At 38.1% G+C, this 72089-nt stretch overlaps 2 protein-coding genes across 2 annotated transcripts; both read right to left on the bottom strand.

Annotated features, from left to right (window-relative positions):
- Positions 1–33230: 33230 nt before the first annotated feature.
- Positions 33231–33647, bottom strand: LOC148782340 (uncharacterized). The gene has a single exon (XM_088864618.1). The coding sequence runs from the start codon at positions 33645–33647 to the stop codon at positions 33231–33233; it is 417 nt and encodes a 138-aa protein (XP_088720744.1).
- A 20357-nt stretch (positions 33648–54004) lies between these two features.
- Positions 54005–59193, bottom strand: LOC18423360 (putative ascorbate-specific transmembrane electron transporter 1). Its single transcript, XM_088863810.1, has 3 exons — positions 59150–59193; positions 58448–58647; positions 54005–54493 (listed from the first exon to the last, which is right to left on the bottom strand). The coding sequence occupies exons 1-3, from the start codon at positions 59181–59183 to the stop codon at positions 54206–54208; spliced, it is 522 nt and encodes a 173-aa protein (XP_088719936.1). The 5' UTR covers positions 59184–59193; the 3' UTR covers positions 54005–54205.
- Between the last annotated feature and the right edge of the window lie 12896 nt (positions 59194–72089).

Below are 72089 nucleotides of genomic sequence, written 5' to 3'. Positions count from 1 at the left end.
CAAGAGATGGAAAGGTAAAAGAAACGGGACCACGCATCTTTTCGCGGGCACGGGTTACTACGCGGGGCAAGCAACAAGTGAAGAAAGAGAAAAAAGAAAGAAGAGAAAGAGAGGGAAAACGAAACTGTGTGACTAGGGTGGACTAGGGGTAATTTCCCTCTCTAGGAAAGTTTTCTCTCGCTTCGAATCTAGATCCAAGGGTTAGGAGCAAGAAGACAAGTGGAAACAAGCTTAATACCTTTATTTTGTTAATGCATGATCCGGCATTTTTACGATTGACCTAAGCTTGTTTATATAGAGGACCCAACGAACAGGGGTGGATGCTCAAAACTAAGCTAAATAAAAATTAAAAGAAATTACAATAAAATCTTCAATTTAGGAATAATGACCAAAATTTCCCTCAAACCTTTTTGTGCTAATGATGAAACAATCCCTCTCCGAGGGGTCTTTTGCTATTGCCAGATCTTGGAAGCTTTTTTTATGTTTGTGGCGGTGATTGAGACGACGGATCATCGTAGTCTTGATGCTTGTTTGATTCTAGAGTTTGATGTCTTTTTTATCATCTTGAGGTAGACTTTTTCTTGAGAGGTAGAAATCCGGCTAGATCGTGAACGTTTGGCCATCGCTGTAATGCAATCCATGGTGTTTGGAGTCTTTATTTTGATTGCAAATTAAAAATGAGACTTCCACAATCATTTTGCACTAAATTTTGTCTATTTTGGTTCTTGCTTGAAGTATTTTCTGATTTTGAGAGATCGTTGAAATAAGGGATTCCGAAGATTGGAAGATCTTTCTTTCTTCAATCTTGGATTTTGCAATTTATTCGACCTTAGATTGAGCATAACAATTATACCAGCTTGTAGCCCTTCGTGATACGGTCTCATCAGATCTGTCCTTACGATGATCCGATGTACAAATCTCGAGTTTATTGCTTCACGACGTTGGAGATGTCTTTTCTTCAAAAGCTCTAAGTTATATGGTTTTGAGCTCATCTTCTCTTTAGAAAAGCTTTGATTCTAGATCATGTCACGACACGTGCCATATGTCAAAATGACTGGGTTATCGAGACCTAGCTTGTGTACGATTTTGAGCTTGCTCCGACTCCAAATGAGCAACATGTGGATGTTTTGCGTGTCATCCTGAGAAGTGAAGATCACAGCCTCCATGATTGGGGACTGGCTTGCTGAGGCCACACTGCAATAGTGTATGACCTACCCATTCGAGGTAATTTGAGCCCAGAATATTCTTGAGAGGTCCGATTGAGCCCAAATTTGGTCTTTAGGGGTTTTTCGATATTCTAGAAGCAACGATGATAGTCTAATACTATTTTGAAGCCCCTAGCATAGGGCTATAGTTGTAAGGTCTCTTTTTTGTATGATGGTACTTTTTCCAAGGTTGCCTAGTGTTAGGCTTATTCTGCAGTATTCTCTTGGTTTGGCGGTGTCTTGGGTACCAGCAGGACTAGATCGTCATAGGCTCTCTCCTTATTTGTATCAAGGATGTAAGCACGTCAAAAATGACGTACAACAGTATGATGCATATTGAAGCCTTGAGTAGGTTTTTTCAGTGTGATGTTCGTCCCCACAGCTAAACCAGAGATTGTTGGCTTAGTTAAGAAAAAATGGCCTTAGGCCTACAATGATCAATAAATGCCTTAGGCCTCCAATGATCAATAAATAGAAACAAAGAAAATAGTAGCATTAGTTAGATCACTATTTCTCAAATTATTCTTGTCAATGTACTTATGGTTCTTTGTGCTCATTTCTTTCATTTTGCGGGTCTGGAGATCTTAGGATCTCATTTGAGCTCTTTGGCCATGTGAAGAATGTTTACCTTCCAAAGAATTACTACACTTGCTATACTATGTTTGACATGATGGAAACATTTTCCTCTCTATATGATTGCTTCAATTATCTTGTTTCAGCTAATGCATGGGGATCATTATGTCCTTTAAACTCTCTTTAGGTTACCTGCTAAGTTACTTGATGTGCCTATTGTACAGGTTGTATTCATTGTCTGAGCCTATTGTTTGGAATGGGCTGCCCCTCAAATGGCTGGGGCTTGATTGATGACATTGTTGAATGGTTTAGGTGGGTACTACTTGGATGTAATTTTGAAGCAATAATTAGCCAATAAACTTTTAAGTGACTGAGAAGAAAGAGATTAAAGAAAGATTTGTAGAAAGAAAATGTTTTATGGTTATATTCATTTGCAGTTTATTTTTATTACACCAGTATCACACACATTAAGCGAAACAAAGCTTCTGTGCCTTTTATTTATTTTTTAGCCAACCTGCCTAAATTTCTTCAATACATGAAATTCAGGGTAAATAATCAACTATGGTGTTGGATGACGTTTTGATATCGACACCGAATGAGCATGGGCAGAGAGAGTTTGTATACTTAGAGCTGTCTCTCTTATTTTGTTGTTTTTTCTTCTTTTTTTTTATGTATAAGGATGTTTTATGTAAACATTCGGGATACATCTCTCTCCGATCTGGTTTGGTGTGTTTGATGGTGTTGTTTGATCTATCTGGATAATTATTTATCTCTCTCTCTTTGTGGGTACGTTGAATGTGTGGTTCTAGTATTTTTTTAATTTAAAGGGGTCTTAAATTTTCTAAAAATTAATTAGCAATTTTTTTCTTAATTCAAAGCTTCAATTGAAAAGTCTGAAGAGAAAGTCCAAAAAAAAAATTATAGGAATAATTGGGCTGGGTCAGGCCAAATAGGTCTAACAGAACCTTTTTCGGTCCAGACCAAACCTCCGTATGCATTTTCAAGCCTTTGCAGGTGGGCCTGAAGAGGAAGTTGGAAAAGAAAAATTCAATTGAAAAGTCACACTTCAAATCTTCAATTGAAAAGTCTGAAGAGAAGATCGAAAAAAAAAATATTTTATAGTAATAATTGGGCTAGGCCAGGTCAAACCCAATAGGCCTAACATGGCCTTTTTCGGTCCGAGCTGGCCTGCAGCATGCATTTCCGGGCCTTAGCAGGCAAGCTTGGTCTATGTATGAAATTTCAGGCTTTTAACGGGCTGGGCCTTATTGGGCCTATTTTCGGGTCGGTCCGAATCAGCTCGAACACAGCCTGTTGGTAGCCCTAACCATGCCCAAATAACTGTTGTAAAACATCGTTGCACCTAGCTGCCGCTCACTGGCCTAGGCCTGCCTGCCTAAGGGCCGAAAACCCCCTCTAAATTTTTGGGGTCCTTTCTACTAGGCCTCCTATGCTCTAGGCCCCCCGGCCGGGCTGCCTAGGTGCCGCATGGCATTTTTTGGAATGCCGCTATAAACTATATAAATAAAATATTGAAAATAAAAAACGACTAGCACAACAGTTAGAAATGCTTCTTCATAAGATTTTGTTAATTTTTAAGGTTCGGTATTAACTTATGTATTATTTTATAATATTCAATGTATAAATCTAACATTTTTAATAATTCATATTTTATTTTATTTTTGTCTATTTCATTTAGTAAAGATTGTTTGTTTTCCCTAATAATGATTCTATTAATTCATATTTATGATTTTAAACATTTTTTTACCCCTTTTTTAAGCCCTTGTTCACCTTTATTTATTTTGGGGTATACCATGCTCGGCTGAGTTCCCGGACGGAGCCAAGGGCCAATACAATTGGCCGAGTTATCTGTTCACTGACTGATCATACACCACTGACTAAATTATGAAACCAGAAATCTCCTTTCTAGGTCTAATTTAGTTCAGAAAAGTAGCAGCTCGAGGATAATACCCATCTATTAAGTCTCTTTATAGCTATGAAAATCCTTATGCGAGTGGAAATGGGGATAAGCATAATATCACTCTATTGACTTACTTCCCTTTAAAAAAGTTCACTATGACGTATGAAAAATCCCTAATTTTATATGAAAACCGGGAATCACATAAGCAGTATCCATAACTCAATACTGTAGCAATGGAATCCCAAATGCATCTATGGACTTACTAAATATCAGTTATTGGTATAGTAAGAAAATAAGGCCATTGATGCCCTGTGAGAGTTAATTTGATCCACCATAAAGTGTCTATGTTCTTTCAGTGACAAAATGTTTATACATGAACTACAAAAAGGAATTCACAAAGAGCAAAATTGCAGGAAGAGAGTGAGACAGGGAGGCCAGAAACTCAACAAGAGAAGGCGTTCGGGTGGTGTTTCTCTCTCTCTATGAGCCAGCGAACATGGAGGAAATCATCGATGGCGCACGGGATGCGAAGGGGACCGCTAGCTTGGAAGCCATAGACCTCCTTCGCCTCTTCAAGAAGTCGCATGAAGAGAGGGTGATACAGATAGTGAATAGGGATCACAACTCTTTGAACCGGCTCCTCCCCTTCTACCCCAACCTTCACAGCTATGCACCCTTTCGGCACACCGCCCTTTTCCTTCTTCATCTTCTTCTCGGCAGCCATTAAACACTCTGCTACTTCTGCCCCAAACTCCATCCACTCAAACAGAGTCACCCCTCTCTCTATAGGGTTAGAAGAGGAAGAGAAATTCAAAAGGGAAATGAGAGATGGGGAGGAATAGGGAGCTAGAAATGGAACCACAAAAAATAGAGCCACTCTAGGGAGGGTCGAGGTATGAAGAGCGTGGTAATGGAGATGAGCATTTTGTGTTGGGCGAAGAGAGAGAGGGAGTGGGAATTTATAATGGGGGGTGGGGAGGAATGGTCGGTTTGGTTTTGTACGTTTGTACTCAACGGAACCGCATCTCCTTCTTCTTCAACCAGCATTTGGGAATTCGATTTATTCAAAAGAAAAGGTGATGGATGACGGGCCAGATAACGCCTGGGAGGCATCGTGCGTGCACTCGCATTAAAACACATTATGTATTTTATAGCATTCACGAATCAAACTGCCGGTCCTAGATTCTTAATCTATTGCCTCTCTTGTCCCATCCTTTTCCATCCCCGTTTACAACCGCTTGAACCATGGACAATTCTAAAATGCTTAGTGCGTCAAATTGGCGAGCCAGTTTTGATGGGCACAACTGACTCAAAAATATTTTTTGAATAATCTTTTTATATGATAAATTTTTTTTATATGGTAAGGTTTGAGAATATTTTTGCATCAATTAATTGTCGTGTGAAAAGATGTATTGCCAAGAACTCTTTTTTACGGAAAATAAACCTACCCTAAAGGAATTAACAAGTTGTTTGAGACTAGGTATTTTTTCAAAACTTGTTTATACATCAAATACTAAATATACAAATTTTAATATTTATAAGCATTTAAAAAAATGGCGAACTGGACCAGACCCGACAGGTACTCAAGAACTGTTAAAGATAAAATACTTTACTTTAAGTCTTATTCATTTCAGTATATTAAAGATTGTGTATAATTAGAACTAGTAGTCATCCGTAGCTATTAAACGGTAAATTACATGACTTGAAATCTAATAGCGGGTGATTATGAACTTGTTACGGATAATACGGGTATATGATAATAAAAAATAGGCAAAAAAAAAGAAAAAAAAAAATTCATAACGAAGGTGACAATGGACCCGAGACCCAACGAAAAAACTTGGATCCGAATCTATTTGGGACTCAGTCCAGGTCTAGCCAGACTCAACCCATACCGGACCGTTTGCCACCTCTACAACCATGAACCAGCCCGTTTCCAATATATCCGTGTTATTAAACCTAGGTTTTAACATGTTCCTAGATTTTGGGGTTCCCGAAAAGGAGGTACCCCTTGAATGGTTTGAACCGGTGAAGTCTGATACAAAGCGCCGTGTCAAGATGCGCTGCCCTAAGTCTAGTCTTTTAAAACAGTTGTGGGGCCCAATCTCTCCTCTTTCAAAAGAGCTGCTTTCAGTACGGAAAAGCAGTGAATAATCAACGATCCAGATTCCATCGTGTGAGATAAGGAAAAGCATAGAACCCCTTTCAAATTGCGCAATAGAGGACACCATACTTGTTCTGGTACAACACAGGTGTATGTGTGTTCTTAATTTATTGCTAGTCACAGGCTAAGTGGCGCTGGAGTCATTATCGGAAATTTGGGGCGAAGCTTCCAAATGTTTTCAGGCCCTCCATATTTTGGTAAGATTTCGGGTTGGTTTCTTACAGCTATTCTTAGCTTTCGACTTTGCTCCACTGTTGGAAAGAGCAACTCGGGCTGGGTGATCGTCCCAGGCCTGGGCCAAGTACTCGCCCCAAGTAAGAATAACGGTGGGCCAAGTTCTGGACAAGGCCAAAAAAGTGTTACAAAATAAAAAGAATGCTTAAAATCCAAAAGATAGGAAAATATTTTTAAAGTAAAATTAAACAAGACACTGAATGAGGTTAAAAAAGTAGTGAAAAATGAATTTTGAAAAATCAATTTGTACAGGGTATTTTAGAAATAACCCCAAAAGAATGGAAAACATAAAAATAAATATTCATGACCAAAATACTTTCCAATATTTATCAAAATGATAGAAAACATAAAAATATATATAATATTAATAAATTTCTTATTTTTAATTTTTTATAATATTTTTGAATTTTTATTAAGATTTTTGAGTTGGACGCTCAATCGGGGATAAACGGGCTTGCCACCAGCTCGCCAAGGTGAGGAGTAACAAGTTACTCAAGCAAGTTCGAGTTGGCTTGCCTGAGTAATCAAACATTGATATGCTCAAGTCCTCTTAGTCAGCTCAGGCTCGGGATTTCGGCACCATCAAACAGAACAACTTTGCAAGGTAGAATACCAACAAAACGGGCTAAGATATAAAAATATTAAAAATTTGTTAACGTGAAAGAAGTGAATATTATTGAATGTCTAGAACATAATAAAAAAAGAAGATACTACAAAGCACCAATAGGCGAAAATGAACAGTGATTTCGCCAACCTTCATCACCATCCAAACTTCATTGCACAGTCACAGTTGTCCGGTAGTGTTTTTTTTTTTTTTTAATTAATAGAAATGATCTGAGATTTGGAGCGTGTGTACATCTTAGTGAGGTGCACCTAATAAAAATATTAAAAAAATAATTCACAAAATTTTTGGGGGTATTTTGGTCAATTTATATTTTACAAATTATTTTTCTTCATATTTTTATTAGGTACACATCACTAAGATGTACACACGCTCCAAATTCAAGTAATTTGGATTTGTAGAAAAAAAATAAAAATTGAAACACTACCAGACAACTGTAACCGTACGATGAAGTTTGGATGGTGATGAGGGTAGACGAAATCAATGTTTATTTTCGCCTATAGGCGTTGGGAAGAGTTTTCCTAAAAAAGAAATATAAAAGAATGTATGTCATGAAACTATTTATCTTTGTTACTAAGATGTTACAATTACTTCTAGTAATTAGATGACAAATAGAATGACTTGGGTTGTGTTACCGAATTCGAGAAATGAAATTTTAAACTTCGAATCTAGTCAATAAAACACTCACAACTATCCAATTAGAAATCTAGCATAGAACTTAAAAAAAAAATGATTAATAATAACAAATATTTTAGAAAAATCTAAAAAATAACGATAGGAAATATATAAGTAGAACTTATAAATCAAATCATCATAAAATATAAAAATTATGCATAAAGCATTTATATATTAATTTAATAAAATAATACAATCTTTATAAATTTTAAATTTTATTTTACGAGATTCTACAAAAAAAAAAAAAAAAAATGCAAGTTAGAGTAACACAGTCAAGTCCTGGTCAACTTAATTGAATGTTAAGAGCTTGGCTTGCTCATAATGATGGCATGAAATGTAATAGATCTTTGTAACGAAAATTCTATTTCCAATCAAAATAACGAAGGCTCACTCCCAAGTTAATCAAGGCTCAATTTGATTGAACCATGGCGAACCCAGGTTTAGTTGGACTTCTTTACCGATGATAGGGATCAACTCGTGGCTCCCTAGCACGTGCCTAGTGGAACTACGGTAAGAGCTTTTCTCCTACATAATCCTTTCAAAAGAAGTACCTTCAATTTTGATCGAATTCCAAATATAAAGCACCCAATAATTTCCCTTGACGAGTAAGATTCCTCTCTTGACAAGTAAGGCATAAATACGCGACGCATTATTTCTTCTTTTATTGTGCTCTTGTTTATGTTGTGTATATACATACATACATAAAGATTCCATAAATGCTTTTGGACTTTAAGTGTGGTCAATGCCATAACCTCGAACAGGTGATTTCGCACTCAATTAACATGGATAAATGTGAAGTCCTACTACTAAGGGCAAATACACTTTTTTACGTATGGGAAAAGTTTATATAAGGTTGCAACTTTAAAATGTAGTATCACATACGCATCTCAAAAATTTATCAAAAATATTATTTTAATGTTGAAAAAACCTTCTAATTGATCATCTTAACATTGAGATGTATGAATATGAAAAAAGAAAAGTTTTTGAGTCTCGGAAATAATGTATTTTGCAACATATTATCTAGACCATTTATTTTCAAAATTTTCATATATTTATAGATCTACTGGATTTTAACCATTTTTGGAATTTAAAGTTTTCTAATTAGGTATGAAAATAGATTTTAAGATAATACTAATAATTTTTTATAAAAAAATTATATGTTATGATAAAATTTTAATGTGCGCCTTGATTGGATTGTTTAAGGTTATATCCTTATAGAAACCGCACCCCTTATATATATATATATATATATATATATATATATGAAAAAAATTGGGGTTAGCCCACTAGCTCGTATAAACATATGAGCCCAACGGGCCAGATTGAATCTGGGTCGATCTGACGATCACAGATATTCGATAGTGTTTGAATTTTATTTATTTTTCTACAAATCTAAATCACTTGAAATTTTAGGTGTGTGTTCTTCTCATCAAGCGCACCTCATAAAATATTAAAAAAAGTATTATTGACAATAAAAATGATAAAAATACCCCTGAAACTTTTCAAAGGTATTTTGTTCAATTTATTTCATGTAAAATATTTTTTTTATATTTTTCGAAGATTCACCTATTTTTGATAAACGCATGCCTAAAATTTCAAGTGATTTGGATTTATAGAAAAACAAATTCAAACACTACTAGACGTGTGTTCATAAAAAATAGGTGAATCTTCGAAAAAATATCAAAAAAATATTTTACATGAAATAAATTGACCAAAATACGAGCCCAATGGCCTAGATTGAATATGGGCCGATCTGACGATCACAGATATTTGGTAGTGCTTGAATTTTATTTTATTTTTCTATAGATCCAAATCACTTGAAATTTTATGTGTTTTTTATTTTTATCAAGGCGCACCTAATAAAAATATAAAAAAAAATTATTCGAGAAAAATAAAATTACCAAAATACCCGCAAAACTTTTCGAGGCTATTTTGGTCAATTTATTTCATGTAAAATATTTTTTTTAATATTTTTTGAAGATTCACCTATTTTTTATAAACACATGCCTAAAATTTCAAGTGATCTAGATTTGTAAAAAAAAAAAAAACAAAAATTCAAACTCCATAGGACATACATGATCGTTAGATCGACCTAGATTCAATCTGAGCCGTTGGACTCTTACGTTCATATGAGCTAATGGGCTAATCCAAGATTTTCTCATATATATATATATATATATATATATATATATATATATATATGGAAAAGTTTATAAAGAGCCGAGGCTCTAAACAATCAAATTTGAGCCTACCTCAAAAATTTCACTAGAAGAGGTTGTTTTGATGCAGAAATATCTTCAAATTGATCATCTCGACATCTAGATGCATGGATATGAGAAAAAAAATGAATCACAAGTTTTGGAAATAGTGTATTTTGTAAAGAATTTTTGGGCCGTCAATTTTCAAGATGTTCAAGTTTGCATTGATATGTCGATCTAAACTATTTTTGAAGCTTTAAAATTTATAAATAAATATAAAAATATATTTTAAGGCTATCACAAAGATTATCGATATTGAAACCACATTTACTGACACTATTTGAAGGTAGACTCTAATTTGATTGTTTAGAGCTTGGGCTCTATACAACCCGTAAATATATAAATAAATAAATAAATATATATATATATATATATATATATATATATATATATATATATATATATATATATATATATATATATATATATATATATATATATATATATATATATATATATATATATATATATATATAATATGGGTTTGTCTAGGGTTAACAACCCTTTAAAATACAAAGGTTAAAGTTAGAAGGGATTGTGATGGGTGTATTTATAAAAATGAAATCAGTACTTTTTGTTTAAAAGTTTATTTTAATAGCTAACTTAGCCATTAAGCAATGATAAATTTAAAATTTTTACAAAAGTACAATGAAATTTTAGAAGTTAGTGTCTTGGAATTTTATTTGTAGAGTGTCATTGTCTTTTAGTAAAAATTTCAAATTTACTTTTTATGGAGATGACAAAGGTACCCATTGTTTGTAGTAATATTTACAAAATTACCATTATAGAGATGACAAAAGTACCAATTGTCTTGTAGTAATATTTACAAAATTGCTCTTACTTAATGATAAAGTTATCACAAAAAGTAACATTTTTTTAAAAATAGAGTACGAAATTAGTAAATCCACCATTCACAACTCTCTCTGTCTTTAACATTTGTAATTTGAAGGGTTGTGAAATTTAGATTATCCACATATATATATATATATATATATATATATATATATATATATATATATATATATATATATATATATATATATATATATATATATATATATATATGTTGTAGTTTGTATAAAGCCTAAGCTTTAAACAATCAAATTAGAGCCTAACTTCAACTAGTGTCGATAAATATAGTTTCAATATTGGAAATTTTTGTGATAGCCTTTAAATATATTTGCATTTTTATTTATAAAGTTTAAAGCTTCAAAAATAGTGTAGATCGATAGATCTATAAAAACTTGAAAATCTTGAAATTTGATGGTCCAAAAATGTGTTACAAAATACACTATTTCCAAAACTTGAAACCCATGTTTTTGTCATGTCCATGCATCTTTATGTTGAGATGATCAATTTTAGGATATTTGGGCATCAAAACAACCTCTTTTAGTGAAATTTTTGAAGTAGGCTCTAATTTGATTATTTAGAGCATTTTCGGCTCTATATAAACTTTTCCTATATATATATGTGTGTGTGTGTATATGGGTGTGTGTTTGTGTGTGTGTGTGTGTGTGCACGCGCGCGTGCATGGGAAAGGTTTCCATACGTCCCCTACTATATAGAAAGCTTTTTTTTAGCCCTATCCGTTTGTTTTAATGAGATGCTTAGATCTAGGCCTCTCAGAAGAATGTTTTTGATATCTTTATTATTATTAGATTACCAATGTTAAAAAAGAAAATTTTGATTTTGAATTCTTAAAGGATTAGATCTTGAAATTCACTAAGTAGATGGTCCACATTTATTATTGGAGAGAACTCATTTTGACCATATCTAAGGTCCAAATTGAATTTTATTTTTGGGGATTGATTATTAGAATAAAAAGAGTAGATACACAAAACTTGGGGTCAAACAAATGGGCAAGCTTTCTATGCTCCCCCTTCAGCATAAAAGTTCTATCCTCTCCCTACCATCCAGCTGTCCAATTTTGATCAAGAGAACCACTCACCATTTGATCTTTGATCCGATATTTCAAAGTATTTTATTTTTATTTTTTTTATACAAATTGTATGAATATGAAATTTGGTACGTGCCATCTTCTCATTGTGGCATACCTATAAAAAAGATAAAAAATAATTTTTCGATAAAATATAATGATCAAAATACCCCTTGAAAATTTCAGGGGTATTTTGGTCATCTTATTTTATTGAAAATATTTTTTTTATATTTTTTGCTAGTGAGAGTTTAATAGAGGAATGGACGTCCAAAATTTGGTGTCAAAATATTTTATAGAAAAAAATTAAAAATAAAATAGTGTAGAGACGTGACATTGTGATTGAGGCAATCTTAACCTTCCATTCAGAATGGACAGTTGGATAAGGGGGAAGATAGAACTTCTATGCTGTAGGGAAAGCATAGAAATCTTTCCGTAAACAAATATCATAATGATAGTTCTTTGAAAGTGTAGTTTCATTAAAGTTAATTGACATGATGAAATGAGATCATTCCCATATAAGAACGGAAAACACAACAAAAGTTGTGTTTTTGTTTTCCTTATTTTTCTCTTTTGATTTATATTTTGTGATTAATCTCGTATTAGGCGAAAAGTTTGATGTCGTAGGTTTCTAAAAATTAAGCAAACAAGCAAGAAATCAATCTTTCCATATTCATTTTCCCCTGTCAAATAATTTTTTGAAGGACCCTTTTTTGAATGCTATTCATCATTATCAATATCCACACTCTCTAGCACTTTTGAATTTTGTAAAGCATATATTCCGTAAGTTTGTTGCATATAAACGGAAATCCAATGTATTCCCGGGCGAACAATAATTGAGGCACGTGGAAAATAACTCCTCCAAAGAAAGGGAACGCAAATAAGCATTTTAGGCAACTAGGGAGAAAGAGAAAGAGCGAAATATACCGTAATGTACCGTCAATCACATACCCATGTTGGATCATTTACCCACAAATCTGTGTCAGATCACTGAATCTGCGTTTTAGATTAGGTCAAGCTTGGTTCAAATAGGTGATTTAAAAAAAATACTAAATAAAAATTATACAATGAGGATTTAAGAGGATATGTGAAAACATTAGAAAAGCTTTAAAAAAACAAAAATCAAATATTAGAGGAGGTGGTTTAGGAGGATTTGGGCCAAGACCATACCATCCTTGAATTGGTTAAGCCAAGGATGGGTTTTAAAACACTGCTCCAGAGGTTCACCCCTATGCATTCTAAACGAGTGATGGTTTTAAGGAATGTGGGTGATCTCCCAACTGATTCTTTGTCTTAAAACATGATGTAATTGTTCATACTATTCTTGCCAGGGGAAAATTTGGGTTTCTTGGACAAAACTCATAATCAATGGTTTAAAAAGCGGATCGGTGATCGGGATTGGGCACCCAAAAACCGATCCAGATCGGTGAATTGGCTATCCGGATCGAGAATCAAGTGAATCGGTCAGAATAAAGCTTCAAAAAAATCCGAAAAAATTATTAAAATTCATTATAAATATTATTTTTTAGGAATTCAATAAGAAATGAGGGTACTCCATTAAGAATTTTCATGTTTTTGCATGAATATGCGAATATTGATATGTTCTTTCCTTGCATGAACTACTATTCAGCATTTAATTTACATCACACAAAAGGATAAATATAGAATTAGCATGGAATAAGTATATCAACATACATGGACTACAATAAAGCATAAAATTAGTAACATACGATCTAAAAATAAAATGATAGACGACATTGTTGTTTTTCTTGGTTACGCTGGTACCATTGATTGAATTAGTTTGACAATTCATTGATTCGATCTAAAAACGAATCATTGATATTAGCAAGAGTCTGACTATTCCCAAATCCCCGAGTGTTAGTGTTTTGTTGTGTTCCCAATCCAAAATCCCCGAAGCTTGTCCATCCTTCATGCTCACCTGCACTGTCGTGCTCATCCCTACACTATTGCTGTTGGGACTCGATATGTGAATAATATGGCTGGGATAGGGTGGCCTCAGAATCATCATCTCTCTCATTTTCTCTTAGACCCCCTTCACACTCTCCCTCATTAGGTGCAATATCACCGATATCTCCGACGAATTGTGGATACGTTGGCTGGCTGCTTCTTCTTTCATGCTGCTCATCACTTTCTTCAAGATCTTCATCACCAATAGCCTCAAGGAATGCTCTCTTGTGCAACACTGGCTCCTCCTCTTCTACTACCCATTGGTCTGCTGTATCTGTGATAAATATTGTGTCTAAGTCTATCGGCCCATAGTCTTCAAGCTTCCTTCTTATTTGTCGCTCTCGGAGGTTTAAATTATAATGAACGTAGACTAATTTATGAAGCTTCTCAGAAGCGAGTAGATTCCTCCTAGTAGTGTGCAACCATTGGAACGTACTCCAGTTGCGCTCACAGTCAGTAGCAGAACATGTCTGGGAGAGCACCTTGATTGCTATCCTCTTTAGGTGAGGTGCATCAGTACCATATATCTCCCACCATTCAGCTGGATTAAAATGCAAAAAACATTGTAAGGGCAAGAACAATTCATAAGATTAAATATATGAATGAACAAAATATTAGTGAGGGGATAATCTGAATCCATCATAGTTCGAGAATTCCTGGCAAGTCTGGTTCCAAAGGATCCAATAGCATCCCTATACATAGCAAGCTAAAACAAATATATTACGTTTTAGTACATTATTCCTCACAAATATAACAACTCAATGAAGTTCTTGCCCAAACATTAAATATTACCTCTTGTATTGCTGCTACTTGGTTTTGACGGCTTCTCTCCAACCTTGCAATAATGTATCTGACCCCTTCCATAATCTTGTGGGGATGTTCATGTGTCAAATAGAAAAATTTTGGGTTGAAGTAGTAACCTACAAAATATATAGGTAGAAAAATGTCATTTACAATTTCATAAAAAAATGATTTAAAGTGAAACATTGTAATGATATAAATATATATTTACCAGCATAATGAATTGGACGTCCAAATTTGGTATTCCACCTCCTTTCTATAATGTCGATCACTTTGCTAGCAAAATTACACTTCTCCCCGAAAGCTGATTTCGCCCTCTCAATACCTTCATAAAGGATACCCATGGTAGCTTTCTTATCAGGATCCACCATTCTTAACACTGTGACCAAAGGGGCAGTGGCCTCTACAACACTGGAACATCGTGACCAGAACGGCCTATTTGAGACTATGTTGTCTACTTTTATACCGGTACTGGACTTTGAGAGGCGGTCATTTAACCATTCTTCACAGGTAAACAATCTCTTTAATGCACCTTCAGATTCTCGAATGGAGTCCACAGCTAAGTAATCGGTCGCAAAGCGGGTTATGACAGGCCTGATTATCTTTTTTTTTTTAGAGTGTTCTCTAAACAGAAATAAAATTTTAGAGTGGTTGTATATAAATCTCGACACCAACCTTGCTTCCTCTAGAGTCTCCTTCACAATTTTGATCTCACCGATCTCCTCTAACATAAGATCGATACTGTGTGCAGCACACGGGGTCCATACTAGATGCTTCCTCTTATCCATCAACTTGCTGCCCGCAGAAACACATGCACGCGCATTGTCGGTAATAAACTGGACTACATGCTTATCTCCCACTTCCTCCACTATCTGATCATATAGTCGTACGTAGAAGTTTGCATCCTTCTTCATCCCTGATATGTCATTGCTAGACAAAAAAGCTATACCTTTTGGGGAATAAGCCAATAAGTTTAAAAACTCTTTTATGCTAACTTTATTCAATCAACCATCACTCATGAGAGTAATGCCTATCCTTGGCCAACTCTGTTTATATTCTTCAATCCACTTTTTAACATCCTCCACCTCTTCATCTAATATTGGCCTACTGAGCTCATATGCCGTCGGGGGTTTTACCCCTGGCCCGACTCTCTGGATTGCACCGACCATAGGTGGAAAATATGGGCTATTGGCTGCATCAAAGGGAATCCCTTTATCGTTGAACCATGTACTAACATATCTCCCCAACATGTTTATTGTACCTTTAACCATGCCTTTTAGGGTCATCTGTTGTGACTTAGGCTTTGAGAGAAATGGGTCTTTACGACTATGACCTGCAATACTGGCACTCCTAAGTAACTTAGAAACAATTTCTTCAACATCTGATTCTCCTTTATACATATTGCCACCAACCCCTCCATACATATTTGAGCTGGGCCCGTCATACATGCTCGAGCTGGCCCCGCCATGCATGTCTGAGCTAGGCCACCATGCATGTCTGAGCTAGACCCACCGAGCATTCTAAACCCACATTCCCTCTGATAATATTCATGTAAACTCAATATTGTGGTCATGTCCAGCTCATTATTATATTGCTCTTCTGTATCATTCCTGCTTGATGGCGTATATAAACTAGCTAGATCCTCATTCATCTTATGTTTAGCAATTTTTTTCCCTTTGTTAGCATTAAGAATTGCCGCCATCTGTTTTTTAACATTACTAGGGACACTAGTGCATGCAGAAACTTCTCCCTTAACCCGTGCCAAGTGTTGCTTGAACCTATGTACCCCACTACTTATCACTCTTTGACAGTAATTACAAATAATTTTGTCTTTTTTATTGGGATCAAGTCTGACCCCATGTTACCATGCAGGGTCTTCTGCAGATCTTGACATGATTCAACTGTTTTAAGATGTAAAAAGTATAAAATTAACCTGACAGTTCAACAAGAAAAATAATCACCATGTGTAGTGATAATATGTTCGGGTAGTTCATGTAGTCATATTTGTTGTTATTTGTTATTGCAAAATACCTCTATTGACAATAATATTTTCGTACATATCAATTACAAACATTCAAGATAATATAATACAAAATGCAAGCTCCAAACATGGCTACAACTCAATTATCAAGAACATACATTTTTTGCATTAAAATATTAATAATAATAACAATTCTTCACAAAGCCAGCTAACATCAGTCATTCCAACTAAAAAATGCATTAACAACAGATAAAAAAAATACAATTTTACATTAAAAATATAATAACATGCATATTTTTGCATAAATAATCTATCAACATACAATTTTTTCAACAAAAACTTTAACAATAAAAATTTAAAATATGGATTAATACCTCATGATAATTAAAACCTTGTCACGATTTTCACATCTTTTCGGAAAATCATCATTTTTCAAAAAATCCAATCAAGGAAAAAAAAAAAAAAAGTACAGCAAACTCAAACAATAAAAATTAAAAATTGGGTTTAATACATCATGATAATCAAAACCTTGTCACGATTTTCACATCTTTTCGGAAAATCATCATTTTTCAAAAAATTCGATCATGGATAAAAAAAAATAAAAAAAAAAGTACAGCAAATTTTCAAAAAATTTGATCATGGATTACAAAAAAAAATTCGATCATCGATTAAAAAAAAAAAAAAACAAATTTTCAAAAAATTCGATCATGGATTAAAAAAAAAAAATCACAAATTTTCAAAAAATTCGATCATGGAATAAAAAAAAAAAATTCGATCATGGATTAAAAAAAAAAAATCACAAATTTTCAAAAAATTCAATCATGGATTACAAAAAATTCGATCATGGATTACATAAAATTCGATCATGGATTACAAAAAAAAAAAAAACAAAAAAAAAAAAAAATCGATCATGGATTACAAAAAAAGAAAAAAACAATTCGATTATGGATTACAAAAAATTCAATCATGGATTACAAAAAACTCTATCATGGGTTACAAAAAAACAAAAAACAAAAAAATCGATCATGGATTACAAAAAAAAAAAAAAAAACAATTCGATCATGGATTACAAAAAAATCAATCAACTATTACAAAAAATTCGATCATGGATTATACAAAAAAAAAAAAAAAATCTGTTTTTCACAGAGCCATCTTACATAAAGCCATTTTAACTCAAAAATCCTCCTCTAAGCGAATAAATTACATCCAATTGAGTACATTTTCTGATAAACAACAATATAAAGAATCAAAACCCTAAATTTTGAACACATTATCATCAATAAATCAAATCAAATAGATTAAATTGAGCAAAAAAAAAAAAAAAACAGTTCTTTTTTTCACAAACAGTCATTGAATCTAAAAAATGAAGCTCAAATTGAATAAATCAGATCAAATTGACTGCATCTAATTATAAACAACACTATAACGATTAAAAACGCTAGAATCTAACGCATTATTTCTAATATATCATGAACAAAAAATCAAAAGGCGGAAAAAAAAAAAAAAAAAAAAAGCAGAAAATTGGTTCCACAGACATCTCTGTGTTCATCTAAAAATTCATGCTGTAATTGACCAAATTACATAAAATTGAATATGTTAAATCATAATAGACACAATAAAGATTAAAAACCTTACAAATTGTACTGATTATCTTCAAAATATGCAGTAAAATTAATCATATGGCGGAAAAAAAAAAAAAAAACCCAAACTTCTTACCTGGTTTTGTGAACCGGAGCCTTCAATATCCAAATAACTCTGTTTTTCTCAACAATTATCACAAATTAGTAACAGAAGGTTTTGATGAACAATTTTATGATCAAAATGCCTACAAATTTTGAAAGATTCATGCCCTATTTGGTATGAAATACAAGGAAAGATGGAAACCTTAAAAATCCAAGTTTTGTGATCCAAAAACACAAAATTTCTCAACCATTTAATCCGTGTAAAAGCTTAATAAAGCTATTTAAAGCCTGCAAATTAGATCACATGAAAAAAAAACAAGAAAAATGATCAAAAAATGACAAATTTCGAAGAATCCCGTGAAGAACACTGTGCAGCCCGTGTTCTTCACGGGACTCGCCGATTCCGTATAGTGAATCGGCGAGTCATTGTGCAGAATCGTCCGGTTTTCTCTGAAACCGGACAATTCTCGATTTTTTTAGTTGTTCCAGCCGTCTATGGTCGATTCCCGAGTCGAACCTAAACACTGCTCATAATAATTAATGGGAAAGGTTTCTATACTTTCTCTACTGTACAGAAGATATGTGCTTCCCCCCATCCAGTCGTCCAATTTAGATCAAGTGAGCCACTGATCATTTGATTTAGATCCGACATCTCATAGTATTTTATTTTTATTTTTTTTCTACAAATATTATATGAACATGAAATTTGGTACCTTCAATCATCTCAATGGGGAGCACCTAAAATGAATATTAAAAATAATTTTTAGATAAAATATAATGATCAAAATACAATTTGGAACTTTTAGAAGTATTTTAGTTATTTTGTTTTATTGAATGTTTTCTTTCATATTTTATATAGATGCAACTTTAAAAGAGGAGTGGATGCTCGAAGTCAAAATTGATGGTAAAATAAAAATTAAAAATAAAATAATATAAAGACGTGATATTGTAATTGGGCAATCTCAACCGTCCATTCTAAATAGAAGGTTGGATCGGGGGACGATTGGATCGGGGGAAGTACGTAAGTTTTATGTAGTAGACGAAACGTAGAACGTTTGCCTATAATAAATGCTCTTGGTAGGGTGCGATCTAAAACTTTTACAAAAAGATGATGACACCTCACACTGCACCATTTAAAAAACCAGCACTAATTGAGTACGCAACAACTAAGGTGTTGGTAATGATGTTGTGGGGTCGATTAATGAAAATTTACTCTTCTTACCATTATCTTATCGTATTTAGAGTAGCACTTTTGCACTAGATGAAATATGGGTAAGTGATGTGGACCACTTTAAGAGGGAGTATGAGGTGCTCTTTTGGGCAGCGTGCACATACTCCCTTGGGTAAGAGGTCTATTAAATAATATTATTTCAATCTGAAATTTTGGAATTCATGTTAAAATTATTTTAGTTAAAAGTAATTTGGAATTCTAGTTATTAAACAGTTAGATTTGATGATTTGAAAATTAAATCTTTCTACCTAGTTTAATTTTAAAACATCATTAGGGTGAAGAGGTTACATCCCATAAACGATTTTACAGGCGTAGATCACTTTTTGTCTAACTCTGCATATCCGGTTTCAAGCTCAGACGAGAAATGAGGAGGTTTTGGTTGGGTTGGTAGCCCGTATAAAACATTTGCCATGGCTCTATACTAATATTGATTTAATGCAAGAACACGAACACGATTGGTCCAACTGACCCTAAATAGTTAAAATTAGGAAAATTGTTTCATGCAGGCTGGATTGCATTTCTACATATGCGATTCAGAAAATGTAAAACATCTATCTTAAAAATAGATGCAAGTAGGTGTTTCATCTAAACACGATGAAAACTAACGGTCCAAATATTTTTTTACTAAAATTATTTTTTTTTTATTTTTAAAATATATTTATTTTTTTATATTCATGATCTCCATCTTAAATATTACATATCTTTAAACATTAAGTCTTAAAATCTATCTCAAAAATAGATTTATTAAGAAGCTCGTATTTCCACATGGCTTGGCCACATAGAAACCGGGCCCTTAAAATAAAGCTAAGCTAATAATGATGATAAGATATCAGGATTGATTTACACAATGGGAGGAACAGACCAGAAGAAAGGAGTCCAAGTCAAAAATAAAGATATTCGGATGTTTATCACCCCAGGGATGATGCTTCTCGTAAGGTTGTCGTTCGTGAAGGGTGGCGCACTACTCCATTTTGCCTCCTAAATAATTCCGTGCTGCTTCCTTCTTTTTGAGTGGTGGGACTCTTGATCCTCTTCATTTCTCACTCTAAACTCTTCTTCTCCATGCAACTTGTTTTTCATGGTCGGTGCCAAACTCTCCTCTTCCTCCTCTCTATCTCTCTAAAATGAGTGAGTGAGAGGTCTTCCCTTGCCCTTTTCCCTCATTGTCAAGGATAAAGTTCTATCCAGAATCTTACCCGATTTGGTTGGATCATGAAGATATTATGAATAATATGATTTCTTTGACCTTGGTTCTAAAATTAGCTTTTAGATCGTTCAAAAAAAAAAAAAAAAAAAAAAGTAAAAAAAAAGAAGAAAAAAAAAAGAGAGAGGCTTTTAGGTCTATCAAAGAGGCATTTCACCGTGCTAAAGTTAAAAGCCGTTGAACAAAAGTTAGATTGGCCCTTTACAATATTGTGGTAAAGAAAAAAGTTTGTTTATATAAAGTGTCAAACTTAGTCCGTACAACGAAGGTGCATCTAAACAACCCACTGGATAAGGTTGTTTTAATGCTAAGAAACCTTCAAATGGTTAATCTCGAACTCCAAATTCATAGACATGATAAAAAAAGATCTCTAGTCGTAAAATAGTTTATATTCCAACAAATTATCTGGACTGTTCATTTTCAATATTTTCAAGTGTTTATAAATCTGCTTGATCGTCACCGTTTCTGAAACTTTGAATTTCATAATTGTGAGCAACAATAGATATTCATATCATCGTAAGGCTTTTTCAGCTCCAAAACTGCATTTTAAACATAATTTTGGGATGCACCTTATTTCAATAGTACAAGGTCGATACCTTGATACAAACCTCACCCTATTATAAAGTAGTTTCATTGACAGTTATTTTGCTCCACGAGTGGCTCCGTTGACCTTATTTTGATTCCAATCGTGTTAAGCATGAACATGAATTTTTTTATTCTTGGCTAAATTGTGTGATGAAAATGTTGAAGATCATGGACAATGTGAAAAGATGTGTGCGAGGAATTGGAAAGAAGGGATTTTGGAGGAATAATATGGCAGAGTGGGAGTCAACGAGCACCTCTCCATACACTAAAGAGATGAGTACACGTGTTTGAAGATGTGGCGAGCTCCACTCGGATCCATGTTACTGGGCCTAGGCCATGTGCTGAGGCGAGTAGGAAGGTACCCTTACTCGATAATGGGAGGTGTATGCTACTCAAGATGGTATTGCACTTCTTGCATGAGTACAATACTTCTCGGCCAAATACTAATGAATTGTCTGGGAGTCTTTCCGAGTCTGGTTAGAAACTTGATCAATTCCCCAATAATTGAGTTCTGTAAGTGTGCAAAGCCTCTTTTTTAAGTTTTTATGTTGTAAAATAGGATCGATCCAGTAGGAATCCATCAGATGAATTATTGCAGGGTGACCAAAATCCATAAGAAGGATTATTTGATAAAGAACCGATCACAAATTGATTAATTTTGATCTCTATCTTGATGTTTCAATTCAAAAACATTGGCTTTTTTTGACAATCATGCCAATAATGGTACATCTGGCTTATTTTTCAACTAAATTCCTTGAGATATTACTCAAATCAAAGCTGAAAGAGTTTTTCACAATATTTGGACATTGATTTGGGATTACAGACCCTGTCATGAGATATTTGGGCTGTAATGGGTCAGTTCCATGTAACATGAACCAATAAACTATTGTTGACGGATAGCAAAGTTACTATACTTATAGCTGAATGTTGACAAGGATCAACATGGACTGCCCAATTGGCAAGATGTTGAGTTTCCCATTTTATGGGATTGCACATGTAAAGAGACTTGTTTCTAAAAAACTAGAAGTCGAAACTCAATCTCTGATGAACAAGAGTAATCTCATGAATGAGAGACTGGTCTATCCTCCATGGACATAGCCACCATTGTCGAATCACGTATATATCTTATTACTCTTTTTCTCTCTTTCTTTTGTATCTATTTCTTTGATTGCAAATTCTATAGAGTATAAGAGCAGGTCGATCTATCACTAGTGATCCATTACTGGTTGGTGATTTCTCCTTTTACAAATAGCCCTGATTGTGTTCACATATGCAACCACTGAGAATATCTAGCTACAACTTTAACCGTATTTAGCTATTTGGTTGGTTTCAATTGAGGCGTCTTCCATTCATTAAGCACGTTTTACTATTGATCAAGTTAGTCTTCTGGTTCTCAAGTCTTACAAGGCTAGACATTCCAAGGACGTGCAATGTTTCAATTCCTCACTGCCCTTTTTACTTTATTCTAGGTGTCTACTTCTTTGTGGCCTCGTGTCACATCGCTCGCTTGCAACACAAACGACAAAGAGGGGAATCTGAATACCCCTCGATCTCGATTGAGGGAACCATGGCCGACCAAAATGCTCCGGGAAGCCACCCTGGTACATGAGCCATTCACACCCACTTTAACCCATGACCTCACAAGCCCCAAAGAACTCTGACGGAGTTGAAGGCACTTGTCTGACAGAGCTGAAGACACTTGTAACTCGGAATATGTCAAAACTGTGATCAAGATCATCGAATCAGGAGAAACTTAGGAAAATAATGGTCTGACGTCACTCCCAGTGGCACTGAAGCATTTCCCAATGGTGACAGAAGCCAGGTTGAACAAAGCATACAAAAATGGACCAGAAAGAAGAGTGAAGGGCTTGACGCCAATGGCGCCGGTGCCCCTTGAAGCCTCGTCAGACTAGTACCACCTCAAAATGATGGCGATATACATAAGTGACATAAAGTCGAATAATGACGCTTGTCACTATGGATTGACACATGTCAGGACGTACTGGCGTGATCTCTGACGACAGTACGCACATACTGGTCGGACATGGTTCTCGAGGGTCGGGAGAGAACCCTTTCTCGGACAATCACAAGGTTTTTCGCGCGTAGACTTGAGGGGAGAGAGAGAGAGAGAGAGAGAGAGAGAGAGAGAGAGAGAGAGAGAGAAGGGTTGGGGCATGACCTGGTTTGGGAGAGAGGAAGGAGGGGTCCGCGCACTCAGAGGCGTTTACGGACGCACTCAGAGGTACTTTCTCTCCCTCAAAGTTTTTTCTCTCATCTCGACGGAACTAAGGACTTAGAAGCAAACAACAAGAGGAACAAACGTAATGCCTCTATTTTATAATGGGTAAATACCCCGCCAAAAAGTTTTTCCAGCCTCTCTTTTACAAGTGATTAAGCTTGCTTATATAACGGATTCATCAAACAAGGGTGAAGACTAACAAAAAAGCTTAATTACAATTTACTAAGGCCCCAGTTATCGACAGGTTTAGAATTTCAGGACAGCCACCAAAAAGCCCCTGATTAAGCCCATTATATTGGGTGTAAGCCCCTAAAGAGACACCCCCTCTGCCATCAGTCCAAGTCCTAGTGAAGCAGTTCATACGCCCCATTAAGGGCTCTCCTCAAATGTCTATCTAAAGAAAAATAGACAAATCAAAAGTTCAGCGTAAAATGGGAATGAAGCCCTTAAGCACGACCCCCATCGCTAGCCTTTCAAAGAAAAATCTGATGGATTGGGAAGCAAGTCTCCAAGCAAGAACCTTGACTGCCAGACACATCTAGATTATGATAATACTGGGTCCCAAGCCTTTAAACAAGACCCCCAGTTGTTGAAACAAAAATACCACTGGATTGGGATTCAATCCCCAAATGTACCCACCAGTCAGCCCATTTGGAAGCATTGTTGAGTTGGGAAGAAGCCCTTAAGCAAGGACCCCAGTCATCATGCTTCCCTAGAAAAGGGATTCTAATAGTATTGTGTTTATCAAGCCTTTAAACAAGGCCCCCAATCGTTAGAATCCACTTTGATCATCCCTCAGAGAAGAAGCTTGGCATGGTCTCCCCCTCAAGGATCGTGTTGATGCCAATGATCGAGAAGAAAATGATTGTTGAGAGACAATAAAAGTGCCTCAGTAAGGGTTTGAAAGATGAATTTTGGTGAGGTTTTGTTCTTAATGTTACATTTCTCGCTTATCTTGAAGACTATAATATGGTGTGGCAAGTTGTTATACATCATTTTTGACATACTTGTATCCGGGAACACATAAGGAGAGAGCCAGTAGTTTTGGATACTCTAAGGACACCAGTAAATTTTCGTCGCATTCTAAAAAAATTTTAGCCGATCAAGACGAAACTCAGTTTTCAAATCCAGTTCCTTTCATGCTGAAAATGGACCATATAATTATAGCCCCATTTTTTGGGACTCAAAAGAGTATCAGACCATCGCCATTAGATCCAAAACATCCAAAAACCCTCAGGTACCAAATTTCGACTCAATCGGACCCACCAGATCCATTCTGGGCCTAACTTACCAAAAAGTTTTTTGTTTTACACTATTGTGGTACAGCCTCGGTGAACCACTTTCCATTTATGGGAAATATGTTTTCTCAATTTGGGATGAATTTCAAATACTCATAACTTGCTTATTTTGGGTCCAATTAATCTCAAATTCAGATACGAGCTAGAACTCGCCGATACGCTCGTTTGACATACGACACACTGATTAGATGCCTCAATCTAGCCTCCGAGTCAGGTTGACCTGGTGGCGTGGCTCTGAGTTTGTGATGGACCCAGCACTTGATACTGCTCTCTCGTGAACAGTGTGAAGAAGACATAGGCAGAAATACCAATCGGTGAGAGAGGAATTAGGTTCGTAAGGTGAGACTCACCTTATGTGGGTCCGTGGCACGCTCGGGCTAACTCGCATGGGTGCCCTCTTAGATCACATTTGAATGCGCCCATGGCCTGTGGCCGGTTCGGAATCGCCTCCCTTGATCTGTTTTCTTCTTACCTGCAAAACACACGCACACATTAGAGTACAGACAAGTAGGTCTGAGAACCCCACATTGCCATAGGGTGAACACACACGTGCTTGTGTGCTCAGGGATTAGTGAAAGAAAAAACATAAAAGAGTCCATGTCAATTCTCCAGCCTCATGACGTCTCCTTGACGAGGGACTTTCAGTAAGGTCTTATAGTAAAGAAAGAAAGAAAGGGGTGAGACAAAGAAAAGAAACAAGAGTTTGAAGGCTAGTAAGTCTTTCAACTAGTCCTTCAGAGAAAAGTGGGACGGAGGTTGGTTTGGATTTCACCCAACTCTTCAGAGGCAAAGAACAAATTTTTTTGCAGAGATGGGAGAAGTAATGAAAGTTAGCTAGGCTCTCGCTGAACCTTCCAAAGAGGGAGGAGAAGGGAAGAAAGAGAATGAAGATGCTTAACCCGATGGGTAGACGGGCACAATGGCGAGACTAGCGCGATGACTGATCAAGTGTGGCAGCTAGACGGGCACGGTAACTGGACCAGCACAACGGCTAAACTACTCGATGACAAGATTGGTGCGGTGACTAATCTGGCACAATGATTGGTCTTGCGCGACAGTTAGACGGGCATGGTAACTAGACCGCCACAATGAATAAACTACTCGACGACAAGACTGGCACAGTGACTGACCTGACGTAGTGACTAATCTAGCGCGACAGCTAGACGGGTACGGTAACTTGACCGGCACAACGGCTAAACTACTCAACGTTAAGACTGACACAACAACACAAGGTTCTGTCAGCCCTCTGGTCAAACAAGCAAAATGAGAAAAAGAAGAAAGAAGATTGTGCTCAACAGTGTGCGTTATCGTGCAGGGCAGAAAGTGGGAAGGAAGAAAGGTCGCACTCGGTGGTGCTTATTATCGCACGCAACAGAGAGAAGAGAGAGGAGAGGACATCTCGCTCAGCAGTGTGCACTGCCGTGCACATAAGATAGAGAGAGAGAAGGGAATGTCATGCTCAGCAGTATGCACTGCCGCATGCAATAGACAGAAAGAAGAGGACATCACGTTCAGCATTTACACTACTATGCGCAACTGACTGACTGACTGAGAGAGAGAAGAGAATGTCACGCTCAGCAGTATGCATTGTCTCATGCAGCAGACAAAAGAGCGAGTGTCACACTCGGCATATGCACAGTCGTGCGCAACAAACTGAAAGAGAAAAGAAAGTTACTTTCGACATTTGCACTGCCATGAGCAACAAACAGAGAGGGAAGAGAACGTCACGCTCGGCAGTACGCACTGCCACACACAATAGACTGAGAGAGAGAAGAAAGTCACGCTCGACATTTGTACTATCGTGTGCAACGAACAGAGAGGGAAGCGAACGTCATGCTTGGCAGTACGCACTGCCGTTCGTAACAGACTGAGAGAGAGAAGAAAGTCACGCTCGGGATTTGCACTGCTGTGCACAACAAACATAGAGGGAAGCAAACATCACGCTCGACAATACGCATTGTCGTGCGCAATAGAGTGTGAGAGAGACGAAAGTCACGCTCGGCATTTACACTGTCGCGCGCAATGAACAAAGAGAGAAGTGAATGTCATGCTCGGTAGTATGCACTGTCGCACACAACAGATTGAGAGGAACATGAAATGAGAAGGAAGCAGAGAGAAAAAGAAAGCGAAGAGAAGGGAAAGGAAAGAAGAAAGAGAGAAAAGGAAAGAGAGAAGAAAGAAAAGGAAAGGAGGGAGAAAAAGAAAGGGAAAGAAGAAGAAGAGAGAGAAAGAAGAAATAAAAAGAGAGAAGAGAGAGAAAGAGAGAAGAGAGAGAAAAAAGAGAGGGAAAGAAGAGAGGAGAGAGAAAGTTACCTTATGCTTAAAGGTATCGTTTAAAGTCTTCTCTCTCCTCTTTCTCTCTTCAAGATGTTGCCCAAAACTCAAATGACGAAATGTAATTTTTATTGCTGAAAGAAGGGTCTATTACATGAGGTGTGTGCTTGTTTATATAGAAGGGGGGCCCAAACATGGGTGTACAATGAACAATTGACTTAATTGCTAAAAATTAACAATGAAGTGAATTAAAGAAATTCTAAAAAAAAATGGGGCAAAATGGCGATTTTGCCCCTGTACCAACAATCCACGAAATTCCAATTGAGTCGCTGTGCCTAAGAACTCTAGCGATCTTCCCAGGTTGGTTTAGGGTACTTCCGGTCTCCCTTCAGTTGAAAGATGATTCTTTTCTTGATTGGTTCGAGAAGACGGTGGTTTTGATGCCACATTCGAGGCATGGATCGGGTCTTTGGGCCACGATCATGAAGTGCAAAAATCACGAGAAACGTGCGATCTTTGTTTAAATACTACGCCCATTTCTCGGTGCTTTTCGAAGATGTTTTTGCTGAATATCGACGAGCAAGTTATCGTGAGCGCTTGGCAAAAAACGTGGCTTGATTTGGTGTTCGAATGACCATTTTCCATTTTTTATCTTTTGGCCGAAATTTGGCTTTCGGTGGTCGAAAAGTGGAAAAACTTCGTACTCATCGTAAGTCGAATCTGATCGTCCATCACGTGTAAGGTTTGGCTCTAATGAAGCCTCGAACCTTGTGCTCGTAATGGATCTAATATCGGGTCGATCCGACTTGCAAGTGCCATGATGTGGCCACTCGATCGAGGTGTGCTCCTGTTGGAAAACCTGCAACTTTGCCTTGAATTGTGATCTTCTCTCGTATTTTTCTCCCTGTTTGGGCCATGACATAGTTCGTGCCACATATCAAAATGCTCGGGTCAACAAGACGAACACACTCGTAAAATTTGAGCTTGATCTGGCCTGGGATGAGAGAGATATGGCCTTTCAAATTTGAGCTCAAAACCCATGAACATAGTTTCCATTAATGGAAAATGGTTCACTGAGGTGCACGGTAATAGCGTGTGACCTACCCATTTTAGGTAATTTGGCCATAACTTGGTCTAAGAACGTCTGATCAAGCTGAAACTTGGTCCTTAGGGGCTTCCAGATGTTCTGGATCTAATGGAAGTGGTACCATATTCGTTTGATGCTCCGGTGATAAGGTTATATTTATAAGGTCCATTTTAGGGTGATAGAGGCTGATTTTCTCAAAATTGTTTCTACATTTGCACTACCTTAAGCTCGTTGGATTGCGATGTAACTCAATAGGTGTTCTTAAGAGACCTTTATCAACATTCTTGAACCTTTTTGGGCCATTTTGAGAATATTGGAAATTTTGCTCATGGATTAGGGCTTATTACCCTAAGGCTTCCATAGTCAGCAGGAATTTTCTCACCTGCGGACCTAGGTCGCATATTGTGTTTCTCTTTATCCACAACGGGGATACAAGTGTTAAAAAGTAACCTTAAATAGCTTGCCCCGCGAATGTTATCCTTCTAGAGAAGCGAGAAGGGTAACATTCGGAATCAACATTGGTCCTTCAGCCTTAAAAAAGAAACTTCTTCGTCACCGGATCAACATGTTTGTCGAAGGGGTAGTTGTGCGAAGTTGCTTCCTGGAGGGGTGACCAAGGTGCTCAGACATAGAGGCTTTTTTGGGGGGAGAAGTGACTTTGAGGGATGATTTTAAAGTCTACACCTTGTTGGACATCTTGGCGGCGTTGTTGGCAGCCATACTAGGTTTGCAGGGTGCCTGGTATGACAATTTCTTATTTGTGAGGGATGATTTTAAAGTCTACACCCTATTGGACATCTTAGTGGCATTGTTTACTGCTACGCCAGGTTTGCTTTGACAAGCAGAGTACCTCTGAGGTCCCATCCTGTCGAGTCCAGTCGAGGGCTTTTTGTTGGTCTGTCCCAAATATCTGGTCTGGTCAGGGAGGGGTTTTATCAAGGTAGCCATGATTGGCTTCACCCTAGTTGTTGTATGCAGGTATTGAGCTAGTTTGATAGTTTCTTGCCTGTTGTGGATGTTGTGAGATGATTTTAACGTCTACACCCAGTTGGACATATGAGTGGCATTGTTTGCAACCTCACCAGGTTTGCTTGGCTTGGATTGACAGTTTCTTGCCTCATGAGTGATCTTATTTTTGGGTCCCAATAACAGAGTATTCTGCTACCGAGGATTTTTCCTAAAATGCTGGTTGAAGTTTCATGTGAAGACGAATGCTACATCAACCTAATTTTATTGGTCGGAGCACCCTTTGCAGGTTTTCACTTGGACTAGGGGGAAGTGGTGTCGTAAATACGGTTTTCACCAGCCTCATTTTTATTAGGCTCTTTTGCCCATGGCCTCACGGTTCCCATTTGGGGTTTTCACCATGCCTGATTTTTATTTATGGAACTCTTTTACTCATGGCTTCATGACCATTCCCGCCCGTTATTTTTACTCATGGTGTTCCCCTTTTCAGGTTTACACCATGCTTTTTTTTTTTTTGTGGGGGCGTGTTTAAGGTCATGCCTCTAGGACCTGAGTAAAGCAGTTTAACGTCATGCGGCAAGGACGTTCGCTACAGTTTAAGGTCATGCAACTGAACCATTGTGGTGGTGAATGACGGTCTGTGGAGGCCATGGAATGAGTATGCTAGTGGATTGATTCATTTGGTGGAGATGGCATGAGACTATCTACAGATGATGGATGGTGTTCGAATGGAAGGTGGACAATGGGTGACCTACTAACTGACGACGAGCATAGATGATGGAATGGCTCACCATTTCGTAAGTATAGGTAAGACTCACTTGGGATGAAGTGAAGATGGTGCGCAAATGCATGCATAGAAGGGCTGGCATGAAAAGGCCGTGTGTGCAAGGGAGGAGGGCACACGTGCATGAAGGCGGATTTAAGGTCAAGCTACAGGGACCTGGGCAGAGCAGATTAACATCATGTGGCCAGGATGTGCGATACAGTTTAAGGTCATGCAACTGGACTATTGTTCAAAGAAGTTTATCGTCATGCAGCCAGGACGTGCACTATAGTTGAGGGTCATACAGCTGGACCACTGTGCAAAGCAATTTATCGTCATGTGGCCAGGACGTGCACTATAGTTTAGGGTCATTCAGTTGGACCACTGTGCAAAGCAATTTATCGTCATGCGGCCAAGACGTGCACTATAGTATAGGGTCATACAGTTGGACAGTTGTGCAAAGCAGTTTATCGTCATACAGCCAGGATGTACACTATAGTTTAGGGTCATACAACTAGACCACTGTGCAAAGTAGTTTATCGTCATGCGGCCAGGACGTGCACTATAGTTTAGGGTCATACAGCTGGACCAATGCTACATTTTAAGGTCATGCAACTGGACCTTAAATTGTAACAGGATCAGTGCTACAGTTTAAGGTCATGCAGCTGGACCAGCACTACGGTTTAAGGTCTTGCAACAAGACCATTGTTACAGTTTAAGGTTAAGCAACTGGATCAGCGCTACATTTTAAGGTCATGCAACTGGACCAGCGCTACAGTTTAAGTTCATGAACCTGGACCGATTTAATGTCATGCAACTGGACCAACGCTACAGTTTAAGGTCATGCAACTGGACCATTGTTACAGTTTAAGGTCATGCAACTATACCAACACTACAGTTTAAGGTCATGCAACTGGCTACAATTTAAGGTCATGCAATTGGACAATTGCTATAGTTTAAGGTCGTGCAACTGGACTATGATGTGGGTCGCCATATGTGAGGTGGACTTACTAGAAATGAGCTCATGGATGAGGATCTAACTCACTGAGGATTTGGGATGGATTTGACCCCAATGGTGATGGAAAGGTGATGAGCGTTGAACCTGCTGGTGCGCACATGGACAGACTGGCTAGAGAAGGTGTGCATGATAGTGCATGCAAAAGGAATGGGTGCAACGGCAGAGGGTTGTGCATGGCAACACACAGATGGCATGCTAGGACGCAGCATGACAGTGACCTTCGAGGTGCATATTGCAGCGGAGTACGCATGGCAGCAAACATGTTCGGCGGTGAGTGCACAGCAACATGCGGCATGGACGTGCTTGGCGGTAGCGGCGAGAGGCACGCTCAGGACCAGCTTGTTGAAGTCAGAGGTGCATGACATAATCATGCAGTGAGTGACACGCTCAGCAGTGGCATGGGACGAGGAGCACTCGCTAGTAGCATGCGGTGAGGGACGCTCGACGATATGCACGTGGCAACATGTGAAGGGAAGTGCGTTTGATGAACTTTAGGGTGTGCATGTGAAGGACACACACAAAAGGTCACGTGGGTGGCAGTTCAGGTCATGCGTGCATGAGACGTGCTCGAGCGGCGATTTGTGAAGGTCCTCAGGCTCGGGCTTAGGAGTTGCTGCCCCGATCAGCCCGACTTCATGGGGAAAGATCGCCCATGGCTGCTAGGGCATGCATGCGAGGGACGCGTGTGAAGGACATACGAGCGACAGCTCGGGACACGTGTGCAATGGATGCACAAGAACAACGGCTTGTGAGGGACCTCATGGAGACATGTAAGCAGATTATAGTCGTGCACATAGACTGTATGTCGTGCAGTTTAACATCTTGTTACAGGGATGTAGGACATTTTTACTCATGATGACCTATAGGGCAGGATCAACACGTATTTCATTTGCAAGTGGGTGCCCCGCAGGGTTTTCACCACACCCCCTTTATTTTGACACTTTTACCCATAGTGACCTTAGAAGTTTTCATTGTGGCAGTCTTTTTTTTTCTTTTCTTTTTGACGCTTTTGCCCATGATGCCTTTTTCGGGTTTTCATCTTGTCTGTCCTCTCTTTTTTTTTGCGGAGGCAAGTTTAAGGTCTTGCCTCCGAGACCATAAGTCACGGGTAGTACTTTTTCAGGTAGTGTTTGTTGATAGAAGGCATTGGTTCCTTCGCGTCAGAATAAACAAGTATATAACCTCTGTTTGGTGAGGCTTTCTTGATCATGAAAGGGCCCTCCCACTTTGGCTCAAACTTCCCCTTACATCTCTCATGCATAACGATTGGTCATTTTACTTCTAGAACTTAATCACCATAATTGAATGAGCAGACTTTGACTGATTTGTTTAAAGTCCTCTTCATCCTCCCCAGATGGAGTTCAAGGTTCTACTGGGCCTCGAATCTCTTCTCATCAAGCATGTATAGCTCTTGATAGCAAAGCTTAACCTATTCATCTTCAGTCATATTCTGATATACAGCAATGCGCAGCGAAGGGAGTTGAATCTCGAGGGGTAGTAACTCTTCACTCCCATAAACCAATGAATAAGGAGTAGAGTCAATAGCACTCCGTGGGTGGTGCGATAAGCCCACAAGGCTTCAGGAAGCTTCTTGTGCCAATTTTTCTTTGTGTTAAACACTGACTTCCTCAGAACACTGCAAAGAGTCTTGTTGAAAGCTTTGGCCAAACCATTTGCCCGAGGGTGGTGCATAATGGAGTACTTCCACTCGAAACAAAATTGGTTAACCATGCCATCGATATGTTGGTTCTGAACAGAGGACCACTGTTTGATGTGATATGGTCGGGCACACCGAGTCGATAAATGATGTGATGTCGTACAAAGTGGCCACTGCTGTCCTAGGGACAGTCCTGAGGGGAATTGCCTTGGCCCATTTGGAGAAGTAATCCATGGCAGTCAAAATGAAGGTATGGCCCAATGCTGACGGAGGTTCGATGGGTCTTACAATGTCCATGCCCCAATGTGAGACAGGCCATGACATCACCGTAGGATGCAGAGGTTTCGGCAGCTGGTGAATGAGATTCGAGTGCATTTGGCACACTTGACATCTCTTGGCGTATGCCAACGAGTCTGTGACCATTGATGACTAGTAGTACCGCAGCCTATATATCCGCTCATAGAGTTTGGGTCCTGACTAGTGAAGTCTGCAGATACCGGCATGGAATTCTTCTAATATGAGCTCTGCCCCCTTTGAGTCGATACATCTGAGAAGGATTCCATCGAAGGAACGTCAAAAGAGAGCGTCCCTTTCAAGAAGAGTGTATTTAGTGGACATTCTTCGTACGTTGTTGTTCTCAATACGATCGTCAGGTAGCCGAACATGTTTAATAAGTTGATTATTGGTTCCCTCCAATCCTCAACTTGCTCAATCTCGAGCACATATCGAATCAAAGGTCTCTTCCTCTTGTTTCTCACCCCGACTCGCCACTTTTTTGGCTTCGAGAACATCCTTAGCAGCAAGGAGTGCCGCGAACGGATGAGGAGGACATTCTGAGAAGAGAATCCTTTCATCGTCCCCATCTAAATCTTTGACTAGCCAGAGGTGTCTCCATTATGCTACCCATATGGGCATGGGTTCCTTTGGGGAGACTTGGATGCTGGCTCCGAGCTTGGCTAGGGCATTAGCTTGGGAATTCAACCTTTTGGGAATGTGCTGTAAGGAAAGGTCATCGAGGTTTTCCATCAACGTTTTAGCGGTGTCATGATAGGGCTTGAGGCTATCCTTTCTCACGTCGTATATTCCTTTAAGTTGTTGTATCACCAACTCAGAATAATCGAAAATGGCCAGCCGTTCCAAGTTCTTATCTAGAGCAATCTCGAGCCCAATTATGAGCGCTTGATATTCAACGTCATTGTGCGAGACTATCTCTGTGAGAGAGAAGGATAAGGGGATAACGTCATCTTGAGGAGTCAAAAACACCACGCCAGCACCACCTCGTTCAGACTGAAAGGCCTCTTTAAAATGCATCTTCTAATCATAAGGTTACTTGACACAAAACACCTCTTCATTAGGGAGATCACTTGACAGGGGCAATTCTACTTGTAGGGGATGTGCTGCTAAGAAATCAGCTAAGGCTTGGACCTTGACGGCTTTCTATGGTATGTATGTCATGTTGAACAGTGACCATTTTGCCAGACGCCCTGACAGGCAGGGGTGTGTCATAAGGAACTTTATAGGATCAGCTCTTGAAATGAGCTAGTCTTCATGGCCAAGCAAGTAATGGCGAAGCTTCTGGACAACGAAGATCAAAGCCAGGAACATCTTCTTGATTGGTGGGTAGTTCTTAGCTCCTTGTATGCTGTGGCTGAGGTAGTACAAAGAAGTTTCTTTCCCCACCTCATTGTTTTGTGCTAAGAGTGCACCAAGTGACTCGTCGAGGGCAGTCACATAAAAAATAAGAGGCCTTCCCAACACTGGCGTAGAGAGTACTGGAGAGCTTAACAAATATTCTTTGATTCCTCCAAGGTTGCCTGGCATCCCTCATCCTATATGAAAGGAGAATCTTTGTTCAACAGGTGTGTAAAAGGCCTACAATGACCTGAGAGACTGGAGATGAATCTTCGAATATAAGCAAGCTAGCCCTATAGAGACCGGAGCTCTCGAAGTGTTATTGGCGATGGAATTTCTCTGATTACCTTGATCTTGACAGGTTCGATTTCCAACCCTCGGTACCTGACAACGAACCCCAAGAATGTTCCTGAACGTACACTAAAGGCGCTCTTCAAGGGATTCATCTTGAGCTGGTGCTGGCGAAGCTGTTCGAACACTCATTCAAGGTCACGCATGTGAACTTCCTTGTTCTTAGATTTTACCACCAAATCATCAACGCCACATTCCACCTCCTTGTGCATCATATCTTTAAATATGGTGGTCATTGCCCGCTGATACGTGGCTCCAGCATTCTTCAATCCGAATGGCATCATCGTGTAACAAAAGACCCCTTTAGGAGTCAGGAAGGTGGTGGCCTCTTCGTCTTCTGATGCCATCCTTATCTGATTATACCTTGAGTATCCATCCATGAAAGAGAAGATTTGGCAATGGGCTGTAGAGTTGATAAGCATTTATGGTAGTGGCAACGTGAAGTCATCTTTCGGAAAGGCAGCGTTCAAGTCAGGGAAGTCAATGCAGACCCTGATTTGCCCGTTCTTCTTTTTAACTGGAACGATGTTTACGAGCGATTTCGGGCATTTCACTTCCCGGATAAGGCTTGCTTCCCTGAGTTTATTCACTTCAACATCGAACTGCATTTTGAGGTCGGGCCGAAATCTTCTCGACTTCTGCTTTATGGGCTTGAAATATGAGTCGATGCCAAGTCGATGCACTGCAATTTGGGGATCTAGATCGGGCATCTTGTGGTAAGGCCAAGCAAAGACATCTCAATTTGCAAGCAAGAAAGCAGTATAACTTTCTTTCTCTTTCGGGGACATGTTGGCCGAAATAAAAGTCAGCCTTCTATCAACTTCATATCCTAAGTTTATCTAATCAAAATCATTTACCGTAGCCTACCCACCTTCTTCCCATTCCTCGTGGGCTTCTTGGATTTCTACCTCCTCCTCAGTTAGTGATCTCGAGGGTTCTTCGTTAACCTCGAATGTAGGTACCCATTCTCCTGACATCTCCTCGAATGAGGATTTGATGACATGAAACATGATAACTGCATCAGCTTCTTGTATGACCAAGGAAGGGTCTGCTTCAAGGAGAGGGAGCATACAAGCCGAATTGTGAGGAACCCGGGACAACTGGGAAGAACAGAGCTCAGAAAGTGTGAGGGGAGGGCTCTGTGTTTAAGTGATCATAGATACATCCTCCACATCATACTTGTCTTTGTCATAGTCAGTTCTTTGATCTTCTGGACCCGCCACAGGTCTAGGTGGTATGGAAGACTAGGAGTTGGGTTTAGGTAGTGAAGATTATTTTGGGGTACTGACTGATTTTGTTGTGCATCAGAGCTGGTTTGAAGAGGTTGGAGAAGGTAAAGGTTGTGCCACCGGATTTAGTGCCAACTGGCTAGGTTGTGGAGTTGAGCCTGGTATGGCCAGGCTAGATGGAGATTGAGGGTTTGAAAATGGATTGGTGTATGGAACCGGTGGTGGTCCCGAGTATTTGAGGAGTGGTGGTAGACTGGTTTGGGTATTAAGGAATGGGGTGAGTGGCAAACCAGGATACTTCAAGAGTCTAGGCTATCGAGGCTTCTGGACGAGCGGCTGCAACTTCCTGCCTGACCTTAGGCTGATTGGGTCAGCGTTGATTGCTGCTTTAGAGATCTGCACCGTGTGGCATGCTTCATGAGAATAGGAGATCTGCCTTCTCGACTCTTTCAGCTGTTGCTCGAAGTCGGGCTCAAGAGACCATTGGGGTCTTTTGGGCTTGGGATTCTTGTGTTGCTTGCTGAGTTCCTCAATGGTGGGAGGAAGCTTCACATTGGCTCGAAATGCCACAGCATCAGCGACTGTCAGGAATCTAGCGGCTTGGGCTACCGTCTTCTTTACTTGCTTCGATGCCGCCTATTGATGTTGTAACCTTTCAGTTCTTTATCAAGGGCCACGAAGTTTGGGCATTCAGAAACTGTACTTGAAGAAGAAGAAGAAGGTTTAGAGGAACTGAGAGCAAAGGATGAGGGAGAGCTTTAAAGGTCATCACTCAGATTGAACCGATCCGAGTAGCTGTTAACGTCATCACCAGAATTGGACTTGTGCAAGGAATCTTTTAGGTCTTCACCCTGCTTGGACCATTGGGAGGTGCTTTTAATGTCATCACCCTTATTAGACTTTTTGGGAACCTGAGGAGAGGAAGGCTCCGGAATGTGTGCTCGACTGAATTGCGAGTCTTGATTAGCGAAAGCGCCTGATTTGGGGAAGAAATCCCACAGAATCAAGAATGGAGGAAGGAGCTCGAGAAACTCCACCATGGTTTGGGGCTGAGAGATTTTCTTCTTTTGATAAACGGCCCTTGGTACTTGTGTCCTTTTACAGGGGCAAGCTGATCAGGCTCATGCGACTTGGGTACTGGCTTTACTTAGCGAACTGCTTCCCTTCTCATGGACATGTTCCTGTTCCGTCCTCGATAGACTTTTCATGGTTGGGAAGTTGAACGTTCGTCTGACTCAGAAAGCTCAGGCTGTGCATTCCTAGAGGAGGTCTGTGTTCGAACGACCTCTGGTGACAACAATCTGACATAATCCTATGGGATGTCGGTGAAGTGTTCCTCTTGTATTTTATCCTTCATTATGGCTTGAAAGGCGAAGCACTCATCTAGACCGTGACCTTGTATTTGGTGATATGAGCACCACAGTTTTCTGGTCCCTCAAGGGAGATACCTGGGCTGTACGGATGGCTTTAGTGTAATGAGTCCAACTTGGAGCATCATGCAGTACAGCGCTTGGAGAAGATGTAATGGCAGGTCCTCAAGATGATAATCCTGCTTGCCTTCTTCTTGTACTGTCACCACGTGAGCGAATTCAACTAGCCCAAACGCCTTCTTGAGACTCTCGAGCTGTATCTGTCCCTTCTGGTTCAAAGCTTCAATATGATCCTTGAGGGTGAAGCATTCTTATTCAAGGTGTCCCAATATTCTATTGTAAGCGTAGTAGTTTAGGTTGGTGACAAGACCAGCTTCTTCTAGCTTTTTCGACTCAGGTAGAACGATCATCTGTTGATCTAGCAACATTCGGAGCAGGCTTAGGACCCACTCCTTATTGAAGCTTTAAATTCACGTATGGGTAGTTATATCTCTCTCTCTCTCCTCACATAGGTAATATGGGGTTTTGCAAACAAACGAACCCAGACCAAATGGGAACAATACCCTTCGACATGGTACTCAATTGCCAGACTAGCCTAATTATGACTGATGAGGTTCGTACAAAATCCTCAGCTTCAGAATCACAAATAGTCTGCACAAGGGTGAGGACTTCGACAAGATCCCCCAAAAAGTCTCTTCTCCCCCTAAAAGTCTCTATGAATGGACCTGCGAACAAATGCATCCCTACGTCTGAGCATCCTAGTTACACCGTTACATGAATCTCCTCAGTATTCACGTGGTCCTGTGGCTAGGAAGAAAAACAGTAAAAGCCGAAGGAAGTTTTTTGAATGATTGTCCTTCTCACTTCTCTTGAAGCATAACAATCGGCGGGACAAGCTGTTTGAACGTATTTTTCAGCACCTTGGTCCCTGATAGGAAGCAGGTCAATAAAGCCTGCAAAACAGTGGAAATTCTCGACAGTCTTAGAATGACCCCAGAATTGGTCAAAATCTTCATCAACACTTTAAAAGACCACCTGTCAAGTTTCATTGTGGTCATACATGTTTAAGGCAGTGAACAAAAGGAAACAATTTCAGCAAAATCGATCTCTTGCACCCTGAAATGGATCTTATAACTAGAGCCACACCTTTGGTGCATCAAATAATTGTGAGACCACCACCATTAAATCTGGCATGGTCAAAAACTCCTATCGGTCAAGTTTCGGCTTAATCGGGCACTCCAAGACAAACTTATGAGTAAAATACCAAAATGTGGCAGGTTGCACACTATTTCCATGTGGCCTCACTGCATCAAAACACCATTAAAGGTGTCTATTTTTATAGTCACTTTTGGGGCCTATAACTCACTCATTCCAAGTCGTATCGCTCCCAAATTTGGTGAGCATATTCGTCTCATCAAGACGAGCGATTTGATATGTGGTACACCTCATGACAACACGTGAGCTGAGAGCAAAACTAAATGAAAGTCACTGACCCATGAAGGAAGTTGTAGAAAATTTAATAGAAACATGCCTCGTTCGAGCAGCCAGATCATGACACTCGCATACCCTATTGGCAGGAAACCAATTGCATTAAGTGTATGAGGTCTGAGGTTATCTCTGGTCCAAACCTTGCGTACGATGAACGGTTGGATTTCACACACGAAGGCATCAAAGCTGCTGTAAATTCCAGCTGCCAAATTTCAAGATTCTGGTCGCTGGATTTCAAGATTCCAGTCAAAAAATCAAGACCACAAAATCGTCATCCGGACACGAAATCAAGCTATGTTTATTGCAACTTGATCTTGAAAGCATGCTCAGTGTGATTCAAGATTCATCCAAAATTCAAGTCTCATGATCATGGCTCAAAAATATGATTCATGGCTCGAAGTTGGTGTCAAAATGATCGTCATGTAGAGCCCGACAAGAAAACAATAATCTTTCGATCAAACAGGCATCCGAACGACCCCGAGTCAGCCACAGAAGATAGTGCAAGTTCTCGGGCTGCAACAGGGACTGCTCTAAAATTCCACACGTTGTTAGGCAAGGGCAAAACAATCCTTTTGCACTCATTTCTAAAATTCCTTTAAATTCCATTAAATTGTAATTATCTTCAATTCTAACTAGTTTTTGGGCATACACCCACGTTTTAGCCCAATTCAATATAAACAGGCAATGCCTCACTGTATAATGGACGAATTCATTCTTCTTGGATCAATCAATAAAATTTTGAATTTTGCTTAAGCTTGTGGGTACGTCTTGGAGAGAGAGAGGAGAGAGAAAAAATGGGTTGTATCCTTTTGACAGTTAAATTTCTCTCTCCTCTCATCTTTCTCTCTCCTCCTCTCTTTCACGCTCCTCCTCTCTTTCTCTCTCCTCCCTTCTTCTCTCTCCTCCCCTCTTTCTCTCTCCTCCCTTTTTTTTCTCCTCCCCTCATTCTCTCTTTGTCCCTCTTTCTCATCTTTATCTCTTTCTCTCTTCCCCTTTTTGTCATCTCTATCTCTTTCTCTCTCCTCCCCTCTTTCTCATCTTTATCTCCATCTCTCTTCTTCTCTATATCTTTATCTCACTTCTTCTCATCTCTATCTCCCTCCCTTCTTCATCTGTTGCAGTCGGCAAAGCCTAGCGTCGGCTGGATTTCTCTCTCTCTTTCTATTTTGTTGTAGTCGACGGAGCCTAGCACTGACTGGATTTCTCTCTCCTTCTCTTCTATTGTAGTCAGTGAAGCTTAGCATCGGCTGGATTTCTCTCTCTCCTTTTCTGTCACAGTCAACAAAGCTTAGCACCTTCTCGAGTTTTCTCTCTCTTTTGTAATAATCAGCGAAGCTTAGCGTTAGCTCGATCTCTCTCTCTTGCTTCTCTTCCATCACAACCAGCGCAAGCCTAGCATCGACTGGGTCTCTCCCTTTCTTATCTTTTGGCACAGTCGGCGAAGCCTAGTGTCAACTGCATCTTCTCTCTTTTCTTCTAACACAATCGGTGAAGCTTAGCGCTGACTTCATTTTCTCTCTCTTCTTCTAACAGCGTCAGTGAAGTCTAACGTTGACTGCATCTTCTCTCTCTTCTCCTCTGTATAACATAGTGGATGCAGCCTAGCGTCGACTGTGTTTTCTCTCTCTTCTTTTTAACACAGCCGGCATGCCTAATGCTGACTGTGTCTTCCTTCCTTCTTTCCCTTTCATTCTCTCGCCTTTCATACTCTTCTCTTCCTTTCTTCTCCCTCCTTCCTTCTGTTCCCTTCTTTTGTTATTTCATTTCTTATTCTTTCCTCATAACCATCATTCTGTTATTCGTTCATTCGACTAAGAGGGATTGAGGTTAGCCTCTCATGGTAGTCCTGTCGTCTAGCCATAATGTTGTTGTGTCAGGATTACTTGGCCCGCTTTATTGCCACAATAGACTAACCATCGTGCCTAGCTAGTCGATTCTAGTAATGACGTCTAGTAGTAATCTTGTGAGTCGTCTTAGTTACCGAGCCCATTTTGCTACCATGTCAGAACAATTATTTACCAGTTTAGTCATCGCTCTGATCCTCCCGCTTAGTCAAATTCTTCCCTTCCCCGTCTTTCTCCTCTTATGTTTCTCTTCTTCCTTTTAAATTCGCATGCTTGTGTACCTTCATCAAAGAGGAAAAGGGTGAGGTCTGACCCACTTGTCATATAACCTTTGTCATATATGTGTAATTGCAGAAAACGGAAGAACACAAGCCATGGGAGGCGATTCCGAACCAGTTTTATTACTGGGGAGCTTTCTTCGTGATCTAAGACGGCACCCACACGAGCCAGCCCGAGTAAGTCTCTAGCCCACCTTAAATTCCTCTCTCACCGATTGGTATTACCTGCCCCCGTTCTCGAATAACGTTCTCGAGAGAGCGATCTCAAAAATTTCTCGGGTCTGCCCTCGAAACTCGAGATGCGTGCGACCCGATCCTCAAAGGATTCGAAGGCCGAGATCGAGGCCCCTAAACAACTACCTTTCGACTGTCTCGAGCGGTGGGACCAGCAAGTGACTTGCTGATAGCCGGGTGCATGTTGTGTGTGTTGGCTAGTGAGCCAGTCATGCAAGGTGCTTTGGTGGAGGATACACCAAGGCTAGGAGATGGGGAGGGGGAAACTTTTGGGTCCCTCCTTGCACCAAACCAGGTCAAGACTTGGGAGCGTGACACAAAGTCAACACTCAGAAGAAAGGTCGGGGATGAGGTTCGCAGAACCTATTCCCAAAGCGAGTGCACGAGTGCGGGGATCAGAAAATCCCCAACTCGAATGAAAGGGTTAAGCAAACTCGAAGACATGTGTTTGTAAAGTGAATAGGAAATAGAAGAAAGGCGAGTCAAACTAGGATGATTCGACGATGGGGTAGTGTGTCCCCAGTGGAGTCACTAAGCTGGTTAGATGCCTCCATCCCGCCTTCCGGTCGGAGTGACCTAATGGCGTGGCTCCGGGTTCTAGATGGACCCGAGACCTGAGACCGCTCTCTCGTGAACCGTGTGAAGAAGACACGGGCAGGAAGACCAACCGGTGAGAGAGGAATTAAGGTGTGAGATGGGGACTTATCTCATCTGGGTCCGTGACGCACTCCGGCTAACTCGCATGGGTGCCCTCTTAGATCACCTTGGAATGCTCCCCGAGCTTATGACCGGATCGAAATCACCTTCTTTGACTTAAAAGACTTTAGAAGGAAGAGAAAGATAAGGAAATAGAGGGGGAAAAAAGAAGAAGGAAGGAATGATATAGACAGCGGCTTGCTACCATCTGTGAAGGAAGAAGAGAGAGGCCATAGACGGCGGCTTGATGTCGTCTATGAAGAGAGAGAGATTGAGTGAGTGAACACAAACGACAGCTTTATGCCATCTGTGAAGAAAGTGGGAAAGGAAGATCATAGACGACGGCTTGTTGTTGTTTGTGAAGAAAGAAGAGAGAGAGAGAGAGAGAAGAGGCATAGATGGCGGCTTGCTGCCAGCTGTGAAGAAAGGAGAGAGAGGAAGAAAGCACAAACAGTGGTTTGCTACCGTCTGTAAAGAAAGGAGGAGAGAGAAAAAGAAGAGAGAGAAGAAGAGAGAGAAGAGAGAGAAAGAGAAGAAAGAGGAGAAAAGAGAGAAGCACAGATGGCAGCTTGTTGCTATCTGTGAAGAAAGGAGAGAGAGAGAGAGAGAAAACATAAATGGCAGTTGACGTTGTCGTTTGTATCAGACAGAAGGAAGAAAGTCAACATAGGCGGCAGCTTATGCTCCCGTCTATGTCAGAGAAAAAGACTAGATAGAGGCAACATGGCATAGGCAGCGGCTAATGCTGCCATCTATGTCAAAGAGAAGAGAGATAGGGAAGAAAGAAGAAAGAGGAGAAAGAAGAAGTACAGAGACCACAACGAGATCCGCCAAAAAGGGCAAGCCCACGTTGCCATCTCTAAGAGAGCAGAGAGACAGAGAGAGAAAGTATAAAAGCTCCAGCGAGGCTCGCCAAAAAGGGTAAACCCACTTTTTTGCCCTTATGAAGAGAGAGAGAGAGAGAGCAGAAGGGAAGAGAAAGAAGAAGGGGGGAAAAGGAAAGAAAAGGACAGAGAAAGGAAAGAAGAAGAAAGAAGAGCGGAAATAAATGAAAGAGGAAGAGAAAGAAAAGAAAGAAGATGAGAGAGAAAGGAAAGAGGAGAGGCGAGAGATGGGGAAAGAAGAAGAAAGAAAAGAAGAGGCGAGAGAAAGTTAAGAGAGGAGAGAGAGGGGGAAGGAAGAAAGAGAGAGAAGAGATAAGATAGAGAGAAGAGAAAAAGAAGAGAGAGAAAGAGGAGAGGGGAAGAGGAGGGAGAGAGAGAAGATAAAGAAAAAGAAGAGAGAGAGAAAAGAGAGAAAGAGAAGAGAGAAAGAGAAGAGAGAGGAGAGAGAAGAGAGAAAGTTACCTAGGCGTACCCATCCAAATTTTCTCTCCTCTCTCTCGAAGTCGTGACCCAACACTCAAACAAAATGAATTTTTTATTAATGAAAGAAGTGTCCTTTACAAGTAGATGGTTCGTTCTTATATAGAAGTGGGGCCCAAACATGGGTGGATAATTAATTTCTAACCTAATATATAGAAATTAACAATTCAATGAATTAAAAATTTTTTACAAAGGGGCAACATGACGATTTTGCCCCTGCATCAACAATATATAAAATTCCAAACAGGTCCCTGTAATGGCCATGCAATCATCACAATCTTTCGGGATCCGTTCGGGGTCCTTCTGATCTTCATCTGGCCAATAGATTATTCTATTCTTGATCAGTTCGGAATTATGATCGTTTTGATATCCTTAACCATGGATCGGACTCTCGAGCCATGATCATGTTGCGACAAAAACATGGAAAAACATACAATTTTAGATTTTAGATTCCATCTGTTTCTCAGTGTTTTTCGTCAGTTTCTTCATTGTAGTGTACCTAACATGTTTCCACAATCATTTTACAAAAGGAACGGCTCGATTTGGTGCCCAGACAATGGTTTTCGAAATTGGGAAACTTTTGTCGTAGTTTGGATTTCGATGGCCGGAATCGCAGCAACTTCGGACTCATCGTATGTCGAAACTGACCGTCCATCACGCACGAAGTTCGGCTCAGATGAAGCCTTTGACCTCGTGCTTGTAATGGGTTTGGTTTGAGGTCAATCCGAAGCGCGAGCGTCGTGATATGGCCATTTGATCGAGGAGACGTTTGCTGGAAATTTCCTGCTACTTTTAAAAGTTTTCCGACGAACTTCTCTCTTCGATTTCTCTTGGCTCGAGTCGTATTATCATGCGTGTCATATATCAAATTGACTGGGTCGTCGAGACGAACACGTTCTCAAAATTTGGACTAGATTCGACCCGGAATGAGGAACATACAGCCATGTAAATTTTGCCCCAGAAGTTGAGAACCACAGTTTCTATTAATGGAAACTGGTTCACCGAGGGTGTACGACCTATCCATTTTAGGTAATGTGATCATAACCAGCTCTAGAAGCATCTGAATGCGCCAAAAATTGGTACTCGATGGTTTTCGAATGTTCTCAATCCAATGGCGATGGTCTGGAGACCATTTGACACTTCGATAATGGTGTTGTAGTTCAAAGTCTATTTTCAGCATGATAGAGGTAAAATTTCCCGAAACTATTTTGACATTTGCACTGCCTAAAACCCATCGAATTGCAATAAACCTTGACAGGTGTTCTAGAGAAACTCTTAGGAACGATCTAGAATCTTCTTGGGCCATTCTGAGAATGTTGGAAATTTCACTTCTGGATCAGGGTATTGACCTAGGGCTTCCGTAGTCCATAGGCATTTTAGTACCTGCGGACCTAGGTCGCGAACTGCTTTCTCCTTATGCGCACCAATATGAGTGATAGAAAATGACCTCAAACAATGAGCACTTGAAAATCATCCCAATGGGTGAAAAAATAGTTTCTAGAAATGGCAACTGGTTCACCGAGGCTGCACCGTAATAGTGTGAAACCCACTCGTTTATGATAATTTGGGCCCCCAAAATGGTCTTGGAAGGTCCGATTGTTCCCAAATTTGGTCCCTGGGGGTTTTTCAACTTTTCGGATCTCATGGAAATGGTCTGATATTGTTTCAAAACCCCAAAAATGGGGCTCTAGGTATAAGGCCCCTTTTAGCATGATAGGAGTTGGATTTGAGAACCTAGCTTCATCCTGATCATATCAAAACTTATCAGAATATGACAAAACTTTGTGAGTGTCCTTTGGACATCCCAAACTATTGTTTTCATGTATTTTGAAGTTGTTCCAATACTTTTTCCGAGGTTGCCCAGTTTTAGGTTTATTTTGTAGTGTTCACTTGGTCTAACGGTGTCTTGGGCACCAGAAGGACCAGGTTGTTACTGGATCTCTTCTTATTTGTACCAGGGATGTAAGTATGTCAAAAATTATGTATAACATATATCTCTAACCCTCGACAAAATCAGTCGAAGAAACCCTTTTAGACCCACTCTCCTAATCGGCACCATCCGCCGATATTTCATCTCCAGTCCACAACTAAACTATTGTCCAATAAGATACCTATCCCTAGTCCACAACTAAACCACAGTCCAGGAGAGAACTTCGAGAGTAACTGAGGGTTTTTCTCACTAAAGGGAAATCATCCAAAATATTCATGGGAACTACTTTCCTATATGAAACTAACCTCTCGTCTTATAAGAGGCACATCGTGGTGTTTCTCTCCATAGGAAGCTCTCTTCTCTCAGAAAGGAGGCAAGTTTTATCCATAGGAAGCTCTCTTCTCTTAGATAGGAGGGCCTTGCCTCACTATTCCCCTATATAGTTACCCAAATAGGGCATACATTATTTCCTTTTTCATCTCATATACATATATAAGGTTAGGAATCCACACTAAATAAAAAACTTGCCATAGATATTATATATATTTCAAAAACCAAGAGATATACCCGCGATTCCTAATCTTTTTGGATTTCTATTTATTAAGAAATTTATCAATATGAATCCAAATCCCACGTAATATAAGATTTTTTTATGTTGATGATTTTTTGGATATCACCATATCCAACATAGATAAGATGAAGATGTTGAGACGGATGAGTTGCAAGATAATAAGAGATAGAATTCGAAATAAATGCATTCGGGGGAATATAGATGTGGCACCAATAGGCAACAAGATGAGAGAAACTAGAATTAGGTGGGGTGGCCATGTGCTGCAGGGACCCAATACAACACTGGTTAAGAGGTGCGCATTAGTTCAATTGAAAGCCTCAAAAAGGCCATAGGGTAGGCTCAAAATGACTTAGTTGGAAGTAGTGAGAAAAGATATGAAACTTATAACCTCACTGGGGATATGGCCTTTAATAGATCAAAATGGCAGACCAATATTCATATAGCTGACTCTACTTAGTTCGAGAAAGGCTATAATAATGATGATGATAATGATATAAAAAAAAAAAAAATTGAAGTCTTCCTCAGAATCGGCCAAAGGGCCAAATTGCTTTTTGTTTAAATCAAAGAAGGTGTCAAAGCGATTCTACAAAACTGGTCCAATCCCGCAATCCTATCCGAAATCTAGCAAAGTTGTAACATGGATTTCTCTTTCTTGCTAGCCCAATGCATCGTATATACCAGGAGTCCGCTTCCATCATTGTTTGCCCAACAAAATTATCAAAAAAAGTCTTATCCCTTGCAAGTGAAACATGGCTTAGGTTACGTCTGAGCTGCAATAAGCCACGACTCGAGCACGGTACCCGGCTTAGGGTCGGGCCAAGTAACCAGGACTAGGTCCGACCGGTTAAAAAGTGTAAAAAAAAAATACAAACAATCCCAAAAAACTATGAAAATATATTAAAAGTAAATTTAATAAAACACATCTAAATGAGGTTGCAAAACTAGTGAAAAATAGATTTTTAAAAATCTATTTGTGACTAGGGGTATTTTAGAAATAATCCAAAAAAGAAGGGAAGCAATAAAATGAGTATTTCCAATATTTTCTAAAATGATAGAAAACAAAAAAAAAATATTATAAATAAATTTTTTATTTTTTAGTTTTTTAATTTTTTTAAAAACGTTTTCTTGAGATCTAGTACTTGACCATAAAAAAAAATAGCCTAACCGAACGGGTTTGGGTCAAATCGCTTAGTTTTTGCAAACACCGTTGACCTACATAGAGGTCTACCGGAACTAAGTATGATATTAGGATGCTTCTAGTAAGATTTTATAATACAAATTTTCTTTAGAACTCTCTCAAAACTGATAGCCTTTAAAAGGGGTTTCGAGTGATCCCAAGAGGTAATGAGAATTTGCAAATCTGTGTTTTAAAACATAGTTTCCAATTCCGATCATTGATCTAGATGGAAAGTAGTATAGATCAATTTGGTTTAGGGATGGAATTGGTCCTAGCTCAGTTATGTCCTAAACCCCTTTTTATGAATTTATTTTTCGTTTTTTTTTTTAAGTTCATCTAATATTTTTTTTAACAAATTACATATAGATACTTTTCGGAACGCTTAATTACCAAACGGGGTGTCATTTACCTAAAATTATGGGTGACAACCCCTACCTGCGGTATTTTTTTTCCTAAGTTCCTTCCTATCAGGTACTTCAAATACAAGATAAGAAGACAACTTCAATAAATATATATATATATATATATATATATATATATTCTCTCCTCTCTCATCTTCTCTCACCACCACTTTCCCTCGCTAGGAAAGAAGAAACCATGGCTTCCAATTCCATTTTCACTGCCTTTCTCATACCCACAAAGGGAAGAGAGGCCCCACCTTGTTTCTGCATGGCTTGCTTTCTCTAACAAAGACCCACATAGGGAAGAGAGAGAGGTAGGAGAGAGAGTACAAGTATGAGTGTGAGAGGACTAGAGAGAAGCCCAACATCAGTGTTCCTTATTTTCCAGAATATTACGAACCGAAACCCTCAAATCTAGGTTTTATTTTCAATCGAACCAAAAGCTAGAGCTCTTTCTCGTTTCTAAGAAATCCGACCATTATCTCACCTGGAAAACTTATCCCGATGATCTTAAAATCATTATCTCGCCAGAAATGTTTCTCCCAGTGGTCTTAAAACCTTAGGAAATGATCCTTTGCGGCAAATTAAAATCGAAAATAAAATTTATACAAATCCTTGACCTCAACATAATGCACTTCTCCGGTTAAAATTTGTAATTTTTTCAATGGGATTTCGATCTCTTGGTGCATCAACATTAATCTTCTATGGGGATTTAACTGTTCAAAAAAAAAAAAACCACGGCCATTAGAAATGAGGTGCTTCTTCACACTCCTCTGGTTCCTCCTGATAAAACTCAGAACAGAAATACGCAAATGGGGGGAGGAGAAAGTCTATGAGATTGGCTAATGCAGGTTTCAAGGGCTTGAAGATTGAATAACAAGGCTAATTGCTTTCCTTTGTTCGAAGAACCCACGTCCATAAACATGGGTTTTCCAATCTTTTGTAGGCTCTTGTAGAGAGAGAAAAGACTTACAGGGAGATAGAGGAAACTGTAGGGAGAAAGGGAAGAGGAGAGAGAGAGAGACCGTTCATCTTTTATGAGGGAGAGAAAGTTTAGAGAGAGAATTGAAAATTGAAAGGGAAAGAAAAGAGACGGAAATGACTTTTCTTTTTGTAGAGAGAGAAAGAGATTTAGAGAGAGTTGAAACTTGAAAGGGAAAAGGACGAGAGAGACAGTCCTTGTTATTTTCGTAGAGTGAGAAAGATTTGTAAAGAGAGACTGTTTTTATTTTTGAAGTTAGAGAGTTGTGTGGTACTTCAAATAGCACATTTATTTTGAAAAAAATTTAGCTCTCTTCCTGCTAGGTATTTGCATTGCTGAACAGGAAAGCAACTGTGGGAAAAAACTGTGCCATAGGAGGGGGGTCCTGCTAGTAATTTACTCCCCATTTGATAATTGACCCTCAAAAAAGTGTTTGTACGTAATTTGTTCTATTTTCTTAGATCCCTCGAAATCTCCACCATGTTGTAATTCTTATATTTCATTTTTATTGTTTTTTTCATATTTTTCTAGATCACCGATTCGGACTAATCCAAGCTCAATCCAATGCTACGATATTGGATCTACCAGATCTGTCTCACCTATTGGGGGTCTAAAATATTGTTGTCAACTATGCACGAGCTGTCGTACAAGTCTTTTCACTCTATAACGGATGTGAATACCACAATGTACGCACTTCAATAACTAAATAATATTTACAGCAAACATATGTTGAGGATTGATGTCTTGTATTTTAAAAAAATAGATCTGTCAAGGTATAGTTAAAAGGACAACTCCGGAGGGCCGCCCGAAGGGCTTGAGGCTTCGGATATCCATAGATGGGGATTCGATATATCTTGGATTCGATATATATTTGTACTTGGGATATTTCAGTAATTTGTACCATCTATCTAGGATTCGATATGTATTGTTGCAACTCGATATACATTGTTGCGATTCAATATATATTGTTGTCATGGGGGTTCATTTAGGGTTAAGGAAAAAACACAGATTTCTTTGTAATCAGAGAAAACAGAGAAGCGTGAGGAAGAGAGCTAATGTAATCCTATTCTCCATTACCAGTAAAGAAGCTCTTATCTCCCGTGGACGTAGGCACGTTGCCGAACCACATATATATTTGCATTGTAGTTGATTGTCTCTTTCTTTTGTGTTTATTTCTTATTTCTTGTTTTCGTAGATTGCTTTTCGTTTATACAAATTGGTATCAGAGCTTACTAGGTTATTCCACGTTGTGGGGTTTGCTACCACGATGACAGGAAAAGGCTCAAGCATCAATGATATTGAGAGGTTCAATGGAAAGAACAACTTCACTTTTTGATGACGAAGGATGAAGGATCTTCTGATACAGCAAGGTCTAGCTAATGCTTTGCTAGGGAAATCAAAGAAATCAGCAAAGATAGACGATGAAAAGTGGCAAGAGATGGAGGAAAAGGCGGTAAGCACGATTCGTCTGAATCTATCATATGACGCCTTGTGTTATGTGGTGGACCTCGAAACTGCTCCGGAGGTTTGGACAAAACTTGAAAGTATCTACATGATGAAATCTCTGACGAACAAGTTGTTCTTGAAAAAACAATTGTATTCTCTTCAGATGGAAAAAGGCACGGATCTGCTTGAACATCTCAACGAGTTCAACCAGATCATAAGCCAGTTAGCAAGCCTTGAGGCCGAAATTGAGGGTGAAGACAAGGCCCTACTTCTGTTGACATCACTTCCAGAATCATACGATCACCTGGTTACGAATCTATTATACGGGAAGAAGACTCTTGAAACGGATGAAGTCACTGCTATTCTTATGTCAAACGAGACAAGGAAGAAGACTAGCAGTATTAAATATCAAGAGAAGATTTATTTGGAAAACACAAAGAGAGTCATAAAAGGGGCAGATCAAATCAAAAAAGGTATGGAAGCAGAAGTCGGTCAAAATCGAAGGGGAAGGACAAGTTTATTCACTATTACTGCAAAAAGGAAGGTCATATGAAGAGAGACTGCACGCAAAGAAATGAGGATATAAAGAGGATAGGAACAGGAAAAGCATCTGATGAGGCTAGCATGGCTGATAGCTCTGACATAGATGATGGGGATCTTCACTCTATATCTTCAGGTAAGAATCAATTTACTAATTCTTGGATTTTAGATTCTGGATGTTCTTTTTATATGTGTCCAAATAGAAACTGGTTCGAAACCTACAAATCATATAGTGATGGATCTGTTCTAATGGGGAATGATGAGGTATGCAAAATTATTGCAATAAGAACTATGAAAATCAAGATGTTTGATTAGATAGTACAAGTCTTATCAGATGTGAGGCATGTCCCACAATTAAATAAAAACTTAATATCCTTGGAGATCATTGACTCGAATGGTTGCAAGTATACAACAACAAGTGGAGTCCTCAGGGTTAGTAAGGGATCTATGGTTGTCATGAAAGGTCAGATGGTTGGGAACCTATATAAGTTGATAGGGAATACAGTTACAGGTGGAGCTTCTGTAACCACAGATATAGAGTCCAGTACAAATGACACAAAATTATGGCATATGCGTTTAGGGCATATGAGTGAATGAGATATGGTGCAACTTCATAAAAGAAAATTGCTGAAGGGTGTCAGAGCTTGTAAACTGGATTTTGGTAAGTACTGTGTTTTCGATAAACAGTGCACGATTAGATTCAAAACTGCAGTTCATACGAGCAACGATATTCTAGACTATGTACACGCTGATGTATGGGGACCTTCACCAATCAAATCCAAGGGTGGGGCAGAATACTTCATTACCTTTATTGACGATTACTTAAGAAATGTCTAGGTCTACTTCATGAAACACAAAAATGAAGCATTCACGAAGTTTAAACAATGGAAAGCAGAGGTAGAAAGGAGGACAGGAAAGAAACTGAAATACTTGAGATTAGATAATGGCGGGGAGTACAAGTCTAGAGAATTTCAAGAATTGTGTAAAGAAGAGGGGATTGTACATCACATTACCACACCAGAAACTCCTCAAAAAAATGGTGTGGTTGAGAGGATGAACAAGACTCTTTTGGAAAGAGCTTGCAGTATGAGATTGAATGCAGATTTGAAGAAACATTTCTTGGCAAAAGCAGTTAACATGACTTGTTTCATCGTTAACAGGTCACCATCTACAGCTATTGATTGCAAAATTTTAGAGGAGGTATGGACAGGAAAGCCAGTAGATTACTCTATGCTGAGGATCTTTGGATGCCCAGCCTATGTTCATATATAGAGTGAGCAACGTTCCAAATTAGACTCTATGTCTAAGCAGTGCATTCTCAGTTTTGAGAAGGGAGTGAAGGGATTCAAGCTTTGAGATCCTACTTCACATATGGTTGTGCTTAGTAGGGATGTTGTATTTAATGAATCTCACATGGTGAAGTCCATCAACATTTATGATGACAGAGTGTAAGTAAATAAAAGTGATGGAGAAAGATCGACAGCCCAGGTAGAGCTAGAAGAGTCTGAAATACCAGAAGAGGAAGAATTATCTTGCAGCATACCAGAATAGCAGCAACTACATGGTGAACCCTACAGCCTGGCAAAAGGCAGAAAGAAACGTGTTCACAAAGCCCTTGTGAGATACGGCTTTGAGGACATGGTAGCCTTTGCTCTCACTGTTAGTACTGAGGAAATCAACTCCTTTGAAGATGCTCTAAGTGATGCATGACGAAATGATAAATGGATGACAGCCATGATGGAGGAGATGGAGTCTCCGAAAAAGAACAACACTTGAGAACTTGTCAAGAGGTCCAAGGGAAGGAATGTGATTGGGTGCAAGGGGATCTTTCGAAAGAAAGAGGCAACAACAGAAAAGGAATGTGAGATATTCAAGGCTAGCCTTGTAGCAAAGGGCTACACTCAAAAAGAGGGAGTGGACTACAATAAAATATTCTCTCCGATTGTCAAGCACACTTCAATAAGGTTATTACTTGCTTTAGTAGCCATGTTTGATTTGGAGCTAGAACAGTTTGATGTGAAGACAATGTTTATTCATGGCGATCTGGAAGAACAAATCTTTATGGAACAACCTGAAGGCTTCAAGGCACATGGAAAGGAAGATCAAGTTTGCTTGCTCAAGAGATCGCTTTATAGTCTTAAGCAATCTCCCAAGCAGTGGTACAAGCGCTTCTCCTCTTTCATGGTACGGATTGGCTACTCAAGAAGTGAATATGATTATTATATTTATTTTAAAGTTCTTTATGATAATTCCATTATTCTCTTGATGCTTTATGTTGATGATATGCTCATCGCTGTCAAGAATGCATATGACATAACCTCTCGCAAGTCTATGTTAAGTTCTGAGTTTGATATGAAGGATCTAGGGGCTGCTAATAGGATCATTAGTATGGAGATTCATATAGATAAAAGTGCAAGTAAACTCCGGGTAACTCAAAAATGTATGTTGAAAAGGTGCTGGAGGGTTTCAACATAGACAAGGCCAAGTCAGTTAGAACTCCATTGGCGAGTCATTTCAAATTATTTGAACGGCAGTGTCCCACTGCAGATGAGGAGATAGAGCAGATGTCTCTGGTGCCCTATGCTAGCACAGCCGAAAGCCTCATGTATGCTATGGTTTGTAGCAGGCCGGATTTATCTCATATTGTTAGTGTTGTTAGTCGATACATGAGTAATCTTGGCAAGGATCATTGGAATGCAATCAAGTGGATTTTCACATATCTGAGCGGGATCTCAGATCTCGAAATTATGTTCAACAGGAAGAGAAGCTCTACAGAACTGGTGGGATATGTCGATTTCGGCGATGCTGGTGATTTAGACAAGTGGAGATCTACTATAGGGTATGTCTTCACACTATCATCGTATTTCATGAAAGGCAATGCTTCAACACACGATTGCCTTGTCTACGACAGAGGCAGAGTACATGGCAGCAATTGAGGTTACAAAGGAGGTGATCTGGTCTACAGGTTTGGCTCGTGAGTTAGGGTTGGAGCAAGAAGGTATTGTGTTGCATTGTGATAATCTGAGTGCCATAAATCTTGTAAAGAATCAAGTGTTTCATACAAGGACAAAACACATTGCTGTGAGATATCACAAGAGCTAGGAGCTTGTGTCAAAAGGAATCATTCACCTAAAGAAAATTCATACAAATGACAACCCTGCAGATATACTTACAAAGCCGGTCACTATGGAGAAGTTCAAGCTTTACTTGGACTTGTTTAATGTCACTCATAGTTGAGAGTGAGGGAAACACCCCATGGCAGGTGGGGGTACAATCGCGTACCTTTATGGAGTTACGGGGATGAAGACATCTTCAGGGTGGCTCAACAGAATTCAAACCAAGGTGGTGGTTATTGAGGATTGATATCTTGTACTCTGAGGAAATAGATCTGTCAAGGTATAGTCATAAGGACAATTCCAAAGGGTGGTTAAAAGCCCGGAGGGCCGAAGGCCCGATAGATATCTGTACATAGGGATTCGATATATCTGGGATTCAATATATTTCTGTACTTGGGGTATTTCAATAATTTGTACCATCTATCTGGGACTCGATATATATTGTTGTGACTCGATATACATTGTTGCGATTCAATATATATTATTGCGATGGGGGGTTCATTTAGGGTTAAGGGAAAAACGTAGATTTCTTTGTAATTAGAGAGAACAGAGAGGCATGAGGAAAAGAGCTAATGTAACCATATTCTCCATTGCCAGTAAAGAAGCTCTCATCTCTCGTGGATATAAGCACGTTGCCGAACCATGTATATCTTTGCATTGTGGTTGGTTGTCTCTTTATGTTGTGTTTGTTTCTTCTTTCTTGTTTTCGTGGATTGTTTTTGTTTTCTACAACATATAGATCGAAAACGTATATGAAGGGTTTACCATGCATGTGATACATATTATATTTTATCGGCTCCATATTGCTTGATAATTACTACCTACACCTTAAGGATTAATTCCTTAAAAGAAGAAGATATTGGTTGACATATGTCAAATAACTCATGCATACGTCAAATAACTCATGCATACGTCGGATAACATTTGAGCACTCCTCAAATGTTAGAGTAGGAAAGCTATAATTTACATAACCTAACATCTCAATTAAAGATCCAAAAAAACCAAAAAACTTTGAAAAAGAATAAGAAAAGTACAACCTATATTTTCTTAATATCAACTTTCAAATATTTATCACATATCAAAAAGTGCAACTCAATTTTTCTCCTGGAGCAAAGTGAAAACCACACTATACTGTATACATACACACAATCCAATGTAATTTCATAAAAAGGTCCCCACAGAAAGCTGATGAAAGTGGGGTTGAGATGAGTGGGCAAAGCCTACAATATTGTAGGAGCATGTGGTTGGAAAATTACAGTATACACAGTACAAATCCCAAAAAGGAGGATTATGAGGCTTAGGAAGTTGATGAGCAGGGCTTCCCTTCCAAAATGGCTTATAACACCATAGGACTTGAGAAAGGTGTACTTCTCCATCAATCCTATCTCAGCTGTGCCAATTGCCATTATGAATAAGGTGAGTCCAGCAGCGACATGCCATGGAAGGAATCTCTCTTTAGTGATTGTTCTTGCACCCTGGATCCAGAAAGTCACGAATCCGAAAATCCACTGCAAGATGCATAAAAGAGACTTATCAATCTAACATGAACTTCCAATAATACTTCATTGCAATAGCACGTAATTTTTGTTCATAAGGCAAAGATGGGCTAGGTTAGCCTCCTTTAGCTTTTTGATAAAAACTTCAACCCAAATCAATCTCATTTGTTTAGGATGGATTATTGGGGAAGGAGTTTCCTGACTATGGTAGGAATGAAAGTCATCTTGGGTACCCACCATCCTGACCACCTATGTCATGAGTCTGTTCTTATGTCTAGATAGCCATGTTTATATTAAGCTTATACTATGCTGAAGCAAAAGGGACTTCACTTCTTTGCATAGGGGGAGAGATGCAATCCATTAACACTTCAAGGAAAAAAATTAAAAAAAACAAAAAGAAGAAAAAAGAATGAGAGAATGCAATGTTGAAGCCCACTTTTCTACGAAAAGGTTGTATATGATAGTCACCAAGTTTTGACGGACGATATTTAGATATTTTACTTGAAGAGAAGCTTTGCATGCAGTAATATGTGAAGGAAAATTGTCTCATGCAAGCTGGACTGCATTTCTACAATATGCAGTACAAAGGTGTAAAACATCCATTTTAAAGATGGATGTAAAAAGGTGGTCCATCTAAAAACATGTGTAACTAACGGTCCAATTGTTTTTTTAATATAATTATTATTTCTAGTTAAAAAAAAAACAATTCATATTCATGATCTCTATGTTAAAGATTATATATTCTCTAAAATTTAGGATCAAATTATATTAAAAAAATTTATTTATCGCCAAGCCCGCGTTTCTACAATATGTGGGCTGGCCGCATAGAAACCGTGTCCATATATGAAATATGACAACAGGATTCCTCAATAGCTCTATTCAAGAAGTTTCCAATAATTACTTTTGCAACAGAAAAACTACCTATAAATGTGGGCAGTCCCTTTCTACTACAGCATTGAAATAAGCAATAAAAACATATTATGAGGACCTTGAGGGGTGTTTGTGCAATATCATTGAAATAAGCAATAAAAACATATTATGCGGACCTGGAGGGGTCTTAAATTGAGCAAAAAGTTTGTGCAATATCGTTGAGATCAGTTTGGTGACTAAAATCATGTTTTTGGACTATTAAAATATGAAAAAGAATTCAATTCGACTATTTAGTTTGGTATATGGAGCTTGATATGAAAGCAGACCTCAAGGGTTGTAACATTGACCAAACTCAATTTCTAAACAAAAATTCTTTGAACTTTGTGACATTCTCAAAATTGTTACATTTCATTTTTGACTAATAGGGATAAATTCGACTTTCAAGAAGCAAAATAATAGACTTAATGTATGGTATACTATGAGAACACTTATCTTTAATTTAAGGAGGTCATTATTGTTCCTAGCCACTAGATGTCCAGTTTGGTGGCTTGAGGTGTATCTCAAAGCTAAAGAAATTTTTCTTCGGACTTAGACTAAGTCAAAAACGTATTCACAGGCATCTGATTTGAAATGTGGCAGACAAGGCCCACCGTGACCTCCTTGTACTAAAAGCAAGTGCTTTCTATATACTCATTGTATACATGCACAAATATTATAAATCTGATAATTGGACAAATGGATGGTTCATAGCCGTTGCTTGAGCAAATGATTTCATCCAACAAATCCATGGTTATTGGGACTTCTGCTGAGCGTTAGAAAGAAAATGTAATATTTCTCCATTTGTACATGGTCAGTGGACCCTTGATGGTGAATTTGGACATAAATGTTCAGATATATGTTGGAGCTGATCATTCTTTAGACCAGAGGATTACAGGAAAAGGCGCAAAAGCAGTTGTACGGTAGAAAGTGATTCACATGTAACATTCTAGCAACTAGCAAGCACAATTTGTATGGGGAAACATATACTGAGAGCACTTTTCTTCAAAGTAATGATCCTATAGGATCCTCCCCCACCAACGTGTATAGGATTTCAATGTTCACTATTAAAGTTAACATGGATCTCTAGAAAAGTTATCACATGGGTGTGGCATTTAACTTTTCTATGGATCCGTGTCAAATTTAATAGTGATCCTTTGGGGTTCTACGTATATGGGTGGGGGAGGATCCTATAGCATCATTCTCTTATCTTTAATACGAGGTGGTCCAATTAATTTTCACCACTGGATGTGAAATTCGGTGGCTGTATATATTTCATTGACCAAGCTCAAAGTTTCAAAGAAAGTTTTTTGAATTTTGTGATACACCAAAGCTGTTAGGTCGCACATCAATTTGTGCGTGGTCAGTGGACCCTTGATGGTGAATTTGGTCATTAATGTTCGGACCTATGTTGGAGCTAATCATTCTTTAACAAAAAAAAGGCACAAAACCAGTTGTACGGTAGAAAGTGATTCACATGCAACTTTCCGGCAACTAGCAAGCACTATTTGTAAGGGGAAACATATAATGAGACCATTTATCTTTAATACGTGGTGGTCCAATTAATTTTCACCGTTGGATGTGAAATTCGGTGGCTGTATTTATTTCATTGACCAAGCTCAAAGTTTCAAAGAAATTTTTTTGAATTTTGTGATGCTCCAAAGCTGTTAGATTTCACATCAGATGGTTATAAGTAATTGTGACCTCCTTGTATCATAGGTAAATGGTCTCATAGTATACAATCCCATATGTATGCGTCTTCAAAGATTGATTGTGGTTCACGTCATCCATATTGATCTCTCATATTAGGTACCTTTCTCTAATATCATACTTGAAAAGTCTTACACTCTTTGGCCTTTTAATATTGGAAATGTTTATATAAGCCTAAAAAATCCTACAAAAAATTGTATCTCAACATTGGAGAATCTCCAATTGATCATCTCGATGATGAGATGTATGGACACGAAGAAATAAAAGAATTCTTAATTCAAAACAATATTGCATCATGTAACACATTATCTAAATATCTATTTTCAAGAATTTCAGGTGTTTATTGATCTGCTTGATTTACACTCTTTTTTAAAATTCAAATTTTATAACTAAGGATAATAATTGATTTTCAAACCATCATAAAATTTTCAAAACCAAAAAAATATCTCTAAAATTTGTTTTAGAGGTACACCTTACTTCTACAATAAAGCAGTTAACCTTTTACATTGTTCGGACCTCACCTCGATTTCTCTAAATAGACTTAGCCTATTCTCATAAAACTCTAATGAGTTGAACCGGCTGACTCGGGCTTGGGGCGAAAGAAAATCACGTGCAAAGGGATTTATTTTAACTTAGTAAAGGTGAAACAGGGAATCACTTCTATCACTTTTCTAACCATTGGATGTGGTCGTAAAATTTTCAATTTAGCGGAGTTTCTAAAACATATAAGAACTCACCAAAAATATAATAAAAGAAACGTTGTGGAAGCGATCACTTGGTGGGAAAATATTACAGTTTTTTGTGGTCACTTCGGAAAAATATCTCAAATGTTCATCACTATTCCGGGCCCTAGCCAATCCCTAGTCCCCGTAGGTTGGCAAAGGGCCGGCCTAGGCCAGCCCAGCCATTACATAGCCAAAGAGGCCATGGCCATGGTCCTGGCCCAGCCCTAACCCTATCAAGGCCACAGCACGTCAAAGAAATCCAAAAATATAAACGGAAAAAATAAATAAAAAGTGGGCAGATAGGGTGGAAGCGGATCGGCCCGGCCTGTCCCACCTTGGGCCGTGGTTGCTCGGCCCTGGCCTGCCCTCAGGCCACATTTTGTGGCCCAAGCCCTAGTTTTCTTGGGCCAGGCTGGGCTGGGCCACCCGGCCCATTGCCCCCCATAATCACCATCTATCATCAGACGATGATGGAGAGGGAAATCGACCCACGGAATTTGTCATGACTTGGATGGACGATCTTGGCCTCTCACCATCTCGAGGTCAGCTTCATGATCATGCAGCGCATGTGGTCATGAGAGATTGCAGCTCGTAGATATTAAAGGAAATGATGCATTATATATACCTGCAAGCCATACAAACAAATGGTGCCCATGCCCAACCAAGAGTGCAAGGAATACATGTCCGGTTCACCCAACTTCCTGTGGTACTTGAACGCAGCATACACGCCAACCACTCCCAAGACGAGACCCACTAAATGCAAAAGCATGTGTATAGCCTTCTGGGCTCTCTTCGTTGCTCGGACCACCCTATAAGCGACGATTGCTGACAATCAAAGAACACAACACTAAGGGAACCCTTATTAAAATTAGGGCATGATCGACGGACCACCCTATAAGCGACGATTGCTGACAATCAAAGAACACAACACTAAGGGAACCCTTATTAAAATTAGGGCATGATTGACTAACAAGAAAGTTTTTATGTTAATATATTTTAACATAAAAGAACTCCTCTATGTGATTAGGTATGAAATTTTTTCACAACAATTGGTCCAATTTTATTGTCAACTTTTCTACTGTGGATCGATTGGTGTGAAAATATTTCTATACTCAATCAAATGGGGGAGTCCTTTAATGTGAAAATATTTTATGCAAAAATTTCATACGAACAAAATGTTTTGTTTGGCACTTTTTTGTGGTGCCACTTTCCCATGAAACAAACATGAGAAATAGGTATAGTCAATGGAAATTGCCCTCGAAGTGAAGGAATTTGGTTCCAACACACATGCCCTGAACGTAGGTAGAAAAGGAGAGTAAAGGGTTACCTTCTCCTCCACAAAAAATTAGCCCAAGAAACATCAAAACGGGATGGACCTATAAAATATTAGCATTCGTCAATCAGTAGGAGTGGAAAGTACAAGAGAGAGCTAGTCCATAAACTTAGCAATCTAAACAAAACAAACCAAAAGATGTAATGAAAATGAACTAAAAGAGAGCCTATGCATAGTGAATAATAGATTGGTGAAGAAGTTGGTGAAATGAATCGAACGTTGAAATGTGGAGCGCATTTTCAGAGTCCAAATTGAGGCCTCCACGAAAGTGTATATTCCACAAGAGCATCAGGATACCGGCAGCTATGCCGAGAACAAGAGCAATTCCTGCGAAATGTTGCCCTGCCATCTCTCTCTCTAATTTAGGGATGAGAAAATGCTGTGAGGTAATGTCTGACTTTCACTTGTATTTATCAAAGAGAGAAGGGATGCCTTTGCATCTTTGTAAGAGCAACGCTGGAAAGGTTTTTCTCAGGGTGCTTGCTTCGTTCATGGGGGAGGTATTTAGGATAAAATACCAATCTTTTTGTTTTCTTTGGCTATATAAGCATGAATGGGTCTCTGATCTTTTTCACTGGTGAGTTGGAATCGAATACCATTCATTTGTAGCAAGTTTCATTCAAGTCTCAAAACGCACTAGTAAAATTTGGAGACAAGCTATCCAATGTTTCACAGGATTCGATATATACCCCCTTTTTCTTTTTCCTCTCCCTTTTTTCTGTTTTTTTAACTCACGATCTGTTCCTTGGGAGCCACGTCGTCTCACTAGATTGGGGATATACTTTGCCCCCGTTTTGCTCCCGGATGATTCAAAAAAGGTTTGGTCTATTACTATTTGGTGTATTTGGATGGAAAGTTTTGGGGTACGTGGTGCAGGTAATTCACCCGGAGAATGTCTTTAAAGGCACATTTTTCATTGGGTCAGATCATTGGCAAAAGTAAAAAATTGGTTTTTTGTTTATCTTAATTAAATATAGCTTCCAACATTATTCTTCATTGGAATTTATCACCTCTCAGAATTGATATTCAGGTGGCATGGCTACTTCCTCCTCTAGTCTTATTTTAAGCTTAACATTGATGGTTCTCTATGCAGAATCTAGATAATGCTAGGGGCATTATCAAGATTGATGTAGGTGGTTTTATTGCGAGCTTTGCAGCTCCGTTGGGCACCAATTCGAATAACACAGCTGAATTCTATGCACTTGAGATGGGGATTTCATTGGCATTGGAATTTAATTATGTACCTCTTGTCATTGAGTGTGACTCTAGGCTTCTTGTTGATTCCTGGAATCGCCGTTGCAGGCCTCTTTGGAGATTGTGTTTAATCATGGATAGTAGCATATCTAAGCTTGCATTTTTCATTGATCAGTAATGGAAGGCCCAACATGCTTATAGGGAGGGAAATATGGTTCTGAATTCTTTGGCCAAAGCAGCCGTCTCTATGAATGACGCAACTGCATGGCGTGCTCACCCCTCTGCTTTTGTAATGCCTTACAATTCATCTAATGTTGCTAGTTTTCCCTTGCCAAGCGTTGTATAAGAGTATTTATGTAAGGAGAAAGTTTATATAGAGTCGACGCTCTAAACAATCAAATTGGAGCCCACCTCAAATATTTCACTAGAAGAAGTTGTTTCGATACCCAAATATCCTCAAATTGATCATCTTGACATTAAGATGCCTGGACATGAGAAAAAAAAACAGATTTCAAGCTTTGGAAACAACGCATATTGTAACGCATTTTTGAACCGTTAACTTTCAAGATTTTCAAGTTTTCATAGATCTGCTCAATCTATATTATGTTTTAAGCTTTAAATTTTATAATTAAAGATGAAATTATATTTTAAGGCTATCACAAATATTTCTAATATTGAAACCACATTCCTCGACACTATTTGAAGGTGCGTTTTACTTTGATTGTTTAGAGCATCGGCTCTATACAAATTGCACCTTTTATATAATACCTCTTTTGATTCTTTAATAAAATGGGTAAGGGCCGATATCCCCACTAATTAAAAAAAAAAAAAAAACAAATAAAAATGAGTGCTACAGAACTTGGACTAAACTGGAATTCTACTAACAAATTACAGTCTTTATTACAATTGACAAACAAGTACAACCTCTCTCATCTTTTTTCTTTTTTTTTTGACCAAAGTTATCAATTCTTATTGCAGAAATTCAAGCAAAATTACAATAATCAAGGAGAAAAGGAGTCAAGAGATTGGCCAAGGAAGGAAGAAGCAAGTGAAACCCCTCTTTTGGCCTGATCATCAGCCACAATGTTGGCCTCTCTGCAAACATGCTTGAAAGACAGAGAAAGCAGCGCAATCATATCCATCACCTGACCCCAAATAGACCGCAATCTCTAAGGGTTTTCTGTTTTCTTACACCACTTAATCACATTAAGAGAGTCGCCTTCCGCCACAATAATGCTTCCCAGGTTTCTAGATTTAATTAACCGTAGGCCATAAAGCAACGAAGAAAACTACGCAACATTAACAGTGGCAACCCCAATAGGCCTAGCATATGCTAAGAGCAACAAAGAAAACTCCGCAACATTAGCAGTGGCAACCCCAATAGGCCCAGCATATGCTAAGATAACAGTACCATTCGAGTCCCTAATTACACTACCTATACCCCCGTTCCCGAGTTACCAAAAGAGCTCCCATCGAAGTTCAATTTTAAAGACCCACGGTAAGGAGGTAGCCAGTGTCCAACTCGTCGAGAATTGGGGACCATGGAAGAGACCAAATTGGCTAAGTTAAAGCGAACATCCGTCTCAAAGATACCCCTCCCTTCATTAGTAGCCGAAAACCAATACCAAGAGGTATGTAAACTACGATGAAAGAGACTCTCACAAGAGAGAGCAACCCCATCAAAGGTGTGGTGGTACGCTCTCTCCAAAACTCCCAACAAATAGCCCCCTTAATGATTTGCCACAAGATAGCTCCCAACTTTGGAAGGTTAGGGAATGCCAATTGAGAAATGATACCCAATACATCCTGAGGCCTAGCCAACCTAAATCCAATTATGTCCAAAAAGGAAGCCGAAATATGCGAAGCAAAGGTACAATGAATAAGAAAATGTAAAACAGACTCACCATTATCCTTACACATTAAGCAAACATTGGGAAGGATTTTACCTCTCTTGATTAAAGTGTCAACCGTCAGGATCTTATTTTGACCAGCTAACCATAAAAAACATTGGACCTTATGAAGACCCCTCCATTTCCACACCGGAGCAACCTGGGGCAAGGACCATCTGGGCCTATCATGGAAAAGTATAACCTCTCTCTCTCCCCAACTCTCTGCACCTTCTCTTCCTCTCACGTTCCTCTCTCTTCTTAGATAACTCTTTCTCTAGTATCTCACTTATGTTAGCCTTCATCTCACTCTAGCAATCTCTACGACTCTCTCTCTCTCTCTAAAATTCTTTCACTCTTCTCTAAAATTATCTAGACACCCTCTTGGAACCCTACAACATGCCCACACCTATTATCATTTCCGATACAAGGGTTTTCTCACAAACTTAACTCTCAATATTTTTTTAGAACTCATGCGATGCATGTGAACAAAAGATGTCATGCATAGAATATGGTAAAATGGGTTTACTCAACAATAGCAACTCTTAATCCCATTTTTCAAAATTTTTCATTCCAAGTAGGATCGCCAAATATTTGAAAGTGTCTGCTTTCAATGTCTTTGTCAAGATTTCAACTGCTTCTTTTTCTGACAAACAAAATACTAGCTCAATTTCACCTTGTCAAAAAAAAAAAAAAAAGTTCAACCTAAATATTTTTGACATGCTCCCAAATCAAATGAAATATTTTGTCTATGCTACTATAAAACACTGGATTCTTGGCTAATGCAATCGGCAATTTATTGCTGATTTTGATTGTTGTAGGGCTTTCTAGTGGTACCTGCCAATTCTTCAAACCACTTTACAACCAAATCACATGGCATACACATGAAAAATATTGTTATATATTCAGCTACACATTGAATAAAGCACAGTCAGCTGCTTCTTTGAGCACCATGTACAAGCTATAGAACCAATGTAAAATACATAACACGTAGTACTCTTTCTGTCGTACAAATCACTGCCCGAATTGTTGTCACAATAGCCAATAATCTTGAATTTATTTGAATGAGAATAGAGAAGTCCATAATCTTTAGATAAAGAGGAATTCTATTGGCTATCTCCAAATGAGTTTGATTAGGATTCCATGCACTGACTTATCAAGCCCACTCCATATAAAATATTAGGTCAAGTACATGTCAAATAACACAAGCTACCACTCAGGCTTCTGAAGTATGTGGCATCAATTTTGGAGTCTATCATATTTTTTTATTCAACTTATATTCAACATGACTGGTTACTATGTTATAATGTTTCATTTCAAAATTTTCAAGAATTTCCTTTGTATATCTACTTTTTGACAAACAAAAGCACCATCATCACTTTGTTTCACTTCTTCCAAGAAAATAACTTACAAGTCCAATGTCAATCATTTCGAATTCATTAATTATGGACCACTTAAATCAATCAATCATTCTTGGATTATTTCCATAAAAGTCAAATCAGACATTTCAAAAAACTATTTTCATGAAAGTATTTATCAATCATGGCATTTAAAACTAGGTGTTTGCTTTAACCCATACGATACCTTTTTTAATTTATAAACTTTTTTTTCAAGCCCGAATGAATTCAATATAAACTTCTTCTTGAAGATAACCATTCAAAAATACAAACTTGACATCCATTTGAAAAAAAAATGATTTCTTTTGAGCAGCCAAGGCCATAAGTAATGTAATGTATTCAAACTAACAACTGCATAAATACCTCCTGGTAGTCAATCGCTGCCCTTTGCTTGTAACATTTGGTGAGCAATCTTGCTTTACATCTCCAATTCACCCTTCTCATTCTTCTTTGTTTTATAAACCCATTTTACACCAATTGCTTTACACCCCTTTGGAAGTGATGTAAGCTTCCATGTGTCATTTTTCTCAATAGCTTAAATCTTCTCATCCATCACCTTTCCCCATCTTTTTTCATGGACTATGTCATCGAAAGCTACATGTTAACATTTAACAAAGAAACAACATAGAGTGTGTTCTGTTTGTATATTCAGTTCACACATATATTTCATACAAACTTCACTTCGTAGGTGATCTTTCACTTGAATTTTTACCCATGGAAGAACTAGATGAACTTGACTCATGTTGAAGAGATGAGCATGAAATAATTTCTTTTGACCTCTGTTGCACATTGTCAAGCTTTTGATTTCTCATCATAACCAGTAAAAACACTATTTTGGTTATATCTTCCAATTTAGTTCTCATTTGTTTGGAAGATGTGAGTAGGCAATGCCCCCCAAACACCCTTATGTGAATAATATTGAGCTTATGCCTACCCCAAGTTTCTTATGGAGTAAAAAATTGAACATTTCTAGTAGGACGTCTATTCAAAATATATACTAAGCATGCTACTGCCTCTGCCCAAAATTCTATGGCATGCCTTTACATTTTATCATGTCAGAAAAATAATTATAAAAAAACTTCAATTGAAAATTATAGAGAGAGAAAGATAGATATAAAAGGAATTTTGCTGCAAAGCTTCTGGATAGCTAGGGAGATGGGCAAATGGCTCTGAGATTTTTGTCTGTGAGTGAGCCCCCATTTATAAGCATTGGAGCTTATCCCCTTGCCATATATGGCATGTTTTGCATCCAATGGTCTAGATTTCTCTATACCCATATCAATAGCTAAGCCTTCATTTTTCTATTATTCTCTCTCTCTTATCCCAAAAAAAAAAAATGTTTGGTTAAATATGACCATTAGAATATCATTGATGGGTGGTTAAGAAAATAACGAAAGAAAATGAAACTTGCCATAAAAGATAGTTAAAAGATTTGAATGCAATGAGACCATTATAGCAAGTATATAATGTAAACTAATTGAATTAAATGCATTTAAAAATAGAATGTAAGAGAGGGACTATGAACACTATGGTGGTCATGAGGCCTTAGTGGCCATATTCCAACACTCTCACTTGGCCAAAAGGCTGAATGCATCAATGTTGTAAAGCCACAAGGTTTTACCCAATGTGACATGCTTCATTACAAGGTTTATCCACCTATATGATTTAATCCTTTGTAGCATTAAAAGAGGTGCATCTTGGGAAGAAAAACTATATTTCTTTAAGTCTTATCATGATCACATGCTTGGAGAATATTTTAGTAGTCAATCCATTTGTTAAAGGGTATGCTATTATATCATTGAAAGGCAAATAACTTACTGCAATTTCTTTTATTTATCCTCCATCTAGGATATAATGATAATTAACTTCAATGCCTTAGAGCTCATTTCTCTATTTTTCATTAACAAAATTGCAGTCTGGTTATCACAAACTATCTGAACTGGTCCGTCGGCTATTTTTGAAGAAAAATATTTATAAACCGATAGAGAGAGAAAGATATAAAAGAAATTTTATTGTAAAGCTTCTGGATAGCTAGAAAGATGGGCAATGGCTCTGAGATTTTTCTCAGTATTTTCTAATGGGTGAGTAAGCCCATTTTTTAAGCATTGAAGCTTATCCCCTTGCCACATATGACAGGTTTTGCATCCAATGATCTAGAATTCTCTCTGCCATATCAATAGCTAACCCTTCCTATTTTATCACTCTCTCTTTCGCTCTCTCTTACCTCAAAGAAAAACTTTTGATTTAATGTGACCGTCAGAATATCATTGATGGTTGGTTAAGAAAAAGAAAGAAAGATAATGAAATATACAGTAAAAGATAGTCAAAGGATTTGAATGCAATGAGACCATTATAACAAGTATATAATATAATTAAATTGAATTTAATGCATTTAAAAATAGACGGTAAGTGGGGGACTATAAACACTATGGTCATGAGGCCTTAGTGGTCATACTCTAACACTACCACTTGGCCAAAAGGCCGAATGCACCAGTATTGCTAAGCCACATGGTTTTGCCCGTATAAGATTTTACCCAATGTGACATTTTTTACTACAAGGTTTTCTCTATCAACAAGATTTAATCCTTTGAAGCATTCAAAATGTGCCTCTGGGAAAGAATAATTATATTTATTTAAGTCTCATCAAGGTCACATGCTTGGAGAACATTTCAGCAGTCAATCCCTTTGTTAAAGGGTCTGCTATCATATCATTGGAAGGTAAATAACTCAGTACAATTTCTTTTTTTTCCTCTATGTCTAGGATATAATGATAATCAACTTCTATATGTCTACCCTTAGAGATCATTGCTCTATTTTTAATTAATGAAATTGCATCCTGGTTATCACAAAATATCTAAACTGCCTCATCGGCTATTTTTCAGTTTCAAATCCCTAATGTAGTGGCTTATCTAAATGGTAAAAGTAAAAGTTGTACTACAAGAGATCTATTTTACTTCCATTGTGCACCAGGCAATACATTCACGTTTCTTACTAAACCAAGAAACAGAACCTCCTCTAAAGAGAAAAAGATTTCCAAAAGTAGATTTTCTATCATTAGGATCTCCTACGAAGTTCACATCAGAGAATCATTGAATTTGCAGATTATCAACCTCATAGCATAATTTATAACGTTTGGTTGCTTAGATATATCTGAGTATCCTTTAAATTGCTTGCCAATGAGTCATACTTGGGTTACTTTGAAATCTACTAACAAATCCTATTGTAAAACTAAGGTCCGATCTTGTACAAAGCATGGACCCAATGGCTTGTTTGTATGGAATATGTTTCATTTCAGCCTTATCTGCATCATTAATTGGACATTCTTTCGTTGATAACTTATTATCTTTATAAATAGTAGTTTTCATTGGTTTGCAGCTTTTCATATTAAATCTTTTAAAGACATTATCTAGATTATTTTTTTTTGAGATAAGTAGAGAAACCTAGAATTTCTATCCCTTGTAGTTTTTATTCTCAAAACATATGACGCTTCTCTTATGTCCTTCATTTCAAAACGTGAAATAAGCCAAGATTTATCATTTCCAGCAAAGAGAATATCATCCATATATAGAGATAAAATCACAAATTTACTCCCGCTGTTCTAAACATATACACAGTGATCCAATCTATTAGCTATATAGCCAATTTTGACAATTGTCTTGTGAAAAGTTAATTACCATTGCCTAGATGATTGTTTTGGACCATATAATGATTTTTTCAATTTATATACTTTTTCTTCTTGACTTGTAACTACATATCCCTTTAGTTGATTCATATAAATATCTTCTTTTAATTCTCCATTTAAAAAGGTCGTCTTAACATCTAATTGAAATAATTCCAAGTCAAAATATGCAATTAATGCTAATATTATTCCTATGGATGCAAATTTTCCTATAGGATATTATGTCTCCACATAATCAATTCCTTCTTTTTGCGTAAATCGTTGGGCTACTAATTGAGCCTTATATTTATCAATGGTTCCCTCAGCTTTACATTAATTCTTAAGAGTCCATTAATATCCTACAACCTTCCTATCTACAGAGACGTCTACAAGTTCCCATACTTGATTTCTTTCAATAAAGTTAATTCATCATCCATAGCATTGACCCATTCAGATGATTCAGTTGAATTGATGGCTTCACTATAAGTAAATGGTTCATCTATCTCATCCATATTTAAGAATATATAATGCTCATCTATAAGGAAAGGAGGAGCTCTAGACATATCCAGATTACAGGACTTAATAATGTCAAAATCACTAGTTGTTGGTATAAGATCTATGGGATTGCCTTGATCTTTATTGTGTTCTTCTTCAAATAAGTCAACATCTTTATTTTTATTCTTTTCGTTATCCAAATTTTCAAGAAAATGGGCATCCCTACTCCCAATTAAGCTTCTATTGTCATGATTATAGAACTTGTATCCCTTACAATTATCAGTACATGGTTTATCTATCTCATCGTCATTTAAGAATACATAATACTTACCTATTTGGAATGGAAGAACTTTAGACCTCTGATTTTTTTGCAGATTACGGGACTCAATAATGTCAAAATCACTAGTTGTTGGTATAAGATCAATGGGATTGCCTTGATCTTTATTGTGCTCTTCTTCAAATAAGTCAACCTCTTTATTTTTATTATTTTCGTTATCCAAATTTTCAAGAAAATGGGCATCCCTACTCTCAATTAAGTTGTTATTATCATGATCATAGAACTTGTATCCCTTAGAATTATTACAGTATCCTAAAAATTAAGATTTAATTGTTTTACTGTGGAGTTTGGCTCTTTGGCGATGTGTGATGAACATATGTGCAGGTGATCCCCAAATTTTTAATATACTTTGGTGTGGTTTTCTTCATGTCCAAAGTTCATAAGGGGTCAATTCTATAAACATGGTTGGCACTCTATTTAAAATGAATATAGTTGTACTAATGGCTTCTCCCCAAAAATTTTGAGCTAAGTTGGCACATAGATCTAACCATTTCCATTAAAGTCCTATTGCGTTATTCTGCTACTCCATTTTGTTGCGGGGTGTTTAATAAGGTTGTTTGATGTATTATATCATGATATTTACAAAGTTTGTTAAATAATCCAGAGGTATATTCTCCTCCCCTATTGGTCCTTAGAGTTGTTATATGTCTTCTTAATTGATTTTCCACTTCTGTCTTATATTCTTTGAGCGTTTCTAAAGCATCATATTTTCTACTAATTAGGTATTCATATCCATACCTAGAGCAATCATCTATGAAGGTTATAAAATACTCCATACCTCTATATGTCTTAATATTCAAAGGTCAACATATATCTGAGTGGATTATAGTAAGCAATTATTGTGATTTTTGTCCTTTAGGGATTGGCTTTCTAAACAATTTTCCTGATAGGCATTGTTCACAAATTTGGAACTTAGTTTCTTTAAGAATAAGTATTAGTCATCTTTTTACTAATTTGTACATTTTATTTTTATTAATATGTCATAATCTCAACTGCCAAATATTTACATAATTTTCAACCACATTCATTGCCAAATTGATATAAGAATAAATACCATCATTCATTCTGTTAACAATATTTAAACAATACAAATTTTCAACTTTCTCCTCCCAAACATAAACTTGATCGTGTTTCCCAATAGACACCTTTCTAGACATGAAATAGACCTCATAGCCCTTTTCATCTTAGGGACAAAAATAAGGTTGCGTCTCATATTAGGTGCATATAAAGTGTTAGTGAGGAGAAAATTTACATTCTCATGCAACTCCAGCTGGTATGTACCAACACCTAGCACATCATAGAAAGTGTCATTTCCTATGTATATCCGCTGGTCGGCGGTTTTAACTTCCTTTAAATCGATAAAACCATAGTTTTAGAAATAGTCTGGTCGATGCAAAATCCACCCACCATCCTCTTATATCATGATCATCCACCATAGATTCAGATACCACAGAAACTAAGTCAAATTTCTTGTTATTCATGTGGTTGCTCCTTTGTCAATTATTCCTACGATAGGTATTATTGAAAATATTTTCATTTGGACATTTAGGTTTAATATGACTATCTCTCAGTAATTGTAACATTTTGGCGGGTTGTTGTAGGCCTTTCTTCTTTATGGTTTGAAAACCTTACCCTTCTCTTTAAATCAATTGTTGTTATTTCGATTATTGTAGGGTCTATGGTGGTCACTTTTAGAGGAATTTTAGACAAAGTAAAATTATGCCTTTCCCTTTTTATTCATTCTTTCTTCCTCTATACTCAGGTGCATGGGTAAGTTCAACATGGTAATTCCTTGGGATGAGTGATTAAGAGCAATGACTACAGATTCCCATAACTGTGGGAGACTATTTAACAATGTTGACGCTTGCATATGACCAGGAATGAAGTTTCTCATCACAATAAGGTCTTTATCATTTTATTAACATGATCTACTATGGATTCATTTTCCCTCATCATACATGAACTGTATTTCTCAAACAAAGTTGTATACGGGTTTCAAATGTAGATTCATGTTTTTCAATCAAAGCTTTAATAATTAATTTATATGTTTCATAATCTTCAAAAATTATTATCAAATCATCCTCCATAAAAGTAAGCAATGTAATTTTTGCTAATTTATCATCCCTTTCCTATTTCACAAGTTCTCTTCTACTATGGGCAGAGGGGTTTAAACCTAATTCAGGTTTAGTAGAAGTCAAAATGTAGTCAATCTTGTCTTGAATCGATATGTAGTTCTCACATATGGAAATTGACCCATTAAGTTTTTCGATTTTAGATAGTTCACTCATCTAGCATCCATGTTTTCAAATAAATATAAGAATTTCAACAAGTCAAGGTTTAGATCAACTGACCACTTTGTTGATGAACGATTTACCAATTTCTTGGGTCAATGATGAGTCACAAATCTCTTAAGGGAGCAACAGGCACTTGCCTCTAAGAAATCACCGATGATTCCCAACTCGTTGTGCCTTAGATGTTTCTGGCCTTTTAACAAACAGTTGGCATAGCCGCCCAAAAAGATTCGTGAAAGAATAAGACAACAAAAATTATTTCATTTGATTTTCAACCCCAAATATAAGTGTTCCCTTTGCACATGTAATGGTTACCAGCACGCAAAAAAAATTGAATGAGAAAAAACATGGGAACTATAACTTCCCAAAATCAACAATGGGTTGAGTGAGAATGGTGTGTGGTAAATAGAAAAAAAAAATTGACGTCCCAATATTTAAGTTGGAAAAGGTCTTCGTTGAGTTGGGAGAGATGGCAGTAGTAAAAAAAAAATGACATCCCTAATTGCTGCTTTATAGTACTGCGTAAACTTGTGGAGAGAGAGAGATGCAAAAAATAATAATTCCACCCAATAAGGTTCACAAGGATATGAAAGAGAGTGATGGAGGCAACAGAAGAAAAAAAAAAGGTGTATTCAATGGACACAAAAAAACATGACTCTAAGGGGTTTAAGCGAATAAATCAATAGACAAATAAGAGCACATAAGGACAAGCACATGAGTATAAAAGAAGATACTCAAGTAAAGATAAAATAAAATTTTTTCTTTGAGGTAAGAGAAAACAGTGGAGCCTTGACTACGTACACTTGTAGTTGGCAATAGCGTATTCCTTGGGATTGGGCCATAAGCTCAAATGCTTATAAAAAGAGCACACTCACCCACTAAAAAATACAGAGAAAAACCTCAGAGCCATTGTCCATTTCTCTAGCTATCCAAAAGCTTTACAACAAAATTCCTTTTATATATTTCTCTCTTTATCATTTTATAAATATCTTTTTTCAATTTCCATCTTCAAATCCCTAATGAAGCGGATTATCCAGACAGCAAAAGTAGAAGTTATACTATAAAAGATGTATTCCGATTTCATTGTGCACTGGGCAACACATTCATGTTTCTGACTAAACTAAAAAACAAAACCTCCTCCAAAGAGGAAAAGATTTCCAGAAGTGGATTTTCTATCATCAGGATCTTCTGCAAAGTCTGCATCAGAGAATCTTTGAATTTGTAAGTTATTAGCCTGATAGTATAATTTATAATGTTTGGTTCCTTGAATATATCAGAGTATCATTTTAATTGCTTACTAGTGAGTCATACTTGGGTTATATTGAAATCTGTTGACATATCCTATTGCAAAATTAAGATTAGGTATTGTACAAAGCATAACGTATATAATAGACCCCATGGCTTGTTTATATGGAATATGTTCTAATTCAGCCGTATCTACATCTATAATTGGGCATTCTTTCTTTGATAGCTTCATACCTTTGCAATTATGAGTTTTCATCGGTTCGTAGTTTTCCATCTTAAATCGCATAAGGACATTCTATAGGTATTTTTCTTGAGATAAGTACAGAAGCCTAGAATTTCTATCCCTTGTAATTTTTATTCTCAAAACATATGATACTTTTCCCACATCCATCATTTAAAAATGTGAATTAAGCCAAGATTTAGTTTTATTT

The sequence above is a fragment of the Amborella trichopoda genome, chromosome 4 (genome assembly GCF_054954075.1).
Source record: "Amborella trichopoda isolate Santa Cruz 75 chromosome 4, AtrichopodaSantaCruz75HAP2 v2.0, whole genome shotgun sequence".
Classification (NCBI taxonomy): domain Eukaryota; kingdom Viridiplantae; phylum Streptophyta; class Magnoliopsida; order Amborellales; family Amborellaceae; genus Amborella; species Amborella trichopoda.
This window is presented reverse-complemented; position numbering and strand designations above follow the sequence as displayed.

Bases quoted from the DNA above. Each gene is read 5' to 3' on its own strand.
- LOC148782340 (XM_088864618.1), bottom strand. From the start codon at position 33,647: ATGCATTTTAAAGAGGCCTTTCAGTCTGAACGAGGTGGTGCTGGCGTG.
- LOC18423360 (XM_088863810.1), bottom strand. From the start codon at position 59,183: ATGTTTCTTGGGCTAATTTTTTGTGGAGGAGAAG. The intron at 58,648-59,149 runs GTAACCCTTTAC...TTTGATTGTCAG, and splicing joins AATTTTTTGTGGAGGAGAAG to CAATCGTCGCTTATAGGGTG. The intron at 54,494-58,447 runs GTATATATAATG...TGCATCTTGCAG, and splicing joins TTTGTTTGTATGGCTTGCAG to TGGATTTTCGGATTCGTGAC.